General features: G+C 42.5%; 4 protein-coding genes across 10 annotated transcripts; 2 read left to right on the forward strand and 2 right to left on the reverse strand.

Annotated features, from left to right (window-relative positions):
• Window positions 1-10,119: 10,119 nt before the first annotated feature.
• Window positions 10,120-13,601, forward strand: LOC310828606 (transmembrane channel-like protein 2-B; the record flags this gene model as incomplete). Its single annotated transcript, XM_083706220.1, has 4 exons — window positions 10,120-10,250; window positions 10,898-10,976; window positions 12,340-12,460; window positions 13,366-13,601. Exons 1-4 carry the CDS (start codon window positions 10,138-10,140, stop codon window positions 13,599-13,601), a joined length of 549 nt encoding a protein of 182 aa, XP_083562346.1. The 5' UTR covers window positions 10,120-10,137.
• A 3,361-nt stretch (window positions 13,602-16,962) lies between these two features.
• Window positions 16,963-23,736, reverse strand: RPSA (ribosomal protein SA). The gene is made up of 7 exons (XM_083706126.1): window positions 23,600-23,736; window positions 21,283-21,449; window positions 20,035-20,153; window positions 19,554-19,799; window positions 18,900-19,028; window positions 17,320-17,491; window positions 16,963-17,104 (listed from the first exon to the last, which is right to left on the reverse strand). Exons 2-7 carry the CDS (start codon window positions 21,413-21,415, stop codon window positions 17,010-17,012), a joined length of 894 nt encoding a protein of 297 aa, XP_083562252.1. The 5' UTR covers window positions 21,416-21,449; window positions 23,600-23,736; the 3' UTR covers window positions 16,963-17,009.
• Window positions 23,737-29,363: 5,627 nt separating this feature from the next.
• Window positions 29,364-42,611, reverse strand: SLC25A38 (solute carrier family 25 member 38). 5 transcript variants are annotated; one of them, XM_083706063.1, is made up of 9 exons: window positions 42,506-42,611; window positions 42,240-42,445; window positions 41,345-41,705; window positions 37,507-37,628; window positions 36,687-36,771; window positions 35,784-35,963; window positions 35,471-35,639; window positions 34,051-34,217; window positions 29,364-30,880 (listed from the first exon to the last, which is right to left on the reverse strand). In XM_083706063.1, the coding sequence occupies exons 3-9, from the start codon at window positions 41,411-41,413 to the stop codon at window positions 30,758-30,760; spliced, it is 915 nt and encodes a 304-aa protein (XP_083562189.1). In that variant the 5' UTR covers window positions 41,414-41,705; window positions 42,240-42,445; window positions 42,506-42,611; the 3' UTR covers window positions 29,364-30,757. The 5 variants fall into 5 exon arrangements, 4 of the variants coding, with proteins under 4 accessions (XP_083562189.1, XP_083562191.1, XP_083562190.1 ...); XM_083706065.1 differs by lacking the exons at window positions 41,345-41,705; window positions 42,240-42,445; window positions 42,506-42,611 and adding exons at window positions 38,670-39,987; window positions 40,859-40,888 and having other exon boundaries at window positions 37,507-38,098; XM_083706064.1 differs by lacking the exons at window positions 41,345-41,705; window positions 42,240-42,445; window positions 42,506-42,611 and adding an exon at window positions 41,310-41,332.
• LOC310828393 (CX3C chemokine receptor 1-like) lies at window positions 41,850-60,218 on the forward strand. 3 transcript variants are annotated; one of them, XM_083706046.1, is made up of 4 exons: window positions 41,850-41,891; window positions 46,326-46,551; window positions 47,543-47,609; window positions 57,732-60,218. In XM_083706046.1, exon 4 carries the CDS (start codon window positions 57,745-57,747, stop codon window positions 58,795-58,797), a length of 1,053 nt encoding a protein of 350 aa, XP_083562172.1. In that variant the 5' UTR covers window positions 41,850-41,891; window positions 46,326-46,551; window positions 47,543-47,609; window positions 57,732-57,744; the 3' UTR covers window positions 58,798-60,218. The 3 variants fall into 3 exon arrangements, with proteins under 3 accessions (XP_083562172.1, XP_083562171.1, XP_083562170.1); XM_083706045.1 differs by lacking the exon at window positions 47,543-47,609 and having other exon boundaries at window positions 41,853-41,891; XM_083706044.1 differs by lacking the exons at window positions 41,850-41,891; window positions 47,543-47,609 and having other exon boundaries at window positions 46,104-46,551.
• The last annotated feature ends 730 nt before the right edge of the window (window positions 60,219-60,948 follow it).

The following is a 60,948-nucleotide window of genomic DNA, read 5'->3' on the forward strand; positions in this document are numbered from 1 at the left end:
GAAATTGTGACCCCGGACCTTAGGGATTTTTTCAAAAAAATATTTTTCTGCCGATTACATGGTCGAGGGCTGATTTCTTTTCCTGTGATAAAAAGACATCTGTTTCCACCGCCAAACCTTTCAGAGGAGCATTTGTAACCGTTGGGCACCATTTCTGAGTCAATTGCCAAAAATCAGATTTTTGATGAAATTGTGACCCCGGGGCTTAGGGATTTTTTCAAAAAAAATTTTTCTGCCGGTTACGTTGTCGAGGGCTGATTTCTTTTCCTGTGATAAAAAGACATCTGTTTCGACCGCCAAACCTTTCAGAGGAGCATTTGCAACCGTTGGCCACCATTTCTGAGTCAATTGCCAAAAATCAGATTTTTGATGAAATTGTGACCCCGGGGCTTAGGGATTTTTTCAAAATATATTTTTCTGCCGGTTAAGTTGTCGAGGGCTGATTTCTTGTCCTGTGATAAAAAGACATCTGTTTCGACCGCCAAACCTTTCAGAGGAGCATTTGCAACCGTTGGGCACCATTTTTGAATCAATTTCCGAAAGTCAGATTTTTGATGAAATTCTGACCCCGGGGCTTAGGGATTTTTTCAAAAAAATATTTTTCTGCCTGTTAAGTTGTCGAGGGCTGATTTCTTGTCCTGTGATAAAAAGACATCTGTTTCGACCACCAAACATTTCAGAGGAGCATTTGCAATCGTTGGGCACAATTTTTGCATCAATTTCCAAAAGTCAGATTTTTGATGAAATTGTGACCCCGGGGCTTAGGGATTTTTTCAAAAAAATATTTTTCTGCCAGTTAAGTTGTCGAGGGCTGATTTCTTGTCCTGTGATAAAAAGACATCTGTTTCGACCGCCAAACCTTTCAGAGGAGCATTTGCAACTGTTGGGCACCATTTTTGCATCAATTTCCGAACGTCAGATTTTTTATGAAATTGTGACCCCGGGGCTTAGGGATTTTTTCAAAAAAATATTTTTCTGCCGGTTACGTTGTCAAGGGCTGATTTCTTTTCCTGTGATAAAAAGACATCTGTTTCGACCGCCAAACCTTTCAGAGGAGCATTTGCAACCGTTGAGCACCATTTTTGAATCAATTTCCGAAAGTCAGATTTTTGTTGAAATTGTGATCCCGGGGCTTAGGGATTTTTTCAAAAAAATATTTTTCTGCCGGTTACGTTGTCGAGGGCTGATTTCTTTTCCTGTGATAAAAAGACATCTGTTTCGACCGCCAAACCTTTCAGAGGCGCATTTGCAACCGTTGGGCACGATTTTTGAATCAATTTCCGAAAGTCAGATTGTTGATGAAATTGTGACCCCGGGTCTTAGGGATTTTTTCAAAATATATTTTTCTGCCGGTTAAGTTGTCGAGGGCTGATTTCTTGTCCTGTGATAAAAAGACATCTGTTTCGACCCCCAAACCTTTCAGAGGAGCATTTGCAACCGTTGGGCACCATTTTTGCATCAATTTCCGAACGTCAGATTTTTTATGAAATTGTGACCCCGGGGCTTAGGGATTTTTTCAAAAAAATATTTTTCTGCCGGTTACGTTGTCAAGGGCTGATTTCTTTTCCTGTGATAAAAAGACATCTGTTTCGACCGCCAAACCTTTCAGAGGAGCATTTGCAACCGTTGGGCACCATTTGTGAATCAATTTCCGAAAGTCAGATTTTTGATGAAATTGTGACCCCGGGGCTTAGGGATTTTTTCAAAAAAATATTTTTCTGCCGATTACATTGTCGAGGGCTGATTTCTTTTCCTGTGATAAAAAGACATCTGTTTCCACCGCCAAACCTTTCAGAGGAGCATTTGTAACCGTTGGGCACCATTTCTGAGTCAATTGCCAAAAATCAGATTTTTGATGAAATTGGGACCCCGGGGCTTAGGGATTTTTTCAAAATTTATTTTTCTGCCGATTACATTGTCGAGGGCTGATTTCTTTTCCTGTGATAAAAAGAAATCTGTTTCGACCGCCAAACCTTTCAGAGGAGCATTTGCAACCGTTGGCCACCATTTTTGAGTAAATAGCCAAAAGGCAGGTTTTTGATGAAATTGTGACCCCGGGGCTTAGGGATTTTTTCAAAAAAATATTTTTCTGCCGGTTAAGTTGTCGAGGGCTGATTTCTTTTCCTGTGATAAAAAGCCTTCTGTTTCGACCGCCAAACCTTTCAGAGAAGCATTTGCAACCGTTGGGCACCATTTTTGAATCAATTTCCGAAAGTCAGATTTTTGATGAAATTGTGACCCCGGGGCTTAGGGATTTTTTCAAAAAAATATTTTTCTGCCGGTTAAGTTGTCGAGGGATGATTTCTTGTCCTGTGATAAAAAGCCTTCTCTTTCGACCGCCAAACCTTTCAGAGGAGCATTTGCAACCGTTGGGCACCATTTGTGAATCAATTTCCGAAAGTCAGATTTTTGATGAAATTGTGACCCCGGGCCTTAGGGATTTTTTCAAAAAAATATTTTTCTGCCGATTACATGGTCGAGGGCTGATTTCTTTTCCTGTGATAAAAAGACATCTGTTTCCACCGCCAAACCTTTCAGAGGAGCATTTGTAACCGTTGGGCACCATTTCTGAGTCAATTGCCAAAAATCAGATTTTTGATGAAATTGTGACCCCGGGGCTTAGGGATTTTTTCAAAAAAAAATTTTCTGCCGGTTACGTTGTCGAGGGCTGATTTCTTTTCCTGTGATAAAAAGACATCTGTTTCGACCGCCAAACCTTTCAGAGGAGCATTTGCAACCGTTGGCCACCATTTCTGAGTCAATTGCCAAAAATCAGATTTTTGATGAAATTGTGACCCCGGGGCTTAGGGATTTTTTCAAAATATATTTTTCTGCCGGTTAAGTTGTCGAGGGCTGATTTCTTGTCCTGTGATAAAAAGACATCTGTTTCGACCGCCAAACCTTTCAGAGGAGCATTTGCAACCGTTGGGCACCATTTTTGAATCAATTTCCGAAAGTCAGATTTTTGATGAAATTCTGACCCCGGGGCTTAGGGATTTTTTCAAAAAAATATTTTTCTGCCTGTTAAGTTGTCGAGGGCTGATTTCTTGTCCTGTGATAAAAAGACATCTGTTTCGACCACCAAACATTTCAGAGGAGCATTTGCAATCGTTGGGCACAATTTTTGCATCAATTTCCAAAAGTCACATTTTTGATGAAATTGTGACCCCGGGGCTTAGGGATTTTTTCAAAAAAATATTTTTCTGCCAGTTAAGTTGTCGAGGGCTGATTTCTTGTCCTGTGATAAAAAGACATCTGTTTCGACCGCCAAACCTTTCAGAGGAGCATTTGCAACTGTTGGGCACCATTTTTGCATCAATTTCCGAACGTCAGATTTTTTATGAAATTGTGACCCCGGGGCTTAGGGATTTTTTCAAAAAAATATTTTTCTGCCGGTTACGTTGTCAAGGGCTGATTTCTTTTCCTGTGATAAAAAGACATCTGTTTCGACCGCCAAACCTTTCAGAGGAGCATTTGCAACCGTTGAGCACCATTTTTGAATCAATTTCCGAAAGTCAGATTTTTGTTGAAATTGTGATCCCGGGGCTTAGGGATTTTTTCAAAAAAATATTTTTCTGCCGGTTACGTTGTCGAGGGCTGATTTCTTTTCCTGTGATAAAAAGACATCTGTTTCGACCGCCAAACCTTTCAGAGGCGCATTTGCAACCGTTGGGCACGATTTTTGAATCAATTTCCGAAAGTCAGATTGTTGATGAAATTGTGACCCCGGGGCTTAGGGATTTTTTCAAAATATATTTTTCTGCCGGTTAAGTTGTCGAGGGCTGATTTCTTGTCCTGTGATAAAAAGACATCTGTTTCGACCCCCAAACCTTTCAGAGGAGCATTTGCAACCGTTGGGCACCATTTTTGCATCAATTTCCGAACGTCAGATTTTTTATGAAATTGTGACCCCGGGGCTTAGGGATTTTTTCAAAAAAATATTTTTCTGCCGGTTACGTTGTCAAGGGCTGATTTCTTTTCCTGTGATAAAAAGACATCTGTTTCGACCGCCAAACCTTTCAGAGGAGCATTTGCAACCGTTGAGCACCATTTTTGAATCAATTGCCGAAAGTCAGATTTTTGTTGAAATTGTGATCCCGGGGCTTAGGGATTTTTTCAAAAAAATATTTTTCTGCCGGTTAAGTTGTCGAGGGCTGATTTCTTTTCCTGTGATAAAAAGAAATCTGTTTCGACCGCCAAACCTTTCAGAGGAGCATTTGCAACCGTTTGGCACCATTTCTTAGTCAATTGCCGAAAGTCAGATTTTTGATGAAATTGTAACCCCGAGGCTTAGGGATTTTTTCAAAAAAATATTTTTCTGCCAGTTAAGTTGTCGAGGGCTGATTTCTTGTCCTGTGATAAAAAGCCTTCTCTTTCGACCACCAAACCTTTCAGAGGAGCATTTGCAACCGTTGGGCACCAGTTTTGAGTCAATTGCTGAAAGTCAGGTTTTTGATGACACTGTGACCCCGGGGCTTAGGGATTTTTTCAAAAAAATATTTTTCTGCCGGTTAAGTTGTCAAAGGCTGATTTCTTGTCCTGTGATAAAAAGCCTTCTCTTTCGACCGCCAAACCTTTCAGAGGAGCATTTGCAGCCGTTTTGCACCAGTTTTGAGTCAATTGCCGAAAGTCAGATTTTTGATGAAATTGTGACCCCAGGGCTTAGGGATTTTTTCAAAAGAATATTTTTCTGCCGGTTAAGTTATCGAGGGCTGATTTCTTGTCCTGTGATAAAAAGCCTTCTCTTTCGACCGCCAAACCTTTCAGAGGAGCATTTGCAACCGTTGGGCACCATTTTTGAATCAATTTCCGAAAGTCAGATTTTTGATGAAATTGTGACCCCGGGGCTAAGGGATTTTTTCAAAAAAATATTTTTCTGCCGGTTAAGTTGTCGAGGGCTGATTTCTTGTCCTGTGATAAGAAGACATCTGTTTCGACCACCAAACCTTTCAGAGGAGCATTTGCAATCGTTGGGCACCATTTTTGCATCAATTTCCAAAAGGCAGGTTTTTGATGAAATTGTGACCCCGGGGCTTAGGGATTTTTTCAAAATATATTTTTCTGCCGATTACATTGTCGAGGGCTGATTTCTTTTCCTGTGATAAAAAGAAATCTGTTTCGACCGCCAAACCTTTCAGAGGAGCATTTGCAACCGTTGGGCACCATTTTTGAGTCAATTGCCAAAAGTCAGTTCTTGATGAAATTGTGACCCCGGGGCTTAGGGATTTTTTCAAAAAAATATTTTTCTGCCGGTTAAGTTGTCGAGGGATGATTTCTTGTCCTGTGATAAAAAGCCTTCTCTTTCGACCGCCAAACCTTTCAGAGGAGCATTTGCAACCGTTGGGCACCATTTGTGAATCAATTTCCGAAAGTCAGATTTTTGATGAAATTGTGACCCCAAGGCTTAGGGATTTTTTCAAAAAAATATTTTACTGCCGATTACATTGTCGAGGGCTGATTTCTTTTCCTGTGATAAAAAGACATCTGTTTCCACCGCCAAACCTTTCAGAGGAGCATTTGTAACCGTTGGGCACCATTTCTGAGTCAATTGCCAAAAATCAGATTTTTGATGAAATTGTGACCCCGGGGCTTAGGGATTTTTTCAAAATTTATTTTTCTGCCGATTACATTGTCGAGGGCTGATTTCTTTTCCTGTGATAAAAAGAAATCTGTTTCGACCGCCAAACCTTTCAGAGGAGCATTTGCAACCGTTGGCCACCATTTTTGAGTAAATAGCCAAAAGGCAGGTTTTTGATGAAATTGTGACCCCGGGGCTTAGGGATTTTTTCAAAATATATTTTTCTGCCAATTACATTGTCGAGGGCTGATTTCTTTTCCTGTGATAAAAAGAAATCTGTTTCGACCGCCAAACCTTTCAGAGGAGCATTTGCAACCGTTGGGCACCATTTTTGAGTCAATTGCCAAAAGTCAGTTCTTGATGAAATTGTGACCCCGGGGCTTAGGGATTTTTTCAAAAAAATATTTTTCTGCCGGTTAAGTTGTCGAGGGCTGATTTCTTTTCCTGTGATAAAAAGCCTTCTGTTTCGACCGCCAAACCTTTCAGAGAAGCATTTGCAACCGTTGGGCACCATTTTTGAATCAATTTCCGAAAGTCAGATTTTTGATGAAATTGTTACCCCGGGGCTTAGGGATTTTTTCAAAAAAATATTTTTCTGCCGGTTAAGTTGTCGAGGGATGATTTCTTGTCCTGTGATAAAAAGCCTTCTCTTTCGACCGCCAAACCTTTCAGAGGAGCATTTGCAACCGTTGGGCACCATTTGTGAATCAATTTCCGAAAGTCAGATTTTTGATGAAATTGTGACCCCGGGCCTTAGGGATTTTTTCAAAAAAATATTTTTCTGCCGATTACATGGTCGAGGGCTGATTTCTTTTCCTGTGATAAAAAGACATCTGTTTCCACCGCCAAACCTTTCAGAGGAGCATTTGTAACCGTTGGGCACCATTTCTGAGTCAATTGCCAAAAATCAGATTTTTGATGAAATTGTGACCCCGGGGCTTAGGGATTTTTTCAAAAAAAATTTTTCTGCCGGTTACGTTGTCGAGGGCTGATTTCTTTTCCTGTGATAAAAAGACATCTGTTTCGACCGCCAAACCTTTCAGAGGAGCATTTGCAACCGTTGGCCACCATTTCTGAGTCAATTGCCAAAAATCAGATTTTTGATGAAATTGTGACCCCGGGGCTTAGGGATTTTTTCAAAATATATTTTTCTGCCGGTTAAGTTGTCGAGGGCTGATTTCTTGTCCTGTGATAAAAAGACATCTGTTTCGACCGCCAAACCTTTCAGAGGAGCATTTGCAACCGTTGGGCACCATTTTTGAATCAATTTCCGAAAGTCAGATTTTTGATGAAATTCTGACCCCGGGGCTTAGGGATTTTTTCTAAAAAATATTTTTCTGCCTGTTAAGTTGTCGAGGGCTGATTTCTTGTCCTGTGATAAAAAGACATCTGTTTCGACCACCAAACATTTCAGAGGAGCATTTGCAATCGTTGGGCACAATTTTTGCATCAATTTCCAAAAGTCAGATTTTTGATGAAATTGTGACCCCGGGGCTTAGGGATTTTTTCAAAAAAATATTTTTCTGCCAGTTAAGTTGTCGAGGGCTGATTTCTTGTCCTGTGATAAAAAGACATCTGTTTCGACCGCCAAACCTTTCAGAGGAGCATTTGCAACCGTTGGGCACCATTTTTGCATCAATTTCCGAACGTCAGATTTTTTATGAAATTGTGACCCCGGGGCTTAGGGATTTTTTCAAAAAAATATTTTTCTGCCGGTTACGTTGTCGAGGGCTGATTTCTTTTCCTGTGATAAAAAGACATCTGTTTCGACCGCCAAACCTTTCAGAGGCGCATTTGCAACCGTTGGGCACGATTTTTGAATCAATTTCCGAAAGTCAGATTGTTGATGAAATTGTGACCCCGGGGCTTAGGGATTTTTTCAAAATATATTTTTCTGCCGGTTAAGTTGTCGAGGGCTGATTTCTTGTCCTGTGATAAAAAGACATCTGTTTCGACCCCCAAACCTTTCAGAGGAGCATTTGCAACCGTTGGGCACCATTTTTGCATCAATTTCCGAACGTCAGATTTTTTATGAAATTGTGACCCCGGGGCTTAGGGATTTTTTCAAAAAAATATTTTTCTGCCGGTTACGTTGTCAAGGGCTGATTTCTTTTCCTGTGATAAAAAGACATCTGTTTCGACCGCCAAACCTTTCAGAGGAGCATTTGCAACCGTTGAGCACCATTTTTGAATCAATTGCCGAAAGTCAGATTTTTGTTGAAATTGTGATCCCGGGGCTTAGGGATTTTTTCAAAATATATTTTTCTGCCGATTACATTGTCGAGGGCTGATTTCTTTTCCTGTGATAAAAAGAAATCTGTTTCGACCGCCAAACCTTTCAGAGGAGCATTTGCAACCGTTGGGCACCATTTTTGAGTCAATTGCCAAAAGTCAGTTCTTGATGAAATTGTGACCCCGGGGCTTAGGGATTTTTTCAAAAAAATATTTTTCTGCCGGTTAAGTTGTCGAGGGATGATTTCTTGTCCTGTGATAAAAAGCCTTCTCTTTCGACCGCCAAACCTTTCAGAGGAGCATTTGCAACCGTTGGGCACCATTTGTGAATCAATTTCCGAAAGTCAGATTTTTGATGAAATTGTGACCCCGGGGCTTAGGGATTTTTTCAAAAAAATATTTTTCTGCCGATTACATTGTCGAGGGCTGATTTCTTTTCCTGTGATAAAAAGACATCTGTTTCCACCACCAAACCTTTCAGAGGAGCATTTGTAACCGTTGGGCACCATTTCTTAGTCAATTGCCAAAAATCAGATTTTTGATGAAATTGGGACCCCGGGGCTTAGGGATTTTTTCAAAATTTATTTTTCTGCCGATTACATTGTCGAGGGCTGATTTCTTTTCCTGTGATAAAAAAATCTGTTTCGACCGCCAAACCTTTCAGAGGAGCATTTGCAACCGTTGGCCACCATTTTTGAGTAAATAGCCAAAAGGCAGGTTTTTGATGAAATTGTGACCCCGGGGCTTAGGGATTTTTTCAAAAAAATATTTTTCTGCCGGTTAAGTTGTCGAGGGCTGATTTCTTTTCCTGTGATAAAAAGCCTTCTGTTTCGACCGCCAAACCTTTCAGAGAAGCATTTGCAACCGTTGGGCACCATTTTTGAATCAATTTCCGAAAGTCAGATTTTTGATGAAATTGTGACCCCGGGGCTTAGGGATTTTTTCAAAAAAATATTTTTCTGCCGGTTAAGTTGTCGAGGGATGATTTCTTGTCCTGTGATAAAAAGCCTTCTCTTTCGACCGCCAAACCTTTCAGAGGAGCATTTGCAACCGTTGGGCACCATTTGTGAATCAATTTCCGAAAGTCAGATTTTTGATGAAATTGTGACCCCGGGCCTTAGGGATTTTTTCAAAAAAATATTTTTCTGCCGATTACATGGTCGAGGGCTGATTTCTTTTCCTGTGATAAAAAGACATCTGTTTCCACCGCCAAACCTTTCAGAGGAGCATTTGTAACCGTTGGGCACCATTTCTGAGTCAATTGCCAAAAATCAGATTTTTGATGAAATTGTGACCCCGGGGCTTAGGGATTTTTTCAAAAAAAAATTTTCTGCCGGTTACGTTGTCGAGGGCTGATTTCTTTTCCTGTGATAAAAAGACATCTGTTTCCACCGCCAAACCTTTCAGAGGAGCATTTGTAACCGTTGGGCACCATTTCTGAGTCAATTGCCAAAAATCAGATTTTTGATGAAATTGGGACCCCGGGGCTTAGGGATTTTTTCAAAATTTATTTTTCTGCCGATTACATTGTCGAGGGCTGATTTCTTTTCCTGTGATAAAAAGAAATCTGTTTCGACCGCCAAACCTTTCAGAGGAGCATTTGCAACCGTTGGCCACCATTTTTGAGTAAATAGCCAAAAGGCAGGTTTTTGATGAAATTGTGACCCCGGGGCTTAGGGATTTTTTCAAAAAAATATTTTTCTGCCGGTTAAGTTGTCGAGGGCTGATTTCTTTTCCTGTGATAAAAAGCCTTCTGTTTCGACCGCCAAACCTTTCAGAGAAGCATTTGCAACCGTTGGGCACCATTTTTGAATCAATTTCCGAAAGTCAGATTTTTGATGAAATTGTGACCCCGGGGCTTAGGGATTTTTTCAAAAAAATATTTTTCTGCCGGTTAAGTTGTCGAGGGATGATTTCTTGTCCTGTGATAAAAAGCCTTCTCTTTCGACCGCCAAACCTTTCAGAGGAGCATTTGCAACCGTTGGGCACCATTTGTGAATCAATTTCCGAAAGTCAGATTTTTGATGAAATTGTGACCCCGGGCCTTAGGGATTTTTTCAAAAAAATATTTTTCTGCCGGTTAAGTTGTCGAGGGCTGATTTCTTGTCCTGTGATATAAAGCCTTCTCTTTCGACCACCAAACCTTTCAGGGGAGCATTTGCAACCGTTGGGCACCTTTTATGAATTAATTACCGGAAGTCAGGTTTTTGATGAAATTGTGACCTTCTGATTTCTTGTCCTGTGATAAAAAGCCTTCTGTTTCGACCGCCAAACCTTTCAGGGGAGCATTTGCAACCGTTTGGCACCATTCCAGTGGTAAAAAGAAAATGTACGATGTAATCCAAGCGACCATCCAACACGATTTTCCTCCCTTTGTGGCCAAGATCTTCGGTTATGTGGCAAATCCAGGACTACTTATACCCACCATTCTACTTATGATGTAGGTTGTTCCAATAGCCTGGGGACCTGAGAGCGAAGAAGAGTTTTATTTTAGCAAGAGGTATCCTTAGGTTATTGGTTTAAAAATTGCTAGGATTTAAAATGTTGTGCTGTGCGTGTAGCCTGAAATCAAACCAACCATTAATGGATTATGCAGAATCTTCTCACCCTAATTCATCTCCACTCCTTATATCCATAATACAGATTATTTTTCCACCGCAGCAAAAACAACAATACTTTTTTGTAACCCACTTTGATATTTTTAATGATATGCTTATATATAGTTTATAAATATTCTGTTTTAACCTTTAAACGCCTGCTGAAAACTTTTATATGCTGCCAAACCTATCCTGGCAATTAAGACAATGTCTTTCTTTAACAGGTGATGACCTCTGATTTTAAATTTTTCTGTGGTTTTTATTATATATAGATTCTCGTAAACTGCTTTGATATTTTTTGCTAGAGTTGTAAAAGAAAGGTTTTTTTATTTGTTTTTTGTTAATAACTGATAGGAAATGTGTATATTAACAAAAAAAAGTGTTTAACTGATATTGTATTTCTTAGATCAGTAATTAAACCTGCCTCTTTTGTCTACTGTTAAGCCATTGTAACGTGTCACAGAAGTTTAACTGATATTTGATTTTGTAGCCTTGCTATATATTACCTGAATGCTGTGGCTGAAGCTTATCAACACGCCAATGCGGAGCTGAAGAAGAAAATGCAAATGGTATGTTTGTATTTTATCAAATGAACTTACAAATGAAAACACCACAGGTGTTTTGGTCCATTGTTGAACCACATGGTTCAAAAATCCATGTGCCAGTGCATGTGCCGATTGCTACATTCCTAGCATTCCTTAAGTACATATTAGCTCATCCTGAATTACCTGCTCCTTCTTTATATATTAAAACTACATAATAAATTCTCATATTCCCAACTTTTTAAGATGCACTTAACACTGATATAAAAAATGCTACAACATTTTTATAATATGAAATATACCCGTGTGCAGCTCTATCTAGGGGCAAGCATTTGAAAATATATGATGTATCCAGCCCCCCAGCCCCACTCCACTGGCATAAATACACTCTCCAAATGAATGTCTCACCCCACCCGAAGAACTCCATTCTGAGAGTACACAGAGGCTTTGTGGTTTTTTAGAAAACAAACAAACCAGTTTTAACAAGGAAAAGTGTTGGGTACAACACAGACACTAACACAACGCAGAGCCTTTTCAAATTCCCTTCGCTCGGTACTCAGATCTTGTTTTAAACTGCCAGTCCTCCTCCCCCAGTGTCATCCCTGCTCACTCTCCTCAAAACTGTTTAAAATTGCCCCCTTTCTCTCTCTCCACGATCCTCTATTCCTGCTTAATTCAAACCTCTGCTGCTGTTTAAACCACAATTTCCCTCTCAGTAGCTCTTTTACCACAGCAGAAGTTTAAGTAAAGCAGGGAGAAAGAAACTCTGAGAGGAAAATGACAGTTTTAAACACTGGCAGGACGCTGAGAGGTCGTTTTTTAAGAAGAACAAATCGGTTTTTAAAAGGAGAAATATCAGAGATGAGCACAACACAGAAGCTGACACCAAAAAGCTAACACAGCAGAGCTTTTTCAAACACCCTTCTCGCTATTCCCAAACCTTGTTTTAAACTGCCAATGTCCCATCCTGCTCATTGTATTTATCCTGGTATTGTTTTAAATTGTCACTTCCCTCCCCTCAATGTTTCTCCATCCCTGCTTTACTCAAACCTGGGCTGTTGTTTTAAACCATTTTTCCTGCCCTGTTTCTCCATTCTCATATGTATGTGTATTTATAAATAAATAATATTGCTGCATTTCAGGTAATTTTCCAGTTTCAAAACATCAGGTTTATATTGAGTACACTCAAGTCTCAGCCTCTGTTTTAGTTCTCCCTTAATTTGTAGCTTTTACCATAATTATTTTTAAAAAATGATGATGATGCCTGAGAGCTGTGTCCAACGCTAGTCCTACTTGGCGTAGGCCAACTGAAATTAATCATCAGGACGAGCTTAGGTCCATTAATTGCAAAGGATATGACCCTAACGTTTTTATGTGCCATGCTCTGTAGCAACGTGAAGATGAGAAAAACAAGAAGAATAACAAAGCTTCCACCAATCCCGCAATGCAAGATTTGGAAGACTTGCTTGTTCCACGTGCAAAGGCCATGGATGGACCCAAACCAACAGAAGGTAAAAACAGCCCAACACGCTGGCCTTCCATCAATGCTAGTCAATGTACCAGTAATTCTTTTAGTAAATCCCTGGGCTCAGTTCAATGTTTTGGTATTGGTATACAAAGGTTTAAACAACTTGGAATCAAAAACCTGTAAAAATGACTAAGATTTACTGAGGATGCCCTGGTTGTTATTCCAGTTTTAGTTTCTGTTGGACAGGTGACTGCATGAGACAGGGTGTTCTCAGTGCCCCCCACATTATAGAACCCCCTCCCTAAATGGCATCAGGTTGTCCCATGTTGGCCTCATTTAGGCACTAGGTGAAAACTAGGTTAACCCAGCCATTGAAATATAATCAGCATTTTTGGTGACACTATTTATCTCTCTCTCAAAAGTGAAAACCTTTTTTTGCCCAATGACTGGATTATAGTCTGGCTCACTTTACACAGACTATTTTAAACATCATTATGCCATCAGGTGACAACTTCAGTGCTATCATTTCTGGCCTAAACAGAGACAAAGGATTTTTAGCATTGTATTAATTAGCTGACCAGTGCCAGGTTGTCTGTTACACCTACTGATTATGTAAAATACCACTGTTAATTGTGTAATTCTCAGGTTTTACTTGTTAGCATTTCATTGCCCTCTGACCTCACTGATACTTACCCAAATCCTGTGTATTCATGAGGATGTCCCTCCATGCATCTGGTAAGGTGGACTGGAGTCCCTCTGGAGGTTGATGTTGAACTATTATAAAAGTTTAGCTAATGCAACAACTAATAGAGATATCAAGGGGAATTTAACTGCTTGCCTCAGTGGCTTTGCTGTGCACAAAAATAACAGCTAAATGAGATCTGAAGGATGCATGGATGGGTTAGTTAATATGCGAAAAAGCGCTGAATGTTCCTTTCCTTTTACAAGATAACAAGCCTGAGTCTGCCAACATTAAAAACACTCCTGCAATGAAGGAAGAGGCAAGCACCACCAGAAACAGTAATCCTGAGAACCCTGCAAGAGGAGCCACACTCCAGCCTGCTGTTGTAGTGACTCGGCCACCAAGCCCAAGAGGCGGGCTGCCTAACCAACCAAGACCAAATCCAAAGATGCCACAGCCTAGGGGACCAGCCCCTGGAATGGGAAGGGGTAAGACTCATTAAAGGTACCCCTGCCCGTACGGGCCAGTCTTGACAGACTCTAGGGTTGTGCGCTCATCTCACTCTAGAGGCCGGGAGCCAGCGCCGTCTGCAGACGCTTCCGGGTCACATGGCCAGTGTGACATCACTGCTCTGGCGAGCCTGCACCAGCGCAGCACACGGAACGCCGTTTACCTTCCCGCTATAAAGCGGTACCTTTTTATCTACTTGCACTTTAAGCGTGCTTTTGAACTGCTAGGTGGACAGGAGCTGGGACCGAACGACGGGAGCTCACCCCGCCGCGGGGATTTGAACTGCCGACCATACGATCGGCAAGTCCTAGGCACTGTGGTTTTACCCACAGCGCCACCCGCGTCCAAGACTCATTAACTACCATTAAAACACAATTCATCTACGTGCACTGGAAATGTATGCTGCACATCAATTCCTGCAAGTAGAAATTTTACACATCCACATTTGAGGTCTAAAGTACATCACTGTCAAAGTCCATCATATAAAAACAGCCTCCTGTGGTCACTTCTCCAAACCCCCTTTTCCTTTTGAGCATATGCAGTGCTTAAACCATCAGGAACATGTCTTTTTTGAGGTGGGTTCAGAATGAGCAATGCTAAGACAACAGGTCCACCATTTATTCTTTTATTCCCCTTCCTTCCCTCCCCCTCCCCCTTTTTATGATTACCCACTCTGGGATCCCACAGCTAATTCTCCCCTGGTCTCCTTGCTGGCCCAAATAGGAGTAATTTCGCCAGCTAGCCGTGGTGATTATCTAATGTTTATTAGATTGATTTCCCCCTAAACTGATTTTTGAATTCTGAATTTATTGTTATTCACGTTTTATACCGTATTTTATGCTTTTTTGTTGCATCAATTAAGTGTTTTATTTTGTTGTTAGCTGCCCTGAGCCCGGTTTTCTGAACCAGGAAGGGCAGGGGTATAAATAAAAAAATATTTATTATTTATTATTATTTGAAAATATAGACCTAGGACTGAGGTCAAGCAGCATGAAAAATAAGATTGCAAATGATTATGTTTTCATTCACTTCCAGGCTTTTAAGAAGTTATCTTTAGATGCATTTACATGAAAGAAAAACCCTGAATGTCTCTTTAAAGGTTATAAGTTTTCCAATAAAAAGCAGCTACATTTTAAGAACTGTTAAGAGCAAAATAAGTGACGTAAAAGCCACTGCTTCAAAACTTCTTACTCCAAGGACTCCACTCCCTGCATTCTCACCATGACCAATCTGCAATATGAGAACATTAATTCTAACCTACCTTTCATGGTGGGTTCAAATGCTAGCAAAATATGTGAATTGATGCAACTCTCCCCTCCCTATGCACTTGAAGCCCTCTCCAGCAAAAATGTCCCATATTTTGGCTTGAAACAAAGCATCCTGTGGGATCCCATAGGATTTTTTTTTTCCAAACCTCACTGTGGCAGGTTTGATTAAGAACAGGTGTGTTTTGTGGCCCTTTGACTTTTATTGCTTATGACTTTTGTTATATTTTGTAAATCCTTTCACGTCGTAAGCCGCCTTCAGCATGGCTTAACTATGGCATACAATTAAACAATGATGTTGTAGTAACAGGTCCTTGGAATTTGTATATTATAGTATGTCCTTGCATTTATTTTCCAAACCACGGCTGATATTTAGCTATTGCTTGGACTCAGATTATCCAAAGTATTATTATTAGTCAAAGTATGTGTGAATTATATGCATGTTTGTGTAAAAGAACTGGCATAGAGCTATAATTAACTTTTTAAAAACTCCAAGTTTTGCCAATTATCGATGAAAGACATTCCCAGTAAAGGGATGCTTCTTATTGGAGAACTTGGGTTGGGTCCTCAAGTCTTTTGCCTCCATACCAGGGGGAAGAAGCATTCGTCTAGCCAGACCAACCCTGCCTGAACCTATAGATACCATTACTTGTCAAAAAGTCAAGAGAAAGCCTAATAAAGGTCTTACCTAGTATGGATCAGGCAGGGTCCCAGCTTCTTGCCTCCTCTCCAGTGGCAGGAGCCATCCCACTTTCCAGACTGACCGACTGATCTCTGAGCAGCATTGTCTTTATTGGTCTCTAGAGTGCTCCTTCCCATAAGACCAGGGTGCTATTTGAAACCTACAGTATCTGAAAAGATTTCCTTTGCTTATCTGCTAACTGCTCCTACACAAATTCTTAAGACTTTCAGCAAAGGCCCATCAGCTACCTTTTTCTCCCTATCTTTAACATAGAGGCGGGTAAAAATTTGTGAAGTAAAGGAAAACTTACACACTATTTTGTAACATTTTGGTTGACCTAATAAAGGTATTGTCCTTTTTTTCTGAGTGGCTAGGACGTTAAACTTTTGTGAAACACGTTACAGGTAGGTAGCTGTGTTGGTCTGCTGTACTCGAAACAATTTTTTAAATTTCGTTTTGTGGAACAAAGCAGCTTCAGCTCTAAAAAAAGCCCCCTATTCACACAGAGGAGAAAGGGGTTTAAAAGCACTTTGATGTGTCTTTTCGGAAATTACATACTGCTCAAAGGTAATGTGCTGGCCCAATAGTCTACTTAATTCAAAAACATGACCACTAGCTGATAAAGTTTATCAGCTGCCACAGTGGGCCCTGCCCTGGGTAAAACACTGTAAGGCATCATAGCATGGGTGTGACCAAAATTATTCAAACATGCCCTGTAAAATACACAATCAGTATAAAACATCATTGATGCATAAACTTCTAAAATTTATCAAATGTCAGATTGTAAGATTCTGTAACACTGTGGTTGACTTGATTGTGCATAAATCTGACATCAGGAATCACAAGACAGAGAAACCAGTAGGAGAACACTTCAATCTCCCAGGACATTCTATACAAGATCTCAAAGTAGCTGTTCTATTACAAAGGAATTTCAGAAATAGACTGGAAAGAGAAGCTGCTGAATTGCAACTTATTACCAAACTTAAAACCATGGAGAGACCTGGTCTGAACAAAGACATTGGATTCTTATCTCATTATACATGACAAAGCCATTTTTCACCTTCTCACCCCTTGCTTTTTCCTGTAAGACCTATTGCAGTCGTCGTCAACAGGCTCATCACAGCTATCTGCCAATCACCCATTCCCACCACCCTTCTGAGTAATACCCCTCCCCACCTTCTCACTATATATAAGGGTCTGGTGACTTGTTTCAGTGTATCTGAAGAAGTGTGCATGCACACGAAAGCTCATACCTAGAACTAACTTAGTTGGTCTTTAAGGTGCTACTGGAAGGAATTTTTTGTTTTGATTGTGCATGTGCACAATGCCTATTTTATATGAGAGCTCATGGATCTCAGAGCACACCAGGACAACACTACATATCAGAAAAGCAAGCCAAGCCTTGTATTAAGATCTTTATTTTTCACTGTACTCATGAATTCCTGTAGATGTACTAAGACCATTCCGTGGCAGTCCCTACCCACTCAGTTGCCTGAGCAGTGGGGGCTGCAGACCAGTCTTCAGTGGCAGGTTGTGCACTCCAGTCCTCTGGAAAAAAAACATATGTAAAACCACCATCAGAAATGTTAAACTCAGGCAAACACCCCCAACCCTCCCTGTCACGTCTGAGGACTAATACATCTCGAGATTTTATCACAGAAACCTCTGTTGGAGAAGATAGAAACACCATTGACGCAAGTGCCCAAATAATTTTACAGTTCACTGTCATCAAGAGATGTAGTTTCATCTTTCAAGATACTTACCAGCTGGGAATGTCGTCTGTATTGGCACAGACGGCACTTGCACACCTTCAGACCAATCAGCCACCTCAGGCTGCGGCGGAGCAGTGAATTCGGGTGCAGGCGCAGTCCATTCGCCTTGGAATTCCTCCTTTGTAACCGCCTTCTCAGCTGCAGCCTGCTCCTCCTTTTCAATCTGAGAGAGAGATTAACACAAGACAACAACAAGAATAACAACAATATTTATTACGGCCATAGGCCCATACACAAGCTAATGTTACTGATATCTTCTGCGACAGACAAGCTATGGGCCTGCCTCCTGGTGACCCGGCAACTAATGAGAGCTGGAGAGACCCAGAGCCAATCAGGAGAAAGCAGTTAGATGCAGCGCTTTAAGAGTCACAATAGAACCACAGAATTGGAAGGGACCCTGAGGCTTATCTAGTCCAACTCCCTGCAATGCAGTAATATGCAGCTCTCCCGTACAGGGATCAAACCTGCAACCTTGGCATTATCAAGCACCACGCCCTAATCAACCGGGCCATGCACCTGTCAGAGAGGGCAGACACGGATTGTCTGCAGGTTAGACAGGGACCTAGCAGATAGGTATTTGACTCTCCCCGTAGGAGTCGGGCTGTCAGTGTGAGCAATTGGGGTTTGAACCATCTGAGTGGGGATGGCTAGGCTGGGCAACCCAGCTTTGATCCCATCAGAGGAAATTAAATCCCAGAAGGGGCTGAGTGGGTGTTGCTGGTTAGAACGCTGATAGCCATTCTAGCTGGAAAAGGTCTACCAAAGACTTGGTTCAGTAGAGCTGTTGAAAGGTTCCTCTACAAAGAGTTTATGTCTGTGACTAACTTTGGTGCCCTCCTATTGAGAAACCATAAGGTGTCTGGAACTGGCGGAAATGACTGGCAGAATCCGAGACCAGGGAGAAGAGTCGGTGGAAGAAGACTGGAAAAAGTTTAAAGACTATTTACAGAAATACTGTAAAATTAATGAATGTTAGAAAAATGTTGGAATGAAGTTACATGGCTTTAGTAGAAATGTTATAACTAAGTACAAATAGATACTAATGTATTAAAGGGAAAAATAAGGTTAGAACATGTTAAGAAAAATTACAGAACAGAAAACAGAGGAAGATGGAAAGGAATTGCTGAAACAGTTAATTGAAGTGGAATACAAAAAGGGAGGTGTGAGGAGGTCGTTGAAACAAGTGAATGAAAGATAAGATATTGAAACTATTGGATGTGTTTTAAACTGTTGTTGTTTTGTTATGTTAATTCAATGTTTTAGTGTTATGGTTATGTAGTGTTTTTGTTTCTGTATTGTATTGTTTAATTCTTTTGCTTTCTTCTGTAATCTTTAAACTGTTAATAAATATTTTTTTTAAAAAAAAAAAAAAGAGAAACCATAAGGTGTCAATCACACATGGTGTAAACGTTAAAGAAACATTTTGCTCCAGAAGTGCCTCCTCACACTGTGAACCTCTGGGTGGGGATTGCGTGGACAGGGTGTGGGTCATGCTGCTTTGCCAAAGCCATGTTCTTTTCCTTCCTCCTCCTAAAATACCAACACAATACTGTGTGCCAATCCGAGCTTACCTCTTCAGGATCCCGGTAGAAGTAGAGATCAGGCATGACCTCCCATGGGTGTTCACGGGAAATAGTACCACGCATACGCAAGACCTCACGAGCCAACATCCACCACATCAGGCCAACTGAATGAGCCCCCTGGAGCACAGATTAGATATTTATCCATTAGGACCAAGATTCTCAACAACAAAAAGTATCAGGAAATAATAGGGTAAATTGGCAAAAAAACCATATTTTACTAAAAGACACAGGCAATCAAGTTTTGGTAAGACTGCTCAGCAAATTCAAAAGCAGAACAATGGGGTAAAATATATTAAAAATGAGGTAGGTACGTCCTTCAACTACCTTTATCATTTCTCATAAAGGTGTGGCAAGAATCACTATCAAACTCCACTCATTGGACCGTGAAAGTCCTTGTGGCGTTAGCGAAAAATCCTGCCAAGATTGATGTAGCACAGTTCCTACACTCAGGAGTTCATTGGCCAGAAACTGACCTCAGCTCTGAGCTCTAACTATGTGCACACAACCCATTTCCCCCCTCCAAAACTTATTGCTGCCTTCTATCTAAACACAGCAGTAAGCTTTGACTGCAAACTTTGAAAATCACACCCAGAAAATGCCTTTAAAAGAAAACCACGGATAGACATAAAGAGAATACACTACCTTGTTGTTGCATGGAATTGCAATATCCACATAGCGCAGGGGAGAATCGGTATTGCACAAGGCAATGGTAGGGATGTTTACATATGAGGCTTCGGTCAGTGGCTGATGGTCAGCTCTTGGATCAGTGACTACCAAGAGGCGGGGCTCACGGAAGGCAGCCTGGATCTGATTGGTGAAAGTGCCAGGAGTGAAACGGCCAGCAATTGGTGTAGCTCCAGTTGCAGCAGCAAATTTCAGAACAGCACGCTACAGTGGGGAGATAATAAACAAGGCTGAAATGGTTGAATTTCTTCTACAATTTATGTTGCATTTTCAACAGAGGCCTGGCTTGCATGGTTATTTTTGAGACAAGTGCTGAAACATTTGGTTCCTCTTTTATTCAATTTACAGATCTGCAAAAATACTAGAGCCAACCCTATCATGATACTATGTATTTTCCCGAGAAGCCACACAATTCGCATTCCTAGACATACTCCCATACCTGTCCAGTATTCCTGGAGGAGATAACGCTCACATCAGCCGGATTCTCGATGGCAACAATGGCACGAGCAGCCAAAAGCAGCTTTTCCCACGTTCTCTTCAGATTGATAATGTAAATACCTACATAAAACATAACAGTGTTTTAAATAATAGAAACTGGCAACTGGACGCACTTGTATTGAATCTTGCTTCCAGACTGCAGTTGTTTGCACTCGTTAAAAAGATACAAGTGCATGAGAATGGAAAATGGCTCCAAAAAGACATGGGGAAGTACTGATTTCATCCTCTGGTTTGCCTTCATCTGGGAAGTGACGATTCAAAGGAATGTGCAAGTGGCATGAGGGTTCCTACACTTACTGCTTTGCCGTGGTTACACTTCAGAGGACAATTTTGCACGAGGGGGTCTTCCCTTCCCACTCATAGTGACTCAACAGTAAATACAGAGTTTCATGTTTACAAAGTATTATTAAACATGTCCCTTCACTTTATCAAGCTTGGCATGGATGTGGCAGTGACTACTATCAAACTCCAGTCATAGAGCATAGCTCTCCTGGCGTTAGCGAAAATCCTGCCAGCGTTTACTGTAGCACACTTCCGACACTCAAGAGTTCATAGGCCAGAAACTGACCTCACCTCTGAGCTTTAATAGCGTGCAGCTAAAACCAAACATGTAGATCAAGCTGCCTGAATTATATCGAATCTTACTCAAGCCACCAAAGCTATTCTTTGTGACATGTCTCCATGATAAACATCAGAACACAAAGAAGTAAAACAAAGGACAAAAAACCTGTCCTGAAATGTAAAGAACCCCTAGATGTCAGTTTACTCCTAGAGTACTGCAAGATAGGCCAGGACAAGGAACAGGAAACCTGTGACCCATTCCACATATTGTTAAAAGAGTCCTCCCATCAGCCCTAGCAAAAATGGCTAATAAACAGGGATGGTGGTAGTTGTAGCCTAATAACATTTGAAGGGCAAGAAATTCCCAGCCCTGGCTTAGACATAGAACAATTGACAAAAGCAATTCACTTATTTGAATAGGCAAGTTCAGCATGTGCATTCTTGGCAAGGAATTGGACTAAAGGAAGTGAAAAGCAGTAAGCAATAGTATATAGAATGAATATATAAATAACTGAACAGAAAAATGTAAAATCCAATGCTGCTTTGCACTCATAAGCCACTGCTGTCTAGCATCGCCACAAACAACAGACTATTAAAAAATCACCCTGACATTCTACAAGATTCTTACCATCACTTTTTCTTTTATAAATGTACTGTTCCATCTGAAAGTCAAGATTGGTGCCTCCCAAGTGGGTTCCTGCAGCAAGGAATTTGAGGACATCTTCCTCCTTCATCTGCAGAACATCAAGACCTCCGGACATTGTGAAGTTTCCTTTTAAAGCAACGACAGGAAACCTAAAACAGAATCAGCTTATGTTAGTATGGGAAAGGAACATCACTGTCAGGTCTCCATGCCAATCTATGAAATGGGAGCAATAGTGAACTACTGTCACTGCAGAGGCACATATATGACTGCAAAGTCTTCTTCAATACAAGAATGATAAAAAACCCTTGGGTTCTGCATGTGATTTACAGTTACTTTGTGATTTAAGAAAGATCTTAAAGGTAAAGGTACCCCTGACTGTTAGGTCCAGTCGTGAATGACTGGGGTTGCGGCGCTCATCTCGCTCTATAGGCCGAGGGAGCCAGCATTTGTCCGCAGACAGCTTCCGGGTCATGCGGCCAAGCTGCTTTTGGCGAACCAGAGCAGCACACGGAAACAAAGTTTACCTTCCCGCCGGAGCGGTACCTATTTATCTACTTGCACTTTGACGTGCTGTCAAACTGCTAGGTGGGCAGGAAAAAGATCTTATATAAGAAAGATCTTATATAGTGGCAATTGAAGAGGCAACATAATCACATTTCTGGCCTAAAACTGTCATCTAACAGCAGCCATTAGGCTGCAGCAGAGGCAGATGGGATCCCTGAATCAGCTTTGTTGGGCTTCTCCTCTCAGATGTTTCCATTTATGCTGGTCATTTAAAGAACCTGGAAGCACGCAAACTTGGGTGATCCTATCATTGGTTTCATGCAACCTGCTCTGGGAACCTTTTTTGGCTGGAAGATCATAAAAGTGCTTTAAATAAATAGGGCACCTTACAACAAACTGCAGCAATTCAAAATGAAAAATTGCAACCTTTATGCTAAGCCTATTATATAAAATTAATTACTATTAAGCTTAAATTGGTATGTTTGCATCAAAATTATGCTTTATTTAAATGTTTTTAAAGGGTTTCAACCAGGAGGCTATTAAGCAACAAAAGCCCATGATTCTGCTGCCAAGCTCAAAATATACACAACCATCATATAAAAGCGACTATGGTCTCCAAATCAAGGGAAACCATTCAATGCCTGCAATGGAGTAATATTTCTTAGAAAGGCCAAAGAAGACTACTCATCTGGGAGCTCTTTTTTTTATTAAAAAAAAAAGTGGAAGCAGATATTTTGAGGCAAATTAACGTTTTCGCTGTGTTTTATTTACATTGTACAGTAGATGTAATTCCCAGACTCTGGAACTCTCTTCCTAGAGAACTTAAAACCGGCTCTCTCCTTGCAGTCTTTAGAGAGATCTTACTCCAAGAGGCTTTTGGGAACTGACTGTAATGAAAAGGCTGGTGCAGCGCCATTTTCGCTGTCCTTTTCAATATTGTGTATATACACATGTGCGGTTGTCCTTTCTAACGGTCCCTATTTTATCTGTAATCTGCCTCGAATCCTTGTGGGGGGGGGATGGCAAGGAACATCAAATTAACTACGTAACGACGTCAGGTGACGAGGTGAAGCAAGGAGAAATCGCCGGCATCCATTACCTTTAGGCACCAAGGAAAAATTATTCCTATTCTCCATGACTTTTGGCTAACTGAACCGTCCAGGGCCATTTAAACAGTGTTCAGGTGTGTTATTGCTTTTGCTTCCAACGAATTTGTGTTATATATATATATTTGTAATATATATTTGTGATATATATGTGTGTGTATACACACACACAAATATATATATATATATATGTTATATTTGTGTAAATATATATATAGATATATTGCAAAGCGCTCTGAGATATTTGTGATATATGTGTGTGTTTTATATATATATTTGTGATATATATGTGTGTGCGTGTATACACACACACACACACACATACATATATAAATATATAGATATTTGTGTGTGTGTGTATATATATATATATTGCAAAGCGCTCTGCGATCCTCGGATGAAGGGCGGTACGGAAATCCAGTGATAGCAATGTATATATTCCTGATCTGGGTTAAAAGCTCAGCACGGGTTGCGCTGGGGGCCTCTCCGGGCGCCTCCAAGGCCGGGTTATTTCGCTGCAGCTGCGGGGCCTCGAGCGAAGGGCCCACCAGCGGAAGGGGGACCAGCTCCGTCCTCTCCCCCCCCCCAAGGGCCCCCCACGCTGCCGCCCCGGCCCCCTCTTCCTCCTCCCAAGACGCCTTTTCGCTCCCCCCCCCCCATTCCCCGCCCGCTTCCCCGCGCCAACTCACGCGGCTACAACGCCGTATGGAGGCCTCCCTGGGGTCGGAGAGAAAGAAGGCCGCGGCGCCTCGTGACGCCTATATATAGTCGGCCGGCCCGCCAATCGCGAGGCGCTTCCGCCGGGGAAAGGTGTGATGACGTCACGGACGGCGCCGGGGCGGGGGGAAGCGGGACGCGCCAGGAGGGAAGAGTTCGGCGACGCACGCGGCGACGCCTCTCACTTCCGGGGCTCTGTTGGAGCGCCGCCAAGTGCGGGGAAAGCGGAAAAGACGTCGCTGAGCCACGCAGCTATTCATCCTCGTCGGTGCGCTTTGCACAGTCAAATCCACGCCCCACTTGCGCGCTGGAAGAAGAGGAGGCGGGACATGAATGAAGAGGGGTTATAATTATAATTAAATTTGAATTTAACTTAATTTTATTTTAAATTAAATTAATTTTAAATTTTAAATTAAATTAATTTTAAATTTATTTTATTAAAACTCGAGAGCATATACACTCACCAGGCCTCAGAGGATCCCAAAGTTTGCAAAAGGACAAAAAATAAAAATTGCAGGGGAGTCTAAACAATCCAGTGAGGACTGAGCATGCTCAGTGGCCACAGAATGCTGGCTTGGGCGGGAAGCGGAATGGAGTATGCTGGAAGAGGGCATGGGCAGCTGCTCAACCCCTGAGCAGCAGCATCCATGAGAAACGTTTTGTTGCAAGTCCCCCTTACATATTTTGTATCTTTGTGGTTTAGCAACACACTGAGGCACGTGGAGTACCAGTACCAGGCTGTGAGTGGCAGCAGAGGCCACTTGTTCGCCTTCCCTTTGAAAGTGGTGCTTCTCCCTTCTTCCACCTCATTTAAGGAACAGCCTTGAATAAAAAGGAGCTGGCGTTTTTTGGTAGGCAGATAAGACTGCAGTCCTACAGGAAGCAAGTCGTATTGAAGTCATAGATTGTCTGTGGGCAAATATAATGACATTTGGAAAGCATTTATAAAAATAAATGTATATCTGTTAGAATAATAATTTCACTTACATATGTTTGTATTTGAGAGGTATGTGAGGAATTTTAGTGGAAGGTTTTTGTCTCTGTACAAAGTTAAGAAGCAGACCAGCAGAAACGGTCTAAATTTTGCATTGTTGTTGTGCATACATCAGTAAGGGACAAACATTTTCAGCCTTTTCCGTGTCTGTGATGAGCAAAAAGGCCTTAAACAGCCTTGCTCAGAAAAATGATGACTCTCCAAAACAGGGGTGGGCAACCTAAGGGCCAGGGGCCGGATGCGGCCCACTCACCTTCTAAATCCGGCCCACAGACGGTCCAGGAATCAGCATGTTTTTACATGAGTAGAATGTGCCCTCTTATTTGAAATGCATCTCTGGGCTATTTGTGGGGCCTGCCTGGTGTGTGCTTTTATTCTATTTGTGTGCTTTTATTCTATTTGTGGGGCATAGGAATTCATTCATTTCCCCCCCCAAAAAAAATACAGTCCGGCCCACCACATGGTCTGAGGGACGGTGGACCAGCCCACGGGCTGAAAAAGGTTGCTAACCCCTGCTCCAAAAGAAGCTTGCGCAAATCAGCATATAAAGGTATGTGAAAATAAATGCTGAGGCAGACAGCTACCTGCAACAGTTCTGCTGTGTAAGGAATGAGGATGTGTACTGCAGTTTGCCACTCAAAAAGGACACACAACACAGGCTACATCTTTAAAGCACATTCAAAACACATCCCCCCCCCCCAAAAAAAAAATCTGGGTACTGTGGTTTCTTAAGGGTTGCTGGGAAATTTAACTCTGTGAGGGGCAGCGGCGTAGCGTGGGTTGTCAGCACCCGGGGCAAGGCAAGTAATTTGCGCCCCCTAACCTGCCGCCGCTGCCAGCTTCTTCTTGCTGCTGCCTGGGCTGGAGTATTTACGGTAAGGTAGCCACGGCGGCGGCGGTGGGTCCGTGTCAGGTGATCTGAGGCGAGTTGCCGCTGGGGCTGCCGCCCAAACGACGCCGCTTGCCCGGAGGAGGGCAGAGAGGCGAGGAAAATGCAACATGGCCCAGCAGCTGCAGCTGCAGCGGGGCTGTGAGGAGGGGCTGCCTGGCACGCCCTCCGCGGCCCTGACGCGCGGGGACCGCGGCGAGCGCTGAGAGCCGCTGCCTGCTGGACGCCTTCAGCCCGGACGCATGCACAGCTCGTCGGTTCCACGAGACATGGGGCTCTGCTACAGCCTGCGCCCGAGGCTCTTTGGCGACTCCGGAGGCGGTGAGCGCGCCCCCCCCAGATGTTGCGCCCGGTGCGGCCGGGCCCCCCCCTGCACCCCCCCGCTACGCCACTGGTGAGGGGTAAACTAAAGTGCCCACCATTCTTTGGGGTGGGGCAAATGGCTTTCAAGATATAGCCACAGATATACTCCACTTGCCCCAATCTTCCCCTCAAAAACACAGGATATTCCATTAGGTGCAAGGTGCTGTTTTGACTGTTTGTTGCTATAGCCTCTCCTGCGGTCTGCGCGGCTGTTTCGGGCTGATAAGAAAAAAGCATCTCCACCCAACTTCCTTCTGATAAGACAGATAAGACAGCCTGTTCAGCAGCTGCCCCTAGGCAGAGCAAAACTGGATTAAGACCTTTAGAGGCCCTAAGGACTTAAAAATATTTTGTTGCCCCCATATATATCGACTTCAAAATATAAAAAAGAATAAACTTTTATTTTTTTGAAATGAAACAAAACCTAGTAAGATGGAAAATAATGATTATTTTTGTATACTTCCACTTTATTTACATTTGACAAACTTCCTTCTACTTTTTCCTAATTGCAAATTGTTTGCTCAGATCCTCAAAACTAGTATTACGTACCGCCTCTGCTTCTATACTTAAGTCGAGATAAGGCGTCCAGCCTGCCTTGTTGCTGTTCTGTTGGGAATTTTAATTTGATCCCAGAATGTCCCACTTTTCCTTAGGAAAAGCTCTTAATCCCAGGGATGAAAAGAGCTGAATACATCATTACCATCACGCAAGCACTGTTTCCTCAACAGTATGCCAGCAACCATCAGCTGCAGTGCAGATTGTCTTTGAAGCTTTCCTTACCAAATTCAGCTCCATGATCACCCAGTTCTAAAACAATCTATTAAACCCTTCCCATTTCAAATGTGTGGTTGGCACTTAAGCAATTTATGAACACATAAAGCACAGGTAGAACCTGCAAAGTCAACCACCACGGGTCTTTTGATTACACTAGGGCTATTTCGATGTAAAACCGCTATAGGAGTCCTAGAATCGCAGAAATGTAGCATTGGAGGGGACCCTGAGGATCATTTAGTCATTTGCAATCATTTGCAATGCAGGAATATGCAGCTGTCCCATATGGAGATCAAACCTGCAACCTTGGCGTTATCAGCACCACACTCTTAACCAACTGAGCTATCCATTTACAGATAGGTAGCCGTGTTGGTCTGCCATAGTCAAAACAAAAAAAAATTCCTTCCAGTAGCACCTTAAAGACCAACTAAGTCAGTTCTTGGTATGAGCTTATCTGAAGAAGTGTGCATGCACACGAAAGCTCATACCAAGAACTGACTTAGTTGGTCTTTAAGGTGCTACTGGAAGGAATTTTTTTTGTTTTGAGCTATCCATTGTTTCATCTATGAGACAACGACAGGCAGATTTTCTCACCACTTAAAATAAGATTGAACCACATACCGGGTGGTGCACATGAACTGGCAAAATCAATGACTCATTTCAGCAACGTAGAGAGCAGTTACAGCAATATAGCCTCATTCATGTTTTGCATGGATAGCCAAAAACAGAGACAGCAGAAGCAAAAGAGAGGGAACGTCTAGGATTCTAAGCCCTCCAGCACCTAGTTCCCTAACCACATACCCATAACAGAGACATCACGGGGCATTTGTTTCCCCCAACCCCAGAGAACGACTCCATGCTGTACATGCAGCAAGCCCCGAGTTCAAATCCACAGCGCAACCCCACTCTATACAATGTATAAGAGAGGGAAGGCTGCGAAGAGATAATCTTGATCTATTATAGTATTGCAACTTTTGTTTGTTTTGAAGTATGGTTGTGAACTTTTCTCAATTGTATTGTTTTATCTTTTTGTAAACTGCTTCGAGGTATGTTTTTCTAACAAGCAAGCGGTGTATGAATTTCATGAAAACAAATAAATATGCCGATATGTGGGCTTTGTTGCCATTTCTATGGATGTGGCTTCCATTTTAAGATTTTCCAAGTTTTGCATTTTCCACTCCCTTCTTTAGACTGAGCACGTATAGAACACAAGAGCGCAGCTTTCCCTGCAACCAATATAATAAACTCCAGATTGATTAGATCTTGTCATCAGAGGCATGGCTCATATTCTAGGAAGCCGTGCATTTAGTATTGTAGGCCCAACCTTCTAGAACTCCCTTCCAGTTGAGGTCAGACAGGCACCCTGGGCCCAGCTGAATCTCCATTGCCTATTGAAGATATTTTTTAAAAACTTCAGAAGGAATTTTAACATAAGTTTGATTTTTATAGTTTGATTTTATACTGTAGTTTTATTTTTATAGTTTTAACGGATTTATACCTTTTTTGTACTGTTGTATACCACATGCAGATTATTGTATTTAAACAATATATAAATTGTTGAAAAGAATAAAATAAATAATTTTGGTCTGGAACTCAAGTCCATGAGACCTTGATGAGATATTTAGTTGTGAAAACTCACTTGATTTTTCACATCTGGTACATACATTTTCTGACTGCTAGTCAGAAATCCATGCACATTGCTGAAGGCCAGATGAGTCTTTGAAAGTCAGCCTTAAGCCCAATTAAAATTACTCAGCCTCGCAGGTGATTCACAGGTTTACTACTAATCTGTTTAGGGCATTATAACTGCCAAACTTTTAACTGTTGAAGTATTGGAACCACCAAAACTAAACTAGAAGAATCTAAGTTGAGGTTGAATCCTGACAAGACAGAAGTACTGTTTTTGGGGGACAGGAGGCGGGCAGGTGTGGAGGATTCCCTGGTCCTGAATGGGGTAACTGTGCCCCTGAAGGACCAGGTGCGCAGCCTGGGAGTCATTTTGGACTCACAGCTGTCCATGGAGGCGCAGATTAACTCTGTGTCCAGGGCAGCTGTCTACCAGCTCCACCTGGTACGCAGGCTAAGACCCTACCTCCCCGCGGACTGTCTCGCCAGAGTGGTGCATGCTCTAGTTATCTCACGCTTGGACTACTGCAACGCGCTCTACGTGGGGCTACCTTTGAGGGTGACCCGGAAACTGCAATTAATCCAGAATGCGGCAGCGAGACTGGTGACTGGGAGTGGCCGCTGGGACCACATAACACCGGTTCTGAGAGATCTGCATTGGCTCCCAGTACGTTTCCGAGCACGATTCAAAGTGTTGGTGCTGACCTTTAAAGCCCTAAACGGCCTCGGTCCTGTATACCTGAAGGAGCGTCTCCACCCCCATCGTTCAGCCCGGACTCTGAGATCCAGCGCCGAGGGCCTTCTGGCGGTTCCCTCATTGCGAGAAGTGAGGCTACAGGGAACCAGACAGAGGGCCTTCTTGGTAGCGGCGCCCGCCCTGTGGAACGCCCTCCCATCAGATGTCAAAGAGATAAAGAATTACCTGACGTTCAGAAGACAGCCCTGTTCAGGGAAGTTTTTAATATGTAATGCTGTACGGTTTTTAACACTAATTGGGAGCCGCCCAGAGTGGCTGGGGAAAACTCAGCCAGATGGGCGGGGTATAAATAATAAATTATTGTTATTATTATTATTATTATTAAGTTGGAAAGAAAATTACGCTTGCAAGCTTTTTTCTTTTTCTTTTTAATCAGCAATTTAAAAATTCAGTGCTTCCAATAATAAAATAAATGGCCAAAACAAGTTTCTCCAAGCACTCCAAAGTCAAACACAGTCTTACATAGGACAAATAGATCACCAAGTCCTTTCAACATGCTTCCAAGGCCACAGATCTTTGGACCAGGTTTCTTATGAACATGGAAAGTACAGACATATGACAACACAAATATATTTTAAATGCCATTCTGCTCCCCGTTTGCTTTTCACCCACTCTAATTTATTCACACAAAAGACAACTGCAGCATGGCCTCCGATGCTGATCGCTGGAGCAAGGAGTGCAAAGAAGGGGGAAAGTCAGGCAATACTCAGCTAGGAGAAAGCTAAATAACAGCAAGATAGGACAGTCCCCCTTGCTGAAGGCAGCTGGACTAACAGCAACATTTAAACAGATAGCTTAAGAGGGATTTGTCCCAGCATCTGACTCCTGAGTTGTGCCTTAAGTAGATTTGTTCTTCCACTGTTTCGTGCACACAGAGGAAGACTGAAGAGACACAGGAGTGCTTAATGGCAACCATTTAAACTCACTGACTACAGGGTTTGGCACACTAAAGCAATCCCACAAGGCAAGGATGGGAAACCTGTATCCTTCCATTAGTACTATCAACTCCCATCAGCCTCAGCCCACACTGGTAATAAATAGTCAGGTTTGTTTTTTCTGGTAATAGGGATGGTGGGATTTGTAGTCCAACAAACAGCTAGAAGGCTACAGGCTCCCTGCCCTTATTATAAGGAATGCAAAAAATTCTGCGTTCCACTGTTGCTTTCCAGCAATGGCACTGTTTGTTCTTTCTTATCAACTGCACCAGAAACAGACACGCTTCCTGTCGCCTCTCCTCTTTACCCTGTTTTTGTTGGGCGTACAAGCAGAACGCATTACTCAAGAGGAGAGCAGGCAGGAGAGTCAGCACACAATTTAGGAGTCACCGGTTCAGGGTGCTAGGTTCGGCCACCCCAACACCGCTTTCTTGAGAACCTTTCCTGTGTTCTCTTTGGAAGTGGCTCAGGCTGAAGAGGACTTCTGGAAAAGGGTTCTTGTGAAGAAGGTGGGCCTTAGCAGCACGCCTGACACATGCACCCGACACCAAGATGTGCACTTGTATGTCAGGTATGGCAAGGTCTCCCTGGAATGCTCTTCCCGTCATGACCAAAGCAATATTTTGCTCCCCCTCTGTCTCACTTATAAAAGCCTGGTCCACAGGCATTTGGACGGCATTTCCCCACAAACGGGTGCAAGTCACCTCCCATATGGATCAGACCACCAGTTTCACAAAGCAACCGCAGCGAGTGGAAGAACTGGATTAGGCCGCTTTGTTCTCCGGCAGAACTCACTCAGGATTTTAAGCCCATTTTAGACATCATCTGTTCATAGACAGTCCACGCCATGGCCGCCATCAGTGTTCGTCGCAAAGCTCTTGGGACAGCACCTCGGAAAAAGCCTATTAATCCGTAATCCTGTAGAAGGAGAAAGAAGCAAGTGTCGTCGTTACTCTTAAGCATGCAAACCCTTCAGCAAGGCACATTGATGCTGCAGCAAATGATCACCAAGTTTGATTTTCTGTTAGAAATTAAAGGTTAAGGGGGTTAAAGGGTTTTCTAAGAAAAAATCCCCAAACCTGAATGAATGGTCAACGTTTTCCAAAGCTGTCACTGTTGCTATCATTTCTCCTATCTGCTTCTGCATCGGGTTTTCTAGAGACTCTCCCTCTTTGTAAAAACAAAAAACAAAAAACCAGAAGCTTTCCTTTTGGGAATTATAGGGACAGAACTACCCAAACTGTATAGAAATTTATTAATGTATGTGACTACAGCGGCAAGAATGTTACTTGCCCAAAAATGGAAAGAAGAAGTGGTCCCAGCAAAAGGAGAATGGATACAAAAACTTATGGAATATGCAGAAATGGGAAAACTTACCAATAAAATAAGAAATCCAGATAACGTTTTTATAAATGAATGGAAATGGTTTAGTGAATATTTACAAATAAATTGTAAAGAGATAGGAACATTGGCAGGATTACTGTAATAACCTGCAGTTTTATAAGAGTATATATTTAAAGTGCGTAGATGAATAAGTGAGTAAATTAAGTTAATTTGGATATGCAGAAAATATTAAAAATAAGTTTAAGGAACCACAGAAAGAGGGGGAAGGAAGTCAAGTTTTGAAATGTCAAAATGATTATAAAATTATTGAAATATATAAAATTGAAAATCATAAAAATAATAATAATGAGACACTCCCTGTTACCTATGGGTTTAGCATTAGCTAGGCAAGGATCATGTAATGAAAATTATCACGTGGTACTAGGTGTTAACAACGCTCCACATTCCTTTCCCTGGGTTTCTTACTAAAGCTGGACGAAAGAAATCTGGGGGTGCTCAAACTGTTTCAGAAGCGTGTTTAAAGGAAATCCAGGTTTCTGAAATGGAGTTGTGTACATTTTTGTCAGGGTTAAGAATGGTCGATTATTATTATTATTATTATTATTATTAGGAGCAAAACAGCAGCCAGTAGGCCCGGTCTTTATTCAAAGACTGTTGCAACAGGACTTCCACCCACCCCACAGAAACAGCAGGAAGAAGCCAGAATAGTCAATATAATTATGACCCTAGCCAGGCAGGTGAGAAGGAAGGAAGGAAATTCATGTGTGCATTCATTAAGCAGGTAGTCCTTTGAGCCAACCCTATGTCCTGCTCTTGTTCCCTTAACCTAGATAGCAGTGTGTCTGCACCATAACATCAGAGTCCCAAGTAAGGTATTCTCATGTTGCAGGATGATAAGCAAAACATATACCAAATGCTTACCAAAAAAAGGGGGCAAGCATTTGCCTTATGGACACAGCAGTGCTTAGGCACAAATGCTGAACTTGACAGATTCTCTCACTTGCGAAGACAAAAACATTTTGGATGGGTCCAGCTGATCAGCATAGAAACCTAACAAAAGAAACTGTTCAATGGCTACTTTTTGAACGATGCTAGGAATTATTCAACAGGATATACTTAGAATAGAATAGAATCATAGAGTCATAGAGTTGGAAGAGACCACAAGGGCCATCGAGTCCAACCCCCTGCCAAGCAGGAAACACCATCACAGCACTCCTGACATATGGTTGTCAAGCCTCTGCTTAAAGACCTCCAAAGAAGGAGACTCCACCACACTCCTGGGCAGCAAATTCCACTGTCAAACAGCTCTTACTGTCAGGAAGTTCTTCCTAATGTTTAGTGGAATCTTCTTTCTTGTAGTTTGGATCCATTGCTCCGTGTCCGCTTCTCTGGAGCAGCAGAAAACAACCTTTCTCCCTCCTCTATGTGACATCCTTTTATATATTTGAACATGGCTATCATATCACCCCTTAACCTCCTCTTCTCCAGGCTAAACATGCCCAGCTCCCTTAGCCGTTCCTCATAAGGCATCGTTTCCAGGCCTTTGACCATACTTGTGCATCTAGACCCAAGTGCATCATTCGGTGATACCTTAGCTTAATGGAATATTTCTAAACTAAATAAATTTCTTGGGAAGGGTTGTGTTATCTTTCTCCTTTTTAATTGTGTGTCCAAAGGACAAAGATATGGTTTACAACCATTTGTTCCCAGAGCAGAGCTAGCATAGAATTGCTTCGGTCTGAAAGCAAGCCAAGAGTGTTAAAAAACCCTGAAATTAGCACATCCAGATCCTATAATTTAGCTAGTTCATGAAATTATATCTGTCATCAAAGTACGCTCTGCCAGTTTAAGAGCCAAAGTACTCTTTCAGACCTGGTACAGTCGTACTTCGGAAGTCAAATGGAATTCCATTCCGGAAGTTCATTTGACTTCCAAAACGTTCAGAAACCAAGGTGCGGCTTCCGATTGGTTGTAGGAAGCTCCTGCAGCCAATCAGAAGCCGTGCCAGATGTTCGGGTTCCAAAGAACATTCGCAAACTGCAACACCAATTTCCAGGTTTGCGGCATTCGGGAGCCAAAACGTACGAGTGCCAAGACGTTCAATTTCCAAGGTACAACTGTACTGTAGTGGGCAATCTCTCTACATGTAGGAAGATGTCATGGAAGGTCTATGCATACACAAAACAACACTCTCACAATTTTGCAACACCGAAACAAAGTTGTAAAGTCAGAACAACATATGCTAAGTTCAAAAGGTTGATGTGCAGTGATTCTATACTGAATTTGTAAAATTCAGTATAGTTTTGGAGGGGAGAGTGAGGAGATAGCAAGCCTAGAGAATGGGTCACAATGTGTGAATAGGGTTTGCATGTAGAAGTTCCCATTTTCAGTACATAAATGATACTGAGCTCTAGGTCCAATGGTCAGATATAGTGGTATAATGCACCTTTCTGTGAAGAGATTTGCTCACATCGCTGAACACTCACTTGCAGTTTTGGGGGGCTACAGATAAGAACAAGCTGCGATGCCAAAGTCCTATCCAAGCTCAAGCTGCGTTTCTGAGCATCTGTTATTATTCTGCCTTTCCCCCCTAACATGGACTCAAGGAGGCTTACAGATAAAAATAAGAACAGCCGATGACACCAGTCTACTCCTGCCTCAAACATAGCTGGAAAGCCTTTAACACCTTAGAAAAAAATAACAGTATAAAAATGTGATTAGTTAATGAGCAAACTCAACCTTACCCTGAAGATTAAGGCAATGGCTTGGCGCATGCGGAGGTGTTTGTCGGATGACACCTGCACGTGGGTTTTGATGACGTCAGCAGGCTGAGTTGCCAGCGATGCCAGAATCCCTGCAACAGTCCCACAGCCAAAGTTCACTAAAGGTGAGAGTGCTGGGTCCACTTGGTCTGGAAAACAACGAGCGAAAAACCATTTCACAATTAGCTTTCGGCAGGAGAAAAGAAGGATCACAAAGTCTTACGCCAAATCTTTCTTAATCATCTTAAAAACTCAGTAACAGCCACTTATTCCACCTAAAAAGTACTTGGTTAAAAGAAGATTTCAGCTTACTTAAGCAACTTGTCACATTTGCCTAACTGTTCCCCCACTTAAATCGAGCCTCATTTTACATACAGAGCTGCTTGCTCCATCTTCCTTATCCTATCTTTAAAATTATCCCAAAACTAGCCAGTCCCCTTACCCAAATTTGCCTATTCCTCCCAAACCTTGCCACGTGCTTTGCCCTATTCTGAGCAAGTTTTTACTCAAAGCAAACCCACTGAAATAACTGAACCTAACATAGTCCTGTTCATTAAATGTAGCTGACTACCGTCCTTATGACTTTCTAGTTTGATTTCCCTGCAGCATGCTTTCAAACTGGCTCTGACATTTCGAACAAGTACTAACCGGCGTTGAGCGTTTGTCCCGGTCCTATTAGAACATACAAATAAATAAAGTAAGAGGTGTCTGCCAAGCCAGCTTCAACGGCATTCAACTTCATTGTGGCATCATCCCATTGCTGACTCAGAAATGTGCTCTGCTGTAACTTCCTGGACCTTACAGTGTTCAGTGCTAATCTGGCACCGCTAGGTAGCTGACTAAACAGATTACTCAGCAGATTACATCATGGTGTTTTCCCCCTGCAGAGTAAGGCCGCAATTCTATTATGCAACAGACTTTTTTTTCTTTTAAGTAAGCATGCTTAAGACAGGGTTGCAAAGAGACCAGGCATAGAATAGACTATTGGCAAAGGACTATGTTTAAAAGGAGTGTTTCAGAAGCAGCATCCACCACGACTAAATTTCAATCACAGAAACAACCATGCATAGAAATATTCTTCACTAATTATCAGGTGACAAGATGACACGTCTCCAAAACTCTGCCAACTCTCTCGAGTGTAGCAATTTGCAGTTATGTACACCAACAATGACTGGTACATAGCAAATATTCTCCAAGCAAAATTACATTGCTACAAAGATTGAAATGTGGCCTGTCAACCCACCATTCAGTCATGCAGCTCATTCTCTGGCCAACCAGGTGAATAAATACTTCAGTGGCTCATCCTGATCCTGTTGGAAAAGCCTGATGTACCTTATCTAAACCCTGCAATTTAAATTCCAGGAACAGGAAGCTGTGAGGACAACATTACAACCACCCTTACCATATGGTGCTATCTTTTTGGTTTGTGTGTAGAACATCAAGTAAATGCCAGAAAAGGGTGCATCACGCAGGAGTGTTGCAGTCAGACCGCTAAACAAGCCCTGGACACTTTCAGACCGATAGATGCTCCTCAGGGCTCCATAAATGCTTTCATAGCCATACCTTCCACACTGCAAACCAAACACAAAAGTGAAATTGAACACCTAGCAATGAAAGTGTCCTTGGGCTGTATAGTTGAAGGGCAGCATTTGACCTATACGAACCGGCTGAGGGACTAGTACAGCCATTTATAAAAAAAAAGTTACAAAACTCACCTCATATCGTGTTTTCACTACAGTGATAGGCAACATGCAAACCACAGCTACAGTACGCGAGGTTCCACCCAGCAAAACAGACTCCAGGGCTGTAGGAGAACGATCCAGCAGAAAATGCTGCTTTATCATATATAAGGTGCTGAAGTAAATCCCTACTCCTGGGATGCATCTTGCAAAGGACTGTGAAGAGATGAAAGGGCAAAAGTGGGGAGAGAGAAAATATTTAGTGGTAAGACCACAACGGAAATTCTATTGCATATTTACCATATTTTTCACTCCAGAAGATGCACCTTTTCCTCCTAAAAAGTAAGGGGAAGTGTCTGTGCGTCTTATGGAGCGAATGTGTGGTCGATTGCTGGCTCCCTTTCCGGCCCCGCCTCCTTGCCCAGGCCCCCATTGTTGAATGTTCTGCAGACGGAGGCTGTTTCCACAGTGACATGTGACTGGCTGATTAGTTTATCTGTCTGGAAACTGTAGAAACGGCTCCCTTTCCTTTCCTAAAGAAGCTGCAGAACTGTGAGTTGAACCCCATTAAACCGGATTTGTTTCCTTTACAAAAGAAGCTGCACAACTTTGAGCTGATCTTCAAAAAACGGGGATTTCCCCCTTTCCTCCTCTAAAAACTAGGTGCGTCTTATGGTCAGGTGCATCTTATGGAGCGAAAAATACAGCATTTCTTTTCAAGCTACATGGCCAGCTCCCCATTCAAGACACCGTAAACATGAGGCTACATTTTCTACAATCTTAGACCTACTCAGAGCAGAGCCATGGAGATTAATGGAACTAAGTAGTCATGTTCACTTATTTCTGTTAATAGGGTGTTCGTCTCACAAGGAGACAAATGAGGTTAACTCCAACGAATCCAAAAGAAAAGAAAAACACTGTTTTATTTAGGTAACTTACCGGAGAAACACCCTTCCACAGCCCCAGTATACTTTCTGTGCGAACCACCTTAAAGAACAGAGTTACCATGCCAACACGACCTGATCTGCAAGGAAAACCCAATCGGAGGTTAAAAACAAGCGCACATAATCACAACAGTCTGTTGATAGGAAACACATTGCAAAATAATCCTTTCCTCCTTCCATTGGCCAAAGCCCTCCAAAGATAAGCAGGTATACCAAGCCATTCCTGCTTCTCTGAACAAGTTATTCGATGTCCATTTAATACACAAAGAGGTTGGAATCCTGCCATTCTTCTCTGTTGACCACTAACATATTAGTTTACAGTAAAACTACATGAAAAGGCCAATACACTACTTTGGCATTTCAGTTCATGGTATCTAGAGTACTTGCTGTTTCAGTGGGAATGGCTTTTCGGGGCTTCCAGTAAAAATTATCCATGCTTTTTAAGACAGTTCTAGCTAAATCAGTCACTCGAAACAGGACTGGCTCAGACATACAATCAGGATGATTTTTTAAGTGTGGAAACCTCACTGTAAGCCATGGTGATTGCACACAGTCACAGCCCATAATCATAATTACTAATTATTAATCATCCTGGCTATCTACTGACTGAGACCACCATATAAATGCATTTATTAGATTAAAAACTGAGGCTGAAATATGCTCTTTCCCCTCATGGTCTTGCAACACCTATTGGTAGACCTTTCCTACTTCATTTGCCAAACACTTTTCACCCTCTTCTGTTCTCATTCTGTCTCTATTTCAAACCTCCAACACCAAGGGCATAAGCGTCTCTTCTTGAAATATCAAATGCTTACCCATTGGCAGATGGCTGTAGGGTCTGCAGGCGGGTTTTAAGCAGGTCTAGAGGCTGGAATAGGAGGGTAGAGCAGGTCCCACTGATGGAGCCACAAACAAAGGCTTTCAGCACAGGGTGCATCTTCAAAGGAAAACAGTGCAGTGTTAAAAGAAAAGGCCTTTAAATGGGACATATTATCGCCAGCAAAGACATAATATATATTTTTTGATGCTCAATTCAATTCAATTTGCTTTCATAAATGGTATCGGTCAAAATGCTCAACAAGTTGCAATTTAACGCCAATGTCCTGCAACGCCTCTCACATGTTTAAGCCCGTTGGAAGTCTTGTGACAACTGTGCATGATTTCAATAGTTATAGAAATGTAAGGGACCTCAAAGGCAACCTAGCCCAACCCCGTCAGTGCAGAAAATCCACAGCTACAGCATCCCTCATGCCAATACTTAGCAATCTCACCGAGAAAGTGTCTACAACATTCCAAAGCTATCTTTTCCACTGTCAAACTGCTAATACTACCAGAAGGTTGTTCCTCGTGTCTTGAGGAATGTGTTACTTTGCAGTAAATCTCTCAAGAGAATATTTATATGGGTGCCTTCAGTTATACGTCACCATCCTTAAATGAGCATCTCGGGAATCTCATGTAAAACCTCACAAAATATCATACACATAATGTACCTTCCGAATACATTAGTCTGTTACATTGCGTCTTCGGTACACGGACACTGCAATCTTATGCTGCATGTAATGAGGCTTACTCCTAGATAAGCACAGCTTAAAATCCCAATGAAAAACATAATTATTAAATTATAATATTATGAATTAATGCTGTCATCACGAACCAGCCACTCAAATACTCAAGAACGCAAACCCATGGGATTTTCGATCTATAAATTAACCTGCGCTAGGATAATGGCAGTGATTTATCTAGGTATTATTGTGGCTTCAAACACCCTTACTAGGGATTCGTCCCACTGAAGAGAGTGACTTCACTTCCAAAAAGGATGTATAGAATTGTGCTGTTAGTTACAAGTGAAATACTGCTTTTGACAGGCTCGTGCCTTAAATCTCATCAATTTCAATTTCAGATATTTAAGGGGGGTCCTTTGGGACTTCAGAAGTGCTTGTCATTGACAGGAACATGGCTAGGAAATCAAGATTTCCACTGCAAATTCAAGCCTGGAAACAATCAGATCTTCAGCCGCGCTTCTCACAAAATACTGACAATTCTCAGTATTGAGAAATCAGTCAATGGAAGATCACGGAACGTTCCAGACCTAACCCATCCAACAGCAGTGGCATTTCTGAGAATATAGTGACATTGGTTTTGAAATAAGACCACTTGTCTGCGAGTAAGGAGCAGCTGAACAACTGATGGCCAGCAACAGACTATTAGTTGACTCTCCAACTGACTTAAAAGCATAAGAACATAAGAAGTGTTCTGCTGGATCAGATTAAAGCCTGTCCCTTCAAACTTCCTGGCCAGCTACATGCCTACAAGAAGTCCGCAAGCAAGGCCTTCTTGGTGGTTGCTCCAGACTTTGGCGCTCCCTCCCTAGCAAGGTTAGGCAGCATCCTTCATTGTTGTCCTTCTGCTGGTAAGTGAAAACCTTCATATTCCAGCAGGCTTTGAGGAACTGACTGCTTTTAATGAGAGGGCTGGTGCTATGCCGTTTTTATTATTACCTGTTTTTAATACACACACAGTTTTAATTCTATTAATGTTTAATTGTTTGTTAATGATTTCTTTCCCCCCCCCATGTTTTTTGCTGTTCTTATTTTATTCATAAGCTGCTTTGTGTCCCTGTCAAGGCAAAAGGCAGGGTATAAATCAACAGAATGATAATAATAAAAATAATAATATGAACATAACACTCCCCAGCAACCATTATTCAGAGGCTAATCCTAAAAGTAGTACATAACCCCTCCATAAAGCAGTCAGTAGAGCACGGGGCTCTTAATCTCAGGGTGGCAGATTCAATGGGCAAAAGATCCCCGCCTTACAATGGGGTTGGGCTAGATGACCCTTGGGGGTCCCTTCCAACTCTACCATTCTACGCTACCCTAAGGAGGAGCCACAGAAAGCCTGTGTCGTCCATGCGCTTGCCTGGCGCCTCCTTTTCCATGCCCTTTCCTCAACGCACAACACGAGGCTGCAAATTCCCAACTTGGTGGTTCTCTTCTATATTTTAATTTTAATGTTGTACAGTATTTTAACCTTGTTTTTAAAGCTGTATTTCAATCAATTGTTTTTATATTTGGTGTTAGCCACCCTGAGCCCATTCTTGGCTGGGGAGGGCGGGGTATAAATAAAATTTATTATTGTTGTTGTTGTTGTTATTTTGGGTTTCATTCTCTGCTTCGTGGACTGCCTCAAGATCTTTGAACCAAGGGGCGGTATACAAATTCAATAAATTAAAAAATGAAGAAAGGCTTCACTCCAAAGTCCCAGCCAGCCAGCTAGAGATCAGAAGCGGTCTCCCACTACCCCATATACCGACCCCCCTCCAACCCCTACCCCACGTCCCTATATCCCCACTCCCTATACCCCTTACCCTCCTACACCCCCAGGTATGCAAGTTTAATAATAATGTTAATAATAGTAATAATAATTTATTATTTATACCCTGACCATCTGGCTGGGTTTCCCCAGCCACTCTGGGCAGCTTCCAACAGAATATTAAAATACCATAGTCTATTAAATATTAAAAGCTTCCCTAAACAGGGCTGCCTTCAGATGTCTTCTAAAAGTCTGGTGGTTATTTTTCTCTTTGACATCTGATGGGAGGGCGTTCCCTGTAACTTGGCTTCTCTCAGCGAGGGAACCGCCAGAAGGCCCTCAGGGCTGGACCTCAGGGTCCCGGCAGAACGATGGGGGTGGAGACGCTCCTTCAGATATACTGGACCGAGGCTGTTTAGGGCTTTAAAGGGCAGCACCAACACTTTGAATTGTGCTCGGAAATGTACTGGGAGCCAATGTAGGTCTTTCAAAACTGGTGTTATGTGGTTTAATAAATAACAATGGAGAAAGGCTCATGTCCCAAATCCCACCTCCCCTCAGCCAGAGATCAGAAGGGTCCCCCACCCCCCCATACACCCTAACCCCTTCCAACCCCTACCCCACCCCCTATACACGCTACCCTCCTATACCTCCAGGTTTACAGGTTTAATAAATAACAGTGAAGAAAGGCTCCTGTCTCGAGTCCCACCTCCCCCCAGCCAGAGACCAAAAGGGTCCCCCACCCCCCATACACCCCTCCAACCCCTCCTCAGGTATACAAGTTTAACAAATAACGATGAAGAAGGGCTCTTGTCCCCCCAATCACCCAGCCAGAGACCAGAAGCGGGCCCCCACCACCCCATACACCCCACCCCCTTCCAACCCCTACCCCACGACCCTATACCCCCCCCTTTCCCCCCTACCCTCCTACACCCCCAGGTATACAAGTTTAATAAATAAGCGAAGAAAGGCTCCTGTCCCAAGTCCCCCCTCCCCTCAGCCAGAGACCAGAAGGGTCCCCCACCCCCATACACCCCTCCACCCCCCATACACCCCCCTCCCCAGGTATACAAGTTTAATAAATAACGATGAAGAAGGGCTCTTGTCCCGAGTCCCACCCACCCAGCCCGAGACCAGAAGCGGGCCCCCTCCCACCCAAGCTGTGAGGGGCTGCCACTCTGCCCGTGCTTCCTCGGGAGCAAGCCGAACCACCACCCGGCAGAGGCGCCCGGCCCCCTTATTGCGGGGGGCGGGATGCCGGCCAGCCCAAGCCAGGCCACCCCTTTCCCCACATCCAGCCCCTCACCCCGTTTGAGTAAGGGGTGCCCCCCCCCCACTGACCGCCATGACCTCTCGGGCCCCCGGCCAACTTCTCCTCAGCTCCGCCTCGGGCCCCGCAGCCGAGGGCATCCCACGCAGCTCGCCGCCGGGGCCCAGCCGCGCCGACGCCTCCGACGCCCGGCCAATCCGAGGCGAGGGGAGGAGCCTGGCCACGTGAAGGGAGGGGCGGAGCTTCGTCTACGCCCCGCCCCCAAGGCCAAAGGACCGCGCGCCAAAGAGGGAGCGGCGGAGGCTTGGAAGGGGGAACCCCCGGGGTCATCTAGTCCAACCCCGCGCGCAGGACAAGCGGCTAAAGCGTCGCCTGGCACACGGGCGCCCAGCCTCGAAGCAGAGGAAGGAGGGTTTGCAGCCGGCAGCCCCCCTGCAAAAAAGAAAAGAAAAAGGGTGAAGGAAGGAGGGTTTGCAGCCAGCAGCGCGCGGCTGCCTTTTTAAAACTCACTTTATAGAATCGGAACTGCAGAATTGGACAGGATCCCGAGGGTCACCGAGCCCAACCTTTTGTGGGAACCCAATTTTTGGCACTGGGAACAAATCCCCAGGCTGATGAGTGCATATAACCACATACATACATAACCACACTTTCTCTTAATTCTAAATGTATTTCTGCACCCTTTTAAAAATCATAATAATCGCACAGATTATACTTATTTTTCTATGTAATCTCTCCAATAAACGTATTTGGTGGTGTTTTATTTTCTTGACACGTGCTTTATATAAATAAATTCTATTTCTAGGTACCAAGCTGGTTTCCATGAACATCGCAACTGCGCAGACAAAATGTATTTGGGGTTTTAATCCCTTTCCAGCACAGCCGAGGCTGGGTGGGGAATTTATAACGGTGTTTAAATACCTGTGATAAGCAGCCCAATCTTAGGAACCTGCCCAGTTTTCTTACCACTGAAGAGTTCCACCTTGTTTGCCTGGAACAGAGCAGGTGGTTCATTTAAGACTCTAACGGCAGATGCTGTTGGAACTGAACCTAAAGATTACTAAGGATCTAGGAATTGAACTTACACATTATTAAGGATCCTAAAATTAAACCTAAAAATGATTGTAGATCCATGAATTAAACTTAAAAATTACTAAGATCTGGAATTAAACCTAACAATTGCTAAGGATCCTGAACTCAAAAAAAAAAAAATTAAGATCCTAGATTTAAACCTAAAAATTGCTAAGGATCTTGGCCGTTTTCAGCTCTGTACTGTATTCTGCTTCGATATATGCTATTATGGTTTGGGTCGCCTGATCTTGTCAGACTGCAATTCCCAGCATCCCAAGCACGTCGCTTGGAGATGACGAAAGAGCCCGGTTACAGAAAGGGAGCCGGGTGGTTAGCTCATCACCGCGGAGCTAGGAAAAAGTGTAGAGTCACGCATCTCCATAGGTTGAATATGAGCTAGTTTTCATAGATGAAAGCACATTATAAAAGCTTAGGAAAAACAATTGGATTTGGGAAAGAACTTGGAGCCTAATTCTGGTACTGAAAAGAAATCCCCAGGCTACAAACGAGTTTAGCCTCTTTCCCAGGCTGCTTGTTGTTGTTGTTTAGTCGTTTAGTTGTGTCCGCCTCTTCGTGGCCCCATGGACCAGAGCACGCCAGGCCCTCCTGTCTTCCACTGCCTCCCCCAGTTTGGTCAAACTCATGCTGGTAGCTTCGAGAACACTGTCCAACCATCTTGTCCTCTGTCGTCCCCTTCTCCTTGTGCCCTCCATCTTTCCTAACATCAGGGTCTTTTCCAGGGAGTCTTCTCTTCTCATGTGGTGGCCAAAGTATTGGAGCCTCAGCTTCACGATCTGTGCTTCCAGTGAGCACTCAGGGCTGATTTCCTTAAGAATGGAGAGGATTGATCTTCTTGCAGTCCATGGGACTCTCAAGAGTCTCCTCCAGCACCATAATTCAAAAGCATCAATTCTTCGGCGATCAGCCTTCTTTATGGTCCAGCTCTCACTTCCATACATCACTACTGGGAAAGCCATAGCTTTAACTAGGCTAAACATACCCAACTCCTTCAACCATTCCTTATCAGGCTTGGTTTCCAGGCCTTGACCCTTGATCATCTTGGTTGCCCTCTTCCATAATGTTAGTGTGTGTTTTTTAATCTGTTTTTGGTTGATCCTTAATTCTTATTTCTTTTAATTAAATAGTTGTTTTAAACTGCTTTTACTGGTCATTTTATTCTCTTGTGGTTTTTTTGCAAAGCACAAAGATGTGGATTTAAACATTAAGCAGTGCAGGCAACTTGCCATTAATGTTACGTTTTGAGGCACCACACGCATCAATGAAATTGCGTGTATTTGAAACACTGTTGGGAAAGCCTGCCAAACCTCTGTTCTGCCCCCACCCCGCTCCGCCCCTCTCGGTGACGTTTTTGACATTTATCAGTCCCTTCTGAGTTATGTGCTTGTCCACAGTTGCACAGATACTGAACACGTGTTCACAGATGGTTGCCTAGATATAAATGTTATGAAATAAAAGAATAAATAAACTGCAAGCTGTAGTCTGCTGTCTGTGAAATAAATAATTATTGCTCCCTTTAAAAGGGTCCCAGCCTCGTAGGGAGGACCGGACCCTCAGAAATAGCACTTTTGCAGAGGCTCGGGAAATAACAGAGCCACACCAGGACTTACGAAAAAAGTAAAGTCTGATCTTTACTTTAAAGAACAAAAACTGTTGCAACAGAGTTCTGGCTCACGTAACAAGAAGGACAGAGTGAGAACCTGGAACAAAGAAACTGCTTTTACTTATACAGTGGTACCTCGGGTAACATATGCCTCGGGTTACATATGCTTCAGGTTACAGTCTCCACTAACCCAGAAATAGTACCTCAGGTTAAGTACTTTGCTTCAGGATGAGAACAGAAATCGTGCTCCGGCGGCACGGCGGCAGCAGGAGGCCCCATTAGCTAAAGTGGTGCTTCAGGTTAAGAACAGTTTCAGGTTAAGAACGGACCTCCGGAACGAATTAAGTACTTAACCCAAGGTACCACTATATGCCTTTTCATTCTCATACAGATCAATGGTACAGAGAAATGACAGAAATGGCGCGAAGGGAGAATTTACACAGGTAAGTAGGGTGTTGTAAGACATAGGTAAGCAAACTAAGGCCCAATCGCCTTCTAAATCTGGCCCACTGATGGTCCGGGAATCAGCGTGTTTTTACAAGAGTAGAATGTGTCCTTTTATTTAAAATGCCTCTCTGGCTTATTTGTGGGGCCTGCCTGGTCTTTTTACATGAGTAGAATGTGTGCTTTTATTTAAAATGCATCTCTGAGTTATTTGTGGGGCATAGGAATTCGTTCACCCCCCCCCAAAAAAAAAAATAGTCCAGCCCCCCACAAGGTCTGAGGGACAGTGGACCAGCCCCCTGCTGAAAAAGTTTGCTGACCCCTGTTTAAGATCTCGAGTGGTGCTAATGGAGATGTCGTTTGTTTGAGATTGGGAGCAAAAGGTGTTGAGCTGTTTTTCCTTTTCAGCAGATCTTGACTAATAGTTCTGTTTTTCCTTTATTTACAGGAAAGATCACCGGAGGTTCTGGGGTGATCGGCATGCAGATTACATGATTGACTGGATTTTTGGGAAATGGTTATCAGTGCTGGTGTGAAGTTCTGTTCTGCATACTTTTATTAATTAAACTTGGTTTATGTTTGTATTTTATGTGTATTCGTGGATTCATTTGTAGACTCAGTAGGTGGCGCTGTGGTGTTACAAGGTTTGACAGTTTGTGAGTTTGACAGTTTGTGAGTAGCAGAGGATAATAATATTCACAGATTGGTTATACACTAATGTAGTAATAGTCATAAAACAGGGAATACAGGATATGAAGGCATTAAACTATACAGCGATACAAAGTCAACAATTACGTTCTTTAGTTACATTTTAAGGAACGATACAAGGTAAAGAAATACAAGTAAAAAGGTACATTCTAAAACAGGAGTCAGGAATTTTTTTCAGCAGGGGGCCAGTCCACTGTCCCTCACACCTTGTGGGGGGCCGGACTATATTTTGAAGAGAGAGAAAAATGAACGAATTCCTATGCCCCACAAATAACCCAAAGATGCATTTTAAATAAAAGCACACATTCTACTCCTGTAAAAACATGCTGATTCCCGGACTGTCTGTAGGCTGGATTTAGAAGGTGATTGGACTGGATCCGGCCCCCGGGCATAGTTTGCCTACCCATGTTCTAAAAGATACATTCTTTAAAACACAAGTAAAAAAATACTTTCTTAAAGATACATTCTTGAAGTCATTCTTAAAGATACATTCTTTAAAAAGATAGAAATGAAGAGGTATAAGTAAAAAGAGTCATTCTTGAAGTCAAAGCTACATTATTTCTCAGAAAACGACATTCTCTGATAGCATACATATACTCAATACAGAATATAAAGCAAATACGAAAATAGACAGTGTCATTCTTTAATTCCCCTTTCTGATCATGGTTTCTCTTATGACATCTGCACTAGAGGGCTGGCGACAGACACCAACAGCAAGCCATTATCGGAAAGACGTTAGTGCACACAACCTCATGCCAATGTGGAAGTTACTGTCAGCTGTCAGCTGTCAACTGTGTAATATGAGGCAATGCATGTTCTTTGTACTTTATCCATTTACTGTATTTATTTCCCCCGATTTGAACTATAAAATGGTAATTTACTTGAGTCAAAATGAGAGTACCCCTGATCATTTTTTAGGGGGGGGGGAACCAACTGTATCCATCTATCTATCTAAAATGACATTTATTTATTTAAAAGTTTTTATACCCTGTCCTTCCTTTCATAGTGGAGCAGAGGCATGCTTGCAACACAACATATGACATAAACGTTACAAAACAAAACAAATGAGAAATTATTGTTGGGAGTCAAGTCCATGGCACCCTGGGGAAATTAACTTTCCAGGGGACACTCTTTATGCCACATGATTCATTCATCTCAGAATCTGGTGGATGTTCGTGTCATAATCCCACCCCATATTTTTTCTCCAGCCCAGCAAGAACCCAGTTAAACATGCAGGCAGTCCTGGTCAGCCTATGCAAGATCTTCTCGGAAGAAGCAGTTCACTTCCCTTGCTGAGCTGGGTTGCAATTGAGGAAACAGTTGCAACATCTGCAGTCTATGCTCTGGCTGCATCAGTCTAAGGCAGAAGAGGGAGCAATCACCCTGATCAGATTTGAGCACATTTCCATTCAAAGCAAGACAGAGCCTATTAAGGTAAGAACAAGAAGCACCATATAATATCTAAAGGGCCATAGCACTCCTGCACCTTTAATGTATTGTTGTTGTTTAGTTGTTTAGTCGTGTCCGACTCTTCGTGACCCCATGGACCAGAGCACGCCAGGCCCTCCTGTCTTCCACTGCCTCTCACAGTTTGGTCAAACTCATGCTGGTAGCTTCAAGAACACTGTCCAACCATCTCGTCCTCTGTCGTCCCCTTCTCCTTGTGCCCTCCATCTTTCCTAACATCAGGGTCTTTTCCAGGGAGTCTTCTCTTCTCATGAGGTGGCCAAAGTATTGGAGCCTCAGCTTCAGGATCTGTCCTTTCAGTGAGCACTCAGGGCTGGTTTCCTTCAGAATGGATAGGTTTGATCTTCTCGCAGTCCATGGGACTCTCAAGAGTCTCCTCCAGCACCATAATTCAAAAGCATCAATTCTTCGGCGATCAGCCTTCTTTATGGTCCAGCTCTCACTTCTATACATCACTACCTTTAATGTATAGGAGAGGGCATTTCAATAGGCTACTTTGCATGACAAACTACTATTAAAGGTGCAAGAGCCCAATGTCCTTTTTACCTGGCCATTCTAGTTCACAATATTAGCTCATGTAATTTTGATCTCCTTCTCAACCAACAGCTACAAAGGAAATATGAAGGCTGACAACTGATTAAGGATGTGCTAGATTCATCATTTGCGAGATTTGGCTGCTGCATGAAACATATTTTCTTTGTTTTGCTTATTAAAAATAAACTATATATTCCATTTTAATCTTCAAAGCGGAGGGGGCTGTCTCATTGTACAAGCAATCAGAAAATCAAATTGTTTGCCACAGAGAATTCAACAGTGCCAGAATAGTGGAGTTGAAACATCACTTCCAGTCTGTGGCATGGAAATATCCACTGCTGTTAGTGGGGAAGGAGCTGCAGTAGAAGTCCTTCGAAGGCTATACCTTGAAATCAAGTTTTTTTTTTAAAAAAAATTATAACAGCAGAATCCTGTGTATACCTGCTCATAAGTTCACCCCAAGAGCTCAACTGGACTTACTCTCAGCTTAGGTAAGCATGTATCAGATTTTGGAATCGAGAGAAATTTGATTCAGTTCACACTTAAATGTGAACCAATCTAAGTCGCCATTTCAAAAACAATCAAACCTTTGTTTAAAACTGCCGCTTTCCCCTCTCTCAATTTCTATCCATTCCTGCTTTACTAACACCTCTTCCTATGTTTTTAGCTATTCTTATTTTATCTGCAAGGCACCTTGAGTCTCTGATGGGAAAAAGGTTGGGTATAAATAACTAAATAAATAATAATAATAATAATAATAATAATAATAATAATAATAATGTTATTATTGTTTAATACTACAATTTCCCCGCCAATGTCTTTCCCTACTCACTGAATTCTCCCCCCTCCATTCTTCAGTTGCCCCATGTTAGAGAGATAGCACCTCCACACGATGTATTTCACTTCTGGCACCATGTGTTGTCTTCAGCATGAATCAATGTAGCAATTTAAAACAGCTATTTCATTAACAAGCCAATGCCTATTGCGTGTACAAAATCCATCAGCTTCTTTAACCGACAAGATTGCTCTTAAGAGTCGATTCATCTTAAATATACAATGTCGTGCAAAACAGGCAACAGGAGGCATGGAAATGGGGGAGATCTGTGTGCAAGGGGGAGCTGAGAAAAAAGGGGGGAGGAATGGAAACATGGTGAAAATAAGGGGTGCAAAGGGAGGCTGTAGAAAAGAACTTAGGGGGTGCATTGGGCTGCATAACGGGATGGCACCTGGTGAAAAGAGATGTTAGTAGTGCATGAAATGGAAGGAGAAACTCTAGGAGTTAATATGAGGGGGAGATTAACATGTGGAATGAGTGTGGGGCAGAGTCCCTGGTTATTAATGAAATTAGAGACACAACATGGCCACAGTTCAGCCACATCTAAGCACTTCCACTCATTTCAGTGTATGGGATTTGCAGTGTTAGCATAAGCATGTTTACTCAGAGTTACCATAAGTCCCAGTAGTTGTAATTTGGAGTTACTCCCTAGCAAGTGCGTTTAGGTTTGCAGCTTCAGGCTGCAATCATTTAGGCAGTTTCCTCAGAGTCAGCCCCATTAAGCTATATGGGACATATTTATTTCACGATTCCTTTATTTCATGAAACTTACCGTATACACCGCTTGATTGAAGAAGAGAAAAAAAAACCTCAAAGTGGTTTGCAGAAAGATAATAAAATCGAGACAAATCTACAGCCATACTTTAAAGCATGCAAAAGTTAAAATACTGAAACAGATTAAAATGACCTCAACTTTATATTATTTTATTTACTTATGATTAGGCATGTGTAAGGTTGCACAAGGGACACGGGTGGCGCTGTGGGTTAAACCACAGAGCCTAGGACTTGCCGATCAGAAGGTCGGCGGTTCGAATCCCTGCGACGGGGTGAGCACCCGTTGCTCGGTCCCTGCTCCTGCCAACCTAGCAGTTCGAAAGCATGCCAGTGCAAGTAGATAAATAGGTACCGTTCCAGCGGGAAGGTAAACGGCGTTTTCGTGTGCTGCTCTGGTTCGCCAGAAGCGGCTTTGTCATGCTGGCCACATGACCCGGAAGCTGTCTGCGGACAAATGCCGGCTCCCTTGGCCTATAGAGTGAGATGAGCGCACAACCCCCGAGTCGGTCACGACTGGACCTAATGGTCAGGGGTACCTTTACCTTTACCTTTAAGGTTGCACAATTAAGATTATGCTTACCTTTCCAATGTCGCCAGTGAAATCCTCTTTCCTGAGGCTAATAGCCTCTCCAGGGAGATATTTTTGTTGGGACTGTGGGATGGTGGTGGTTCTAATCCTGCCCAACCCACCCTGTGGTGGTTGTAGACATTTTTATAAACTGCACACAGTAATTGTTTTTATGCAATTAGCACCATGTGTCATTTGACACTTAAACATGCTTTGGCACGGTCGTGACCTAAAAGTATTTGAATACCCTAAAAGCATCGGAAAGAATGCTTTTCAAACCTCCCTTATCTTGCCCAAAGTCTATAGAATCAAGAATGATTTGCACTGAAAAATTCAAGAAGAGTGGAATCCCAGCTGATGTGAAGGGAGTTGTATTCTGATTTTTGCAGGGTTCAGGTGTGGAAGATAATTTGTGTTACGACCTGTGGTTGTACACTAAACTATATTATTACAGCTACAACTCTGGAGTGATAAGCCAACATTAGTCTTGCTAAGAGTAGACCAATTCAAATCAATGGACTTAACTAGTCTACTGATTTTAGTGGTTCTATGTGGGTTTGACTGACATTGGATATCTCCTTTTCTAAAGCATCTCTAATATAGGGCAGTGTTCCTATTTCTGTAGTTCGCTAGGCTTCCTCCAAGAACTTCTTCTGTATTGAAACAATGTTTAACAATCAGTTCCTGGGACGCAAATTCTTGCAGCCATTAGGAGATTCTTCATCATCCTAATAAGAAATCATATGAATCAAATTCAGCAAAATCTCTTCTAGCAATGCGATCCTGTGCATGTCTGCTCAGAAGTAATTCCAACTGAGTTCAGTGGGACTCCTTTCCAGGCAAGTGGGTAGCAGGTGGCAGCCCTACAAACTGGAATTCCGTGCGTTACCTTGATTACAAAATCTCAATTGTTCGAAAATTTGGGGCAATGTCACCACAAACGAAAAAGTCCATGTTGATCACAGCACACCAAAATTATCAACCCTATAATCCCTGTCCCTTTCCCGTGGTCTCAGATACCACCTATGGATCAGAACCATCTACAGATCACCTTTAACATGACAATTTATCTTAGTACAGTCATACCTCGCGTTGAATGTGCTTCGGGTTGAGCACGTTCAAGCTGCACTCCGCGGCAACCCGGAAGTAACGGAGCACGTTACTTCTGGGTTTCGCCGCTCGCGCATGTGCAGACGCTCAAAATGACGTCATGCGCATGTGCGGAAACGGCAAAACGCAACCCGCGCACACGCAGACACACCGTCGCATCTTGCGTTCCATTCGGGATGCGAACAGGGCTCCGGAACAGATCCCGTTTGCATCCCGAGGTGCCACTGTATTACATTCTCTTGGTGTTAAGGTATAACCAGGTAATCATAGTTCCTTAGCTGTGGCTGAAAATTGTTTAGCATTATGGCCTTCCTATAAACACCACTTGGGACAGCTTTTCTCTTGTCTTGTCTTGTGCATTACCCATCTGCGAAATCCCAGCAATCTGTCTTCATCGTTAAGTCCCTTCTAAAGCATCCTTAGATGCAGGCCAATGAAATAATCATAGAATTGCAGACTTGGGAAGGAATGCTAAGGCTTATCCGGTCCAACCAACTGCAGTGCAGGAATCTCAGCTAGATCATACATGATAATGACTGGCTCCGAATAACAATTTAACAGTAGATGCTTGTGACAGGCTGGAGATGGGGGTGTACCTTTTTGAGAACCGAAGGTAGCTTGAAAGAGACAGGATATTGTATTGTGGCTTGTGGCGTTTGTATGCTCTTCCACTTTTTGTATCACTTATTTTAATAAAAACCGATAAATGAGCCCACCACGGGAAGTGAAGCTTTCAATCTCACGTAACAATCGACTCTTCCAAACAGCAGCCATGATTAAGCTGTTGCTGGCAATCTATCAGTTCCATCAAAGGGCCTCCAGCCCCTTTCTTTTACTGTCAAGAAAGATCCAGCAGCCATCGTAGTCAGAGAGATGGTCTTTAGCTTAGCTGTGCATTTAATAGGTGAAGTGAGGAAAACATGATTGCTGTGACACTGTTCCCTGTCCTCAAAAGGCTGATTAAAGGACTGACTTGGAGGTGAAGAAGGAAGCCTTCTCTCTGAATCTAGAGAAGGTGTAGCCTTGCTGTTGTTAGACCAGAGCTCCCATCACCCCTGAACCTGATGGTTGGATCTGACGGGAGCCCAACAACATCTGCAGGTTCCCATGTTGACCTGATCTATAGGATCTCTACCCATAGTAAGCTGCCTTGCAGGGCCAAGCTCAGTCTTATCTACACTGGTTGGCAGTAGGCTTGCCCTGTTGTTGCTGTTTAGTCGTTTAGTTGTGTCCGACTCTTCGTGACCCCATAGACCAGAGCACGCCAGGCACTCCTGTCTTCCACTGCCTCCCGCAGTTTGGTCAAACTCATGCTGGTAGCTTCGAGAACACTGTCCAAACATCTCGTCCTCTGTCGTCCCCTTCTCCTTGTGCCCTCCATCTTTCCTAACATCAGGGTCTTTTCCAGGGAGTCTTCTCTTCTCATGAGGTGGCCAAAGTATTGGAGCCTCAGCTTCACGATCTGTCCCTTCAGTGAGCACTCAGGGCTGGTTTCCTTAAGAATGGATGCGTTTGATCTTCTTGCAGTCCATGGGACTCTCAAGAGTTTCCTCCAGCACCATAATTCAAAAGCATCAATTCTTCAGCGATCAGCCTTCTTTATGGTCCAGCTTTCACTTCCATAGGCTTGCGCTATGTCACAAAAATTCATGACATGTCCTGGTTTTTGGGTGTAAAAATGGTGTCGGGAAGGAATTTCGCCAAACCGGCAAAATGTCAGGGAAAACCCAGATGTATGGCAATGTGCTGGACAAAAGCAGCTCCAAAAGCTTAAAATCACCCAATAATTTGGGTTTGTTCCCAAATGAAGCTCAACAGTTTGGGTAGGTTTATTAAAAAATACCTTCAACAATTTTGGTGGTTGGCAGTGTCAGAAATTTTACTTTTTGAAATATGGCAGCCCTCGTTGGCAGTCTCTCTCCAGGGTTTTCCCTCAGTCCTATCTGGAGTCGCCGAGGCTCAAACTTGTGCTCTGTGACTTAGCTACGTACCCCAAAGGCCTTACCCAAACATATGCTATACACATTCTCCCCTGCCCTCAAAATGCTCGTACCCCACGCACATTGAGAAGAGCATGTGGGAGAGGAGTTGATGCGCATAGTCTCTCCTTCCAGATGGTCCTCTCTTGGAACAGACATCGTAGGGTCAAGGCGAGACTCAAAAGTGTGCATACCTTTGGTGTGGGGTCAGCAGCGGGGCCTAGCTATGCCCTTCATGCATCAGCTACACATGTGAAAAGGGCTTTTGCAAAGAGCTTTTGCAAACACCATACATTTAAAGTGCATTCAAAGCACATGACTTCCCCCAGGGAATCCTGGAACTGTCATTTGTTACAGTGGGTACTGGGAAGAGTAGCTCTATGCTTTTCCAAGTTCCCAGGATTCTTTGGGGTGGGGGCATTGAGAGAGAGTTGTGTGTTTTCAATGTACCGTATTTTTCGCTCCATAAGACACACTTTTTTCTTCCTAAAAAGTAAGGGGAAATGTCTGTGTGTCTTATGAAGCAAATGCGTGGTCCCTGGAGCCGAATTGCCCAGGGGCAAAAAGCAGATCATGCTTTTTTTAAAAAAATAGGACGCAAAAATGTGGTTACAAAGCACGGATCCACATGGATTCTCAGGATTTTTGCATTGGGCTACCCCAAACTCACCGTCAAACCACAAAAATCATACATCCACTGTTTCGTTCAGAATATATATTTTTTCTTGTTTTCCTCCTCTAAAAATTAGGTGCGTCTTATGGTCTCATGGAGCAAAAAATACAGTGCTTCAAATGTATGGTGAAACATTTAATTCCCATTAAATGTTTTTCAAAGTCTTGGGTGTTTCAACACGGTGTGGTTTTCCTGTGCATCCAACCCTACAATACTCTGTGTTCCATTTTCCTCCTCACCCCAATTTATACTGAGAGGTGGGGGGCACACAAAAGAAGACATGGACTGTCCCCTGTGGGCAAGAGGGGATGAAAGGGGCAGAGGTGGCATTCTCTGTGTGGGAAGAGAGAGGGACGGAAGCACCACGAAAGCGAGCTCAGCGCAATATGCATCTTCTACCCACAAAGGTCAGCAGACGCAGGCCTTTTGCAGCATTACCACTTCCACCTGTCTTCTTGCCCCATCTGCATGGGAAGCCTCATCCTGTTGTCTTTGGGCTTCTGCAACCATCGTTGCCTGGGCCAGCAAGATAAGATAGCAGCATGCTGCTTCTGTGAAAGGGAGTAGCCGAGGAGGGGAACTAAGGATTAACCAGCAGCGGTTCTCAACCTGTGAGCCCCCAGATGTTGTTGGACTACAACTCCCATCATCCCTGAGTTCTGGCCTTGCTAGCTAGGGGTGATGGGAGTTGTAGTTCAACAACATCTGGGGACCCACAGGTTGAGAAAGGATGGATTAACAGGTTACAGCAGTGCTTCTCAAACAAAACAAAACAAAAAATTCCCCGGGTCACCCTTTCAAAATAAAAATTTGCTCGCGCCACACCAAGTTTTCTATTGAGAAAAGATCCATCGGAAAATGATAAGGAACTATTTCTTGCAGTGCTTGATTTATAACGCGGAACATAACTGCTTTATAATATGATCATGGGACATCCAGGTAGTATAAAACAATGCAGCTACATAAGAACAGGAATCGTTCCCAAAATATAATGATAAACGAGCTTCTTACATATGTACCTTAAGTCCAGACCCTCCAAGTGCCTCTATTTTCCAGGGACAGTTCCAGATTTACAGAAGCTATTCCGATTTCTGATTTGACCCCTGAATGTCCCACTTTTCCTTAGGACGTCCCTATTTTCATCAGAGAAATGTTGGAGGGTATGGAGTTATGTGATTCCCGAGACAAGGAGATACAAGCTTTGGAAGACATCTGAAGGCAACCCTGTATAGGGAAGCTTTTTAAATGATGAATGTTTTATTGTGTTTTTATACATGTTGGAAGCCGCCCAGAGTGGCTGGGGCAACCCAATCAGATGGGTGGGGTACAAATAATAAAATTATTACAATAAATGGCTATATACAAACTCAATGAGAGGTGTGGATGATCTCATTTATATTTGGTTTCATTTGAGACAAACAAACTCTCATCTCCTCAACAACGCAAAGAAGCCTTTCCCGATCTTTCATATTTGTCAAAAAAGCTACAGTGGTACCTCGGGTTAAGAACTTAATTCGTCCCAGAGGTCCGTTCTTAACTTGAAACTGTTCTTAACCTGAAGCACCACTTTAGCTAATGGGGCCTCCCGCTGCCACTGCCGTGCAATTTCTGTTCTCATCCTGAAGCAAAGTTCTTAACCCGAAGTACTATTTCTGGGTTAGTGGAGTCTGTAAACTGAAGCATCTGTAACCTGAAGTGTCTGTAACCCGAGGTACCACTGTATTTTGAAAAGCTATCAACCCATATTCTCTCTCTCTCTCTCTTTCTCTCTCTCTCTCTCTCTGTGTGTGTGATTGTGTGTGTGTGTGTGTAAAACACTGAAATGTTTGCCTGTTTCTTATTCTTGAATCTTCCTGCCACCCTTGTCATCAACCCTTGCCTGCCACACCCTTTGAGAACCACCACCTTAGAGCGACCTAATATCTGGTTATCAGGTCTGGCTTGAAACTAACACCATGAGTGGGAACTATCAAAATGTGACTGCTGAAGTTTCCGTATTGCGGCAGAGGAGCTGCTTTTCAGAGAATATGAGTGAACCTCAGAGAAGAGGGCACCAAAGGGTTTCCCAAGCTTCTGATAGCTGAGGCTGAAACTGCGCATCATATGAAACGCAAGACAGGCTTTTCTCTCTTCTTGTAACATCTAAGGATGCCTCCAGACTTAACAGCTTCTAGCTTTATCCAAAAACTGTTTCTCCACTAAGCCCCGTTCCACTTGCACATTGTTTTTCCAATCGTTTCCTTCGTCTCACTGGCTTCCAGTGTTCTGCTGTACTTGGTTTTTCCACTGTAAAATGACAAGCATCTGTAAATGTTTACTCAAAGTTCATTTTACTGATTTAAACGGCCTTATTTCAAATTCAGTGTGTGTAGGACTGCAGCCCCATATCACCCTGGGATTGCAAAAGGAACACACACACCCCACCAAGTCTTGGTCAGGCTGCACAAATTTAAAATACCGCTTTAGGCTGATGAAATGGTTCTGCTGTCAACTGGAAAGTTGGCTTGAATCACCTTTTGACAGATTCCATCCTGATTCCATTCAGGGTGGAAAAGAACCAAATGTTACCTCTTCAGAGAAAATGGTAGTTACCTTTGGAGTCCACTTAAATGGCACAAATGTACATATGGTAGTCAGGAGATTGAACAAACTCAAGCATTTTAATACCTGTGAATATGTCAAATAACAAGACATCCATGATTTGATCTGCCATGTCTTCTTTTTTCTCTTGGTAAAAAGCTGCCACCACAAGGCCCAATTTGGATTGGTACCACAACACGTGAGTTGTGATGTAGAAAAAGGAACGAGATTATGGTAATTTATGTTCCGGTAATCTGGGTCTATCTAGAAATAGCACAAAATTTTAAGGAAGTTAACTGTAAACAATAATGCAGACGTTAAAAAACAAAAAAACCTCAAAATGGTGGTATGTTGCATCTTTTAATGCGCAGGGTTTCGCCCAAAGAATTAAGAGAACTGTAGTTTTTTAAGAGTGCTGGCAATTACAAGTCTGTAAAGGATAAACTACAGTTCCCATGATATATTTGTTTTTTTTGGGGGGGGAGACATGTGCTGTAAATGTATGTTGTTGAGGTGATTGCAGTTACAGTATAAAGGACTGCATTTGTGTAAATAGGTATCTACTACTAATTTTAAATTTTGCTGGTATCTTCCAGCCAAACCATTCTGGTCATAATAGCACAGAGCGCCAACTGCCTTAGCTGCCAGAAAACTGAGCTACAACCTTGTTCTAGTGCAAAAATTAGTTGCAGTAGAGTCACACTAAAACCAGCAGGGCTTGCACTCTTTTAAATGTCTACTGAAAAGTAAGTCCCACTGAGTTCAATGGGACCTACTCCCAAGTAAAGGTGCATAGGGGTACAGTCAGAAGCAAATGTAAACTGTGCAATTTATGATCTGCTCACAAACTTTTGCTGAAAGACTATAGCAAACAATTACATACATTGGTAGGATTGACAGAAAAATTGTAGTAAAAAATTGAACTATGGATTGACAAAGATTTTTTTAAAAAAATTGAGTTATGAAAGAGATGCAGAAGGGGAAATCCACAATGGGAGGGGGGAGGGAAGTCCAAAGGGATTATGTGTTTATGAATTTAATTCATTTGTTTATGTAAAATAGGAAATGCAAAAATAAAATTGATTAAAAAAAGGAAAAGACGGATGATGTTTAAATGTTTTTCAAGAAACAAAAATGTTACTTAAAATGTGAAGAGGTGACTTAACATAAGATGGTTAACTGCCCGATGATAAGATCTTTTTGGTGTGAGGTGAGGATATTTATAGCAAGAGTAATAAAAATAAATTGTTATTTAGGCGAGTTGAATTTAATTCTAAATTATATTCCGGAAATGTGGGAGATTACAAGGGGTCAAAAAAAATTGGATGTACTGTGCTATATTAGAAGCAAAAAAACTTGTTTTGATGAATTGGAAGAGCTGCAAAAAGATTCCATTGAGAACATGGATTGATAATATGGACAGATTAGCAACATACAAACGAATTGCATGTCGACGCAAAATAAGAATGGATAAATATGAAGAAATGTGGAAGAAATATTTAAGCAATAGGGTGGATAGTGGTAGGAAGTAGGGGGAGGAGAGAGGTGGGAAAATGTTAAAATGGTGTAGTCAGAGGTATATCAGTGTATTCAAATCTGAATTGTCAAATTGTGTTATTAGCATTAATAGGGTTTTTGTGTATGTGTCTTTTGCGGTTGTTTGTATTGATAAAATGATTAAATAAATTTATATATAAAAAAGAGGTGACTTAACACAACTGTAGGACTTTAATGTCGGGTTCACAGCTGCTTTGCATTTGAAATAAGCACCAGAGGCTGATCCACCAACACTTGCCTGCCTTCTCCAGTTAGCTTAGTTGGTTAGGTACTGGTAATACCAAAGTCGCAGTTTCAATCCCCATACAGACCACCTGCATATTCCTGCATGGCAGGGGGTTGGACTAGATGACTCTCGGGGCCCCCTCCAACTCTATGATTATATGAACTCTAGAATTAGTTAGCTCTGCCTGCCATTGGCTCTAGCGCCACCTACTGTTGGCCTCCCTGCCAATTCCAATGGACACAAGCCACCACGGGAGAGAAGTCCATGTCTCTCTTCCACGTCTAACTGTGCTTCTCCTTTTCCTTTTTCAGGCAAGTATTCATCATGGCTGAGGACCATCTGGAAGTGGTCACTGAGTATCTCTATGAAGAGCAGGCCATAATGTGCGAGAAAACAGACATCCAGGCATTTGGCAAAGTCTTTCTGCCAATACTGTATGCCCTTGTGTTCACTGTAGGGCTAGTTGGAAACGGCCTGGTGGTTTTGACCATCGTGCAAGGTGGGCGTCAAAAGAGCGTCCCTGACATATATCTCCTGAACTTGGCCATTTGTGATCTCCTTTTTGTCATTTCTCTTCCCTTTTGGGCTTCTTACATCGTAAAAGGTTGGACACTCGGGAACATTCCGTGTCGGATCGTTTCCTCTTTCTATTCCGTGGGCTTGTACGGAGGGATGTTTTTCATCACTGTCATAAGCATCGATCGATACTTTGCTATAGTCCGGGCAACGTGCATCATGAAAGCCAGAACAATCCGACATGGATCTCTCACTAGCCTTGCAGTCTGGACCCTGGCCATTTTGTTTGCAGCTCCCCATTTCGTGTTCATCCGAAATATAGGTAGAGAATGCACTTCTCTGTATCCAGAACACCTTGAGGAAATCTGGCCCATTTTCACTTACATAGAATATAACGTCATTGGTTTCCTTCTCCCACTGTGCATCATGAGTTTCTGCTACCTGATGATCGTCAAAACCTTGATGTCCTGCAAAAATCACCGGAAAAGAAGAGCCATGAAGCTGATTTTATTAGTGGTGGTTGTGTTCTTCCTGTTCTGGACTCCATACCACATATCACTTTTTCTGCAGATATTGAGGCTCTCCAATTTCTTTCAGAGCTGCAGCTCAAGAAGGCTTTTAGATTACACCATGCAAATCACCGAATCGCTGGCTTTCAGCCACTGCTGCCTTAATCCCATCATCTATGCTTTTGCCGGTGAAAAATTCAGAAAGAAGCTTTCTTGCTTGGCTCTCAGATGTGTCTCTTTCTTTTTTTTCTGTGCGCCTTGCGATAGAGCTCCAGTTCCTGTTCCAGAGGTCACCATAACCAGCAACCATACACAGAACACCAGTGACCAAGATGGCTCCATCCTTCTGTGATTGCTCCCTAGAGGCCAGCCCAGAAGAATATTTTGTATACTGAATGCTAGCCTACAATTTGACCTAGATGTGAGTGAGCGAATAGGGTTGGGTCCAAAGATCCGCCCATGGGGGAAGCATCATGGGCTTCCCCTGCGAAGGGAGCAAAAAGTACTTCTGTCCAATTTTCTGCTCTCTTCCCCTTCTGCTCCTTGCCAGAGGCTCTGGATCTCTGGGAACCATTCATTGCAAGTTGAGGGGGGGCTGAGAGGGGGAGAAAGGGAGCAGGAAATGTCACTTCTAGCTGCCCCCTTTTAGGGACAGATCTCTGGATTCATTTGTATACATCCCATAGGTTTCAAAATTCATGTTCTGCCACTAAGAACCAGAAATGTGTATGTGTGTGTGTATATATATATATTTGAGGACTGGATAAGATTGTGGAAAGTGAATTTGAAATTTACCAATTGTACATTGTTGGAGGAGAATTACATGAAAATGATGTACAGATGGTATATCATGCCAGTAAAATTGGCAAAAATGTATAAAATAGAACAAAAGAACCGTTGGAGGTGTAAAGAAGGCGAAGGTACACTTTATCATATGTGGTAGGAGTGCAAGATTATCAAAATATTTTGGGAAATGATATACAATGAACTGAAAAGAATGTTTAAAATAACATTTGTTTAAAAACCAGAAGCATTTTTGTTAGGTATTTTAGGACAAGAGCTGCCAAAGGAAAAACGGATATTATTTATGTATGCTACAACAGCAGCGAGAACTCTAATAGCACAAAATTGGAAGGCTGGAGAAGTACCATTAAAGAAGAATGGCAAGAAAAATTGATGAACTATGCAGAGTTAGCAAAGTTAACGGACAAACTGCGAGAAAAGGACAGCAGGGACTTTGAAAAAGAATGGGAACCTATTACAATATCTTTGCAGAAACACCAAAAAAACATGGACTCGTTGGCAGGATTTAAATAAACATTTACAATTTGATTTACATAAAACAAGGAATATAACACTGTGATAACATAGTATTGTATATAAACAGCAGAACGTATAATTTGATGTAATAAACCAGAAATGGAAGCTGAGGGAAGTCAATGTGGGGGGGATGAAAGAGCTAATGTTTAGTATTGATAGTGGATATTTGTTTTGAAAATGGAAAATCAATAAAATCTTTAACAACAACAAAAACAACACACACACATAGCATGCCCCCCAAACAGGTATCTGATTGCGCATTAACATGAATGCTTAGAAAGTTCAGGGAATTTTAATTTATTTCAGTATTTTTACTTTTGTAGGTTTTGAAGTATGGTTGTAATTCTTCTTCATTTTTATTGTTTTATCCTTTAGTAAACTGCTTTGAAGGTTGTTGTTTTTATAATCAAGAGATGTATACATTTTATGAAATAAATAAAGGATTCTTATTAAGCCATACGAATTATTCAACTATCCAGCATAAGAATAGAGACATTGCACGTTCTTTTGCAATTCCAGAAAATCTTTAATAAAAATTATTTCAAAACAGACAAACAAACAAAGAACTATGCAGCATCCCTGTAAAATTTGTTTTAGCCATCATAGTCAGTCATTACCAGGAAAGAATATAGTGAAAGCCGTACTGTTCAAGATAGCCTTATCTGCAGATAGTTTCATATTGTATATTGGATAATATTGTAATAATTTTATTATTTGTACCCCACCCATCTGATTGGGTTGCCCCAGCCACTCTGGGCGGCTTCCAACATGTATAAAAACACAATAAAACATTCATCATTTAAAAAGCTTCCCTATACAGGGTTGCAGATAGTTTCATATTGTATATTGGATAAATGGCACACATCTCTGTTGTCTCCCAAGACAGGCAGATGCTAACCAACCAATTGGCCAGCATACTGCATAAAATTTTTCCATGGATAATCCTTGTAAAGGCTTCAAGGTTTGAGCTACTGATAGCTGAGCAGTGACTAAAAGAATAGTCAATAAATCCTTCGTCTTTATATTATCGTTTTGTAAATATATTCAACACTTTTCTAACACCTGCTTTACTTATTAGTGCGGGACTATGTATTTACATAGGGATGCAGGTGGCGGTGTGGGTAAAAGCCTAAGCGCCTAGGGCTTGCCGATCGAAAGGTCGGCGGTTCGAATCCCTGCGGCG

This window comes from Podarcis gaigeae (genome assembly GCF_964106915.1).
Source record: "Podarcis gaigeae genome assembly, chromosome: 12".
Taxonomy (NCBI): domain Eukaryota; kingdom Metazoa; phylum Chordata; class Lepidosauria; order Squamata; family Lacertidae; genus Podarcis; species Podarcis gaigeae.

Excerpts from the sequence above, each read along its gene's own strand:
- SLC25A38 (XM_083706063.1), bottom strand. The coding sequence starts at position 41,413 with ATGCCCTCGGCTGCGGGGCCCGAGGCGGAGCTGAGGAGAAGTTGGCCG. Across the intron at positions 36,772-37,506 it reads CTACAGCCATCTGCCAATGG|ATCAGGTCGTGTTGGCATGG; the intron begins GTAAGCATTTGA and ends TTTTCCTTGCAG. Across the intron at positions 35,640-35,783 it reads TAGTGAAAACACGATATGAG|TGTGGAAGGTATGGCTATGA; the intron begins GTGAGTTTTGTA and ends TTTGGTTTGCAG.
- RPSA (XM_083706126.1), bottom strand. The coding sequence starts at position 21,415 with ATGTCCGGAGGTCTTGATGTTCTGCAGATGAAGGAGGAAGATGTCCTC. Across the intron at positions 20,154-21,282 it reads TTATAAAAGAAAAAGTGATG|GTATTTACATTATCAATCTG; the intron begins GTAAGAATCTTG and ends TGTTTTATGTAG. Across the intron at positions 19,800-20,034 it reads CCTCCAGGAATACTGGACAG|CGTGCTGTTCTGAAATTTGC; the intron begins GTATGGGAGTAT and ends TCCCCACTGTAG.
- LOC310828393 (XM_083706046.1), top strand. The coding sequence starts at position 57,745 with ATGGCTGAGGACCATCTGGAAGTGGTCACTGAGTATCTCTATGAAGAG.